The 72,089-nt window shown below is 36.7% G+C and overlaps 2 protein-coding genes and 1 pseudogene across 2 annotated transcripts; 2 read left to right on the top strand and 1 right to left on the bottom strand.

Moving 5' to 3' along the window:
* Nucleotides 1-23,909: 23,909 nt before the first annotated feature.
* On the bottom strand, nucleotides 23,910-27,684 carry LOC117342918 (neuronal acetylcholine receptor subunit beta-4-like). The gene is made up of 2 exons (XM_033905216.1): nucleotides 27,575-27,684; nucleotides 23,910-25,788 (listed from the first exon to the last, which is right to left on the bottom strand). Exon 2 carries the CDS (start codon nucleotides 25,749-25,751, stop codon nucleotides 24,447-24,449), a length of 1,305 nt encoding a protein of 434 aa, XP_033761107.1. The 5' UTR covers nucleotides 25,752-25,788; nucleotides 27,575-27,684; the 3' UTR covers nucleotides 23,910-24,446.
* Nucleotides 27,685-32,000: 4,316 nt separating this feature from the next.
* Nucleotides 32,001-36,031, top strand: LOC117342762 (acetylcholine receptor subunit beta-like 1). The gene is made up of 2 exons (XM_033905004.1): nucleotides 32,001-32,098; nucleotides 32,885-36,031. The coding sequence occupies exon 2, from the start codon at nucleotides 32,931-32,933 to the stop codon at nucleotides 34,155-34,157; it is 1,227 nt and encodes a 408-aa protein (XP_033760895.1). The 5' UTR covers nucleotides 32,001-32,098; nucleotides 32,885-32,930; the 3' UTR covers nucleotides 34,158-36,031.
* A 1,148-nt stretch (nucleotides 36,032-37,179) lies between these two features.
* LOC117342986 lies at nucleotides 37,180-71,250 on the top strand (annotated as a pseudogene).
* Nucleotides 71,251-72,089: the final 839 nt, after the last annotated feature.

The raw sequence follows: 72,089 nt of genomic DNA, 5'->3' as shown, positions 1-72,089 counted from the left end.
CTGTGTTTAACTGTGTCCCAAATTGTTATATTTAACCGAAAAATAGTCCAAACATGTGAAAGTTCTTCCAATATGCTATGTAGATTATCAAATTATTGATCCACTCACAACGAAATGACGGGGAAGACTACGTAAGCCCCTACGAACGGTCCGAAATAGCTGTTCTTGAAAGTTTAAAAGTTCGCAAAACTATCTTGCAGGATAGCAGATCATCGTGAAGATACGTAGTGATTCTAAATTGTCTGTATAAACAAGTAGTCTGTGTAGAAAACACTGGAAGTAATGTTAATCGTGTAAAACACAGTCGTCAAAAGAAACATGAACGTAATTCCACCAGCCTCCTCAACTGCTAGACAAAGACTGAAATTAGCGTCACCTAAACTCTTGACCATTGGTCACTATAGTCACGTGATTACTAACAACATACTTAATATTCATGCATAATGACATCATCTAATTACTGCTGAACAAACGTTACCGAAGGTTAACTCTCCTGCTTATTATATATAAAACCTATTTACATAGATATATGAAGTTGTACATTTGTAACATTAACATGAAACTTCCCTTCCAAAAAGCATTCTAAGCCCCGTAGGACCTTACAATATATAATAATCTGACGTTAGGGTTGGAGTTAAAGGAACTCAAGATTGTAGAGGACATGTGCTTGTATAAACTTAAATTAACACAAAATTTAAATCTATTGGTTTTTTACAACTCAAAACTTTGTTGTTAGAATCCAATAGGATTCCAACATAAACTTCTCCAGCTGTCCACTCCATCAACACAAGCTTAACATCACTTTCTTCACTTTCAGGTGCTACTGTTGCATTGTTCTTTCCCTGAAGTTTTGTTTCCATCATCTTTAGGTTTTCTTCTTTGTTTCCTTTTTTCTGAACTTTTTTGATTATGCTGTCTTCATTGTTAAGCAACTGCAGTCTGTCCTTTCTCCATAGAAATTTTTGATGAATACTGATATCAGCAAAAGAACCATCACCATCATAAAGCTGAATAGAAGAAAGATCTCCAATTTGGTGGTTTTTTGACAAAAGGCAAACTTCTGCAAATATAGAGTTTGTGCACGACACAAGAATCCCTTTTCCAACATTAACATCATCTCTGGATTTAATATAGACTTGGAATCCATTAGAAATTTCACTAGAAAATAATGGCCGCACAACTTTTTTGGCATTTGATTTCTTTCTATATTTTCCATCACTATCAACACCTTTTGGCGAATTCTGTGATTTGGAGATCTTTTTTCCTGATACAGGGGTTTACTATAATATCTTACAATTTATCTTTTCCAAATGATGCATAATATAAATATATATATATATATCTTAATTTTTGCTTATTTTAATGGTTGTATGTATAAATCATAAAAAAAAGAAATCAAAGGCCTACATAATGATGGACTTCTGCACAGAGTGAATTTTCTGTCACATCTTTAGCCGAATTGTTTGGAAATTTATTTTTCAAAAAGAAATATGCCAAAAAGCCTACTGTCAAATGAGGGATTCTTTTCCGTCTTAGAATTTGCAGCTTTCCCAGAGACACTATGAGAAATAATGTAGTCCTCTGGAAAAAGTAACAAAAGTAGAATCTGGACAGCAACATAAAGTGTGATGGAGTCTGCTAGTGTCTCGTAAGAATGTCCATTGTAAGGTCTGGTGTTGGTGGCTGTGATGCTGCTGCTGTTGTTGATGAGGATCTATTTTGATTTTTGGACGTCCATATTTATCTGTGTCCTTCGAGCTCGAGCCTTGTGATGAACCATTATGTTGTTGCTATGCAAACTTGCCAAAAGCAGTAATAAATTTCGGAAATTATCAGCGATTTGTTTAGTCTGATCTTCACTGTCGTTCATGTTGATATATATGCCCCTACGCTGGTGTTTTTCTGATCGTTCTGTGTCGTATTTCGGTATGAAGAGCGAGGCCACATTAACGTAACGACCCTCCAGAATTTTCTTTTTATTTGCGTCGGACACAATATCGAGATGGGGGATACTTTCAGAAGATATACCACAAGCTTTGTACCCTGTCAGGTTGTGAGCTTCCCTCTGTGTCACGTCTCATCGTGGCGTATGCTGTTGATAGGTTGTAACCGGATTCTGGTGTGTCCTGTCTTGCTTGTGTTCCTCGTTGGTCGTCTCGCGACCCGATCAATGTCATGACAGTTTGTTGCAGACCCATGACGGTCTATTGCATGCTCTGCATAGACGCCAGCATACTTTGAATTACCTCTGTATTTTGAGTGCTGGGTGCAACCATGTTGTTTTCACTTTGGGCAGTCGTTTCCGGTGGGCACGTATTACTACGCGATAGTGGCAGACTTGTTAGCGTGCTCCTAGTGTGTCGTGATGTAGTCCGCCATCTGTCCTTGCAGGGTCTGGCCCATGATTGTTCGTGGTTTCAGTCCCTTGCATAGGGTAAGCAATCAGACCATCCATGTTGTGCACGTCCACATTCTCGGGCTGGGAGTTTGTCTTACTCGTGTTGACCGAGTGGGATCGTCTCGCGCTGCGTCCCGAGTTCTCTATATACATGTTTTTTAAACCTGTTTTGGTGATGCCTGTATTAGGCGCAAAAATCCCGATTTTTTCCAGTTCTGCCCTTAATTGCGACACTGTCCAATTGACACTGTCCAATTCGCAGGGTTTGAGGAGTCCCATGGGTTGTTTCTGGTTGTAGATCTGGATCTATGGCTAGCCATGATAGGAGCTAAATCAACAGTTCAGAATCCCTCCTGGACTACCACACGCAAACTCAATTAAAGTGCAATAGTAGGGAAACGAAACACATCTCTTTGGAAATAAAATTTTGTCCTGTTAAGTCCAGGGTCCTGGAATATTGGAGAGTTCCGACAGACCTATTCACAATTCATGTTCAATATTCCATACATAAACAAAGGGTTGTTTAGAAAGTTTTTGTCGATGACTATGCAAGTCCTTGTGATTCACACAGTAGAGTAGTATCTTCGTTCACAGCATGACGTCCTTCTGCATTATGACACCGTTAAGATAGTAAATTGCTATCAAGACTTTTTTTTAGACAAATTTTGAGACGTCTATGCTCGTGAAGCTGTGAACACAATGGCTACATCTAAGTATTTCTGTAAATACTAGATCTAAAAGAAGTTAATCTTTAAAAATATCCTATAACTTTCTGATTTCATCTACTTCTATATAAGTATTTCAAACAGGTGAGGTATATCTATATTTGTTCATTTAAACCTGGCTTATTTTCATAAGCCTCAAAAAAATTGAATAGTAAATAAACCCAGATGTTGTGCAACAATCATATATACAGTAGTCCCCCGTTAAACCGCCACCTTTTGTCCAATGCCGATTTTGGCGGTATAACGGGGGTGGCGGTTAACAACGGGGTTTCAGTAGGACGGCAATACATTATAAGTATAATTATAACGTTGCTAGAGTCTAGTCAAGTAACAGTCTCGCAAACGTAACGTCATGTTAATAAATCTATTTACAAATTCATTTCAATTTGAAAAAAAAAGGTCCAAAGTGGGTTGCTTTTTTTGGATAATTTTGGTCTTCAAGTCATAATTTGCCAGTGAACGATCGGGAAGCATGCAGTAAAATAATCCGGTCTCGTCGACATTGGACACATCTTTCAAGTCATAACTTTCCATAGCGGCTATCGCCCTTTGTCTGCCATCTTTAATCAAATTGGTGTCAACACCTGCGCTCTCTCCGGAAATAACATGTGATGTGATTTCATGGCGATTTTTAAAACGATTTAGCCACCCGTTTGAATATTGGAAGTCAGTTATTCCAAGTTCATGGCCGAATCGACGGGCCTTTTCCTTAAGAATCTCTTGTTGAGAACATTTTGGATGAGTCCCGGCATATTCTCTGATATCTCGTTTCTGTCCCAAGCTGAGTAGGGTGCGTGTTTTCTTTGGTGTGTCCATTTCAATAATGAAAAGCAAACTGGACAAACAACCACAAAACACATTCAAATATTCATTTGAGTAGTATTTACTTTGTACTCAAGGAAACTTACCTGTGTACACCTGTATGTGTGGATTATACACGCATGACTGACGACTTGACGGACACGTGAGTGACAGTAAAAACGTAAACAATGGCGATAATTTCGGGGGATATGGCAGTTTGGTATTTGAAATTAGTTGGCGGATGGCGATATGCGGGGGATGGCGATATTAACGGGGTTTTATATAGCAGGGAAATCCGTTCCTAACAAAATTGTGGCGGTATGCAGGGTGGCATTTGAAACGGGGGGGGCGGTATACCGGGGGACTACTGTAGATTCCTTAGTGTTTTGAGAAAAAAAAGGAATGTCAGATTCTACTTACATGTTGCCTCAAAAATTATTTTCCAAAATGTTTTAAAGTGTTATAAATTAATAGATATCGGAGTATCTGATTTAAATATTATGAGGGTTTTTTCCCCTCAATTTTATTTGTTCCTTAAGAATTGTTGAATGGAAACAATTTGATAAAATAAACAAAAAAATTGCTGAAAGCCAAAAATATCAAAACAGACCGGGATGAGAATCCAGTTATTGATGACCGAAAATATATGGCAGGGCAGGTTTCCAAAATAATTTACTGACCCAGTTGAAATTTATTTACTTTTTTTTTTCATGAACTTCTGCACAGAGTGAATTTTTTCTGTCACATCTTTAGCCGAATTGTTTGGAAATTTATTTTTCAAAAAGAAATATGCCAAAAAAGCCTACTGTCAAATGAGGGATTCTTTTCCGTCTTAGAATTTGAAGCTTTCCCAGAGACACTTTGAGAGGACATATGTTGTCAAATGTTCTAAAATATTTTCTTCTTAACAAGGAGGCCTAGAGGCCTTATGTTGGGAATGTTACATGCTGGGATTAAAGTGTAAAGGGATGACCTTGACTTATGTTATAATGAGGAATCTTGACAAGAGTTGTTCTTCTTAATTTCTTTATTCATGTTCTTCTTATACAAGTTCTGACTTCGTCTCCTGATTTTCCGTGCTGATCTCCTCTCACTCAGACTTTCCTGTCACTCTTATCTAAACCACTTGTACTTCCTCGAAGACACCCTTCCAAATCTTACTCTCAGAAAGCGTTCATCCTTTTCATGTTAAACTCACATGGGACTCATTCCTATCTTACTAATGAACTATAATGTCACACATATCCTTACACACATCATAATCACCAGCTTTCTGTACTCTATTACCTTAAACTTCTAAAATAATAATAACCTTTACCATATTAAAGTTATCAAACTTTAAGTATCAAAAACATGTCATATGTATGTTATAAAAGCCACTTAAATGATTGCTATTCATTTATCTTCTATCATATTTTAAATCTGATTGTATCATATAAACTACACTAAAATATCCTAACTAAGGATACATCATACATCATTCTAAACTTATTATGACTAATTTAATGAAGCATTTAATATTGTATAAAAACACATCTGTTCTCTGTACATGTCTGGTCACTTTCCCTCTCACAGACACTGACCTCACACTGACCACTACACATTTCCTTATCTCTGACCTCGCATGCATCACTTGCTCTCTACTTCACTTGCTCTCTTTTGGCTAACTAATTAATGAAATGTTCAAATACTCTACTACACTTAGAGTCACAGGAGTCAAAAATAGTTTTATAAAAAAGTAAAGTATAAAGTAAGTAAATTCTTTTAAAAAAAAAAAAAAAATGGTTAGAGTGATGACATTTGATACCGATATGCTGAGATGAATGATTATCAGTCTCTAGACCACTGATATTCAAATGATTGACCTTATTATGATATGATATTACATCATAACTCGAGCGATCATCAAGGTCAAAGATGCTTCATGTTAAACCCATTTCTTACATTAATGCCAGGTGAGCGATATAGGCTCATTGGGCCTCTTGTTTCATGATGGACTTCTGCACAGAGTGAATTTTTTCTGTCACATCTTTAGCCGAATTGTTTGGAAATTTATTTTTCAAAAAGAAATATGCTAAAAAGCCTACTGTCAAATGAGGGATTCTTTTCCGTCTTAGAATTTGCAGCTTTCCCAGAGACACTATGAGAAATAATGTAGTCCTCTGGAAAAAGTAACAAAAGTAGAATCTGGACAGCAACATAAAGTGTGTCTGTGTGGCTTATCGAGTCTTGGAGATGGGGGGAAAAGTGTGTCCATTAAATGTTTCTGTGTCAGTATTTGGTGTGGCCTGTAGTGTTGTTGCTATGGCCTGTAGTGTTGTTGCTATGGCCTGTAGTGTTGTTGCTATGGCCTGTAGTGTTGTTGCTATGGCCTGTAGTGTTGTTGCTGTGGCCTGTAGTGTTGTTGGTGTGGCCTGTAGTGTTGTTGCTATGGCCTGTAGTGTTGTTGGTGTGGCCTGTAGTGTTGTTGCTATGGTCTGTAGTGTTGTTGCTATGGCCTGTAATGTTGTTGCTATGGCCTGTAATGTTGTTGGTGTGGCCTGTAATGTTGTTGCCGTGGCCTGTACTGTTGTTGGTGTGGCCTGTAGTGTTGTTGCTATGGCCTGTAGTGTTGTTGCTATGGCCTGTAATGTTGTTGCTATGGCCTGTAATGTTGTTGGTGTGGCCTGTAATGTTGTTGCTGTGGCCTGTACTGTTGTTGCTGTGGCCTGTAATGTTGTTGCTATGGCCTGTAATGTTGTTGCTATGGCCTGTAATGTTGTTGGTGTGGCCTGTAGTGTTGTTGCTATGGCCTGTAGTGTTGTTGCTATGGCCTGTAATGTTGTTGCTATGGCCTGTAGTGTTGTTGCTGTGGTCTGTACTGTTGTTGGTGTGGTCTGTAGTGTTGTTGCTATGGCCTGTAGTGTTGTTGCTGTGGTCTGTAGTGTTGTTGGTGTGGTCTGTAGTGTTGTTGCTATGGCCTGTAGTGTTGTTGGTGTGGCCTGTAGTGTTGTTGCTATGGCCTGTACTGTTGTTACTGTGGCCTCTAGTGTTGTTGCTGTGGCCTGTAGTGTTGTTGCTATGGCCTGTAGTGTTGTTGCTATGGTCTGTAGTGTTGTTGGTGTGGCCTGTACTGTTGTTGGTGTGGCCTGTAGTGTTGTTGGTGTGGCCTGTAGTGTTGTTGCTGTGGCCTCTAGTGTTGTTGCTGTGGCCTGTAGTGTTGTTGCTATGGCCTGTAGTGTTGGTGTGGCCTGTAATGTTGTTGGTGTGGCCTGTAATGTTGTTGGTGTGGCCTGTTGTGTTGTTGCTATGGCCTGTAGTGTTGTTGCTATGGCCTGTGGTGTTGTGGCTGTGGCCTGTGGTGTTGTTGCTGTGGCCTGTAGTGTTGTTGCTATGGCCTGTAGTGTTGTTGCTGTGGCCTGTAGTGTTGTTGCTGTGGCCTGTAGTGTTGTTGCTATGGCCTGTAGTGTTGTTGCTATGGCCTGTAGCATGTTGGTGTGGCCTGTAGTGTTGTTGCTATGGCCTGTAGTGTTGTTGCTATGGTCTGTAGTGTTGTTGCTATGGCCTGTACTGTTGTTGCTGTGGCCTGTACTGTTGTTGCTGTGGCCTGTAATGTTGTTGGTGTAGAGGAGCACACTGGTGTAGTTGTTTCAGAGTATGTGGAGGTAGTTGAGTGTGTCGGTGTATTTGTTGCGGTGAAAGTAAAACAACGTGTTGGGTGTTTTATGTATGGGTGTAGTTGAGCCTATATCAGGAAGCGGTCCTGCAGTTTTGGAAGCTGTCTGTTTTCTTATTTTTTTTCTTGGTCTCTAATCCTGTTCTTAAATTGTCTCATCTCCTTTTTCGTGTCCTCTTTAATCCCGCACTTTGTAGGCTTCAAGGGAACGCACTATTTAAATCTAGTCTCCCAGTGTAAGCAATCATTGCCTCATCAATTGATGTTTCACAATGTGGTGAATAAACAGTTTTGCACTTCTGCCTTGCATCTTCTAAAACTGACCTTATGTGAGCAAACTTACCAACCTGTTGCAATTACAGCACTTATTCCGTATCCAAGCAATATTGGACTCCTGACTGAGGACCTTCTGGTTAAGATGCCAGACCTCCTGTTCCAACCTCTGTATCCTGCTTGTGCAGCTACATTGGTTAGTTGTTCTTCAAACTGCATAAAACAAAGAGGGAAATCAGATAGATTTTCTCTACTACTTAAAAATTTAAATAAAGTAAATAATGTATACATTTAAGAATTATATTTAAGATAACATCATTATTAGTTGGAAAAGTCTCTGAATGCCCCTGCTCCAATGCAATTTAGTTTAATAGTACATGCCTTTTTTTTTTTTTTTTTTTTTTAATGCCTATTGTATTGTTGACCTCTTGTTCCTTATAAGAAAATAATCAAATACTTTGATTTACATCAAAGAATGTCGTTTACATTGTTCTTATAGAAGAACATGTTGCCAGTTTTAATAATTTTCTCACTTTCCATCTCCTCGTCTATCAATGTATCCAGGCCTCTCTTCAAATGGATCGAGGTTGATGTTTCACGTCTGTGATGTAAATGCTAAATCTTCACAATATTTTAATTAAAACAGAGTCAAGAATAATACAAATACCTCATCAGGGTAGATAATGATAAGTAATATTGGTATAACGTATTTTAACAGCAAGCACTGATAAGAAAACTACAGATACTTTATGCGAAACTAAGTAATATTGGTATAACGTATTTTAACAGCAAGCACTGATAAGAAAACTACAGATCCTTTATGTGAAACTGACATATAAAAACAAGAATTGCTTCATTTTCAAGTTGATGGAGCTCTGTTAATTCAAGTTCTGCTACTGTTGCTGCAGCTGACTTTCTAAGGGTTTACTCATTCTTTTCTTCTCAAATTGTTGCAAAAAACTCCTGATAAGATTGACAGTATGAACTTTTGAGTCGCAAAACTCTTACAAGTACATTTCATGAATGAATAAGCACATTGTGAACAGGAAAGATGTTTCTTTCCAACATACATCTTCTTTCTTAAAGAGTCGGAGAAGTTTTTTTGGCTGCTTTTGAATAGTCCTGTATTCCTTGACACAGGGATTTCAGTTAGTCCTGTAAAAAAAAGTTACCAAGTTAATAATTGGTATTGATCATTTTGTAGTGCATGAATATATGTAGACTTGAATTTCATTGTTTTATTTTCACGAAATACACACAATTGTAGTAAAAACAGTTATCATTATGTGTAATTGAGAATAAGCTTACTTGCCCATCATGAAGGTGGGCTTAAATTATTAAAATACAGTTGTTACTTTTCTTTAACTGTACAGGTATACTGGGGCCTCAGCAAACAGTGCATCGGGTTGGTCCCAACACCTTGGGAATGAATTTTGACTGTTAACTGATCAGGCATTAATAGAAGGATACAAATTCCTTCAACTAAGAAGCTGTAATGTTTAAGATATACCTTTGGAAGGTGGTTGATTAAACAGGTGATACTGTAATACAACAGCCAAGATGTAAACTCTGATGATTTCCATTTTGAGAACTGTGATAGCCGTCTTTGTTTCCTATTAATTAGGTATGGTACACGTAAACCTTTCAGCTGTTTATCAATCAATGGTACCTTGTGACCAGTAAGATAATCTTCTTTGAAACAAGTACCATCGGTATAAAGATGAATAAGGCGTTTAGTTATACCTTCCAGACAAGCATGCATATAACCGATGACAATGCTATCTACTGGAAAAAATGTCTTGGAGATATCCAATAGCAGACCTATCATTAAATCGTTTGTTTGTCAACACTGCTTCTTCAATATTCTTGTGAATGCTGTTCATGGTCCGTTTTTTAAGCTGAAATTTCAAGATAAGGAAATGCACAGGCATGACCTTTACCACTTTTTACAACCTTTCCAGGGTTTTCACAGTATAATTATGCAGCTGTATGCTTTTCAGTGCTCGTCAGATTCTTTGTAGAGATTGATATTTATATTCCTCTGTCCTATCAGTCTCGTGTCTGGGATTTAGTACAAAGGCTAAACTGACATATTTACCCTTTACGTTTCTTACAATTGGTGTCTGAAACCACAGTAGTATGAGGAATGATTGCCAAGGCTACACCCTCTGAAAGAGCAATAGGGCTCCGGTCTGAGTTATATTCATCGGATCCAGCCTCTTTGGGGGAGTTCATTATATATTCATTAACTACCTGTTGTTATCTGTCTCTGCTACTCATTGTACCGCAGCAACAAAGTTGTTTTTTTAGGGGGAGGGGGGATACTGATTCCAATCTGGTCACTATTAACAGGTTTTTCTTTTTGTTCTGCAATTTTTTCATATTTTTTTTTACTAACAAGTGACTGATGCAGAGTGGGAATGGGGGTAGATTAACCCAGTTGAAAAATCTCCATGGAGATTTATATCTCCGTGGAAATTCCGCGGAATATTGCGGAATCTCCGTGGAATCTCCACGGAAAACAAAATATTCAAAATTCTCCGCAGAATTTCCGCGGAGAATATATAAAACTCCGCGGAAAGTCAATGGAGATTATGGAGAATTTGGACTTAGAATTTTTTTCTTATGGAGATCATGCGGAGAATGTGGACTTTGAAAATTTAAGGCACGGAGATTCACGGAGATTGTGGACTTAGAATATTTTGAGCACAGAGATTGTGGACTTATTTTTAGTATGAAAATTAAACGAAAACATTTTCTTGATATAAATTAATTTGTATTTCAGAATTTCAATGTTTACTAAATACATTTTGCAATGAAACCTCAACGCATTCAGAAAAATTAATTTCAATTGATATAAATGTATATATATAGTAAACATAAATTGCAAAAAATGAAAATGTGATTTTAGTTCGTACCACATGAACTGCTGCAATTATGACAAGCGGCCAATGGGCCTGTATCCTTAACACATTTGACCCTGTAACAGTGAAAGTGGGTCAAGGTCATTTATTTGAACAACCTTGGCAGCCCTTCATTCCAACATGCTACTGACCTATGTGGCCTTGGAAGTAGACCAAGGTCATTCATTTGAACAAATGTGATAGCCTATTATCCCACTAAGCTATATAGCTACTCTGACATTGAAATGCATCAATTAATCTTTCATTGACACCCGATTTCTTTGAAATTGTTTTCCTCAAAAAATCTTTTAGTAGCCCTTCAGGAAGACATTCATTCTCCATCTCCAGTCTCTTTTGTGCTTGCAAAGCCCAGAATACCTGACTACACACATTCTTCTTTCCATGGATGTTCTTCAATATATCTCCATTGGCAGATTCAAATCCAAAGCAGGAATAAGCCCAGAGGGGACCCCATTTTCTGACACAATCTGGGAGATTAGACAAATTATGTACATTGAGTCCCACAAAGTTTTCCCCGTATAAATCAGAAGCATGTTTGTAGAAAGTGTTGAGGAGGGTCTCTGACAAAGCTATGTCTTCTTCCGTTACATTATTCTGAAGAAGGATATGAATTCCCTCAACCAGACAACTGTAATGCTTTAGATATACATCTGGGAGTTTGTTGACCAAGCAAGGAATACTGTAATACAACAGCCAAGATCTGAACTCGGATGACTTCCATTTTAAGTAGTGTGAAAGACGTCTTGGTTTCCTGTTGATGAGGTATGGTACGTGTAAAGACTTCAGATGTTTGTCAATCAAAGGTACTTTGTGGCCGATGAAATATTCCTCTTTGAAACTGGTTCCATCTGTGAAGAGACGAATAAGGCGTTTGGTTATGCCAGCAAGACAAGCATGCATGTAGTCGATTACTATGTTGTCTACAGGAGAAAACCCTGAAGACATCCAATAGCACACCTTCCATTAAACCCCTTCACAGTTTTGTCTGACAACACTGCTTCTTCAATATCTTTTGAGATACTTTCTGGGTTCCTTTTTTGGGCAGGACTTTCAAGATAGGGAAATGCACGGGCATGTCCTTTTCCACTTTTGACACCCTTCCCTGGATTTTCACAATATATACAGCTGTAGGCTCCATTGTGGTGTGTTGTATTTAGAACACATGCTCTAGCTGGTAAATCCATTGTCCCAACGACGACTTTAGCACAACACAGTATATCCTGGCCTTCAATGTTCAGATGTACACCTTGCAGTTCCAACAGGTTTATGTCACGTACAAACTGTCCCATGAAGATGTTCATCACAGGCTTAGATGAGCCTTGCCATATTCCCCATATGATGAGATTTTTCATAAGGAATCTTTCTCTTGGTGGAATTTCATTTATAGCCAGATAGATTGGCCATAGAGAAACATTTGTTAACTTGAATAAACTAACACCATCCGTGTTAAATGTTAGAGTGATGTTAGTATTGCTTTTGTCCAAAAATCCTCCTTCTACAGTCGATTCTTCTTGTATTCTAATCCTGATGTTATGTCAACAATGGGCGAGGACGTTGTTATCGGCCGCGTGAGTTCATCAAGGATCTTCTGCATAATACCTTTCCGTTCTAGTATTTCCTTGATTTGCTTCTTAATATCTCCCACAACAAAGTAGTTGGCGTTCGATCGTAAACATCCACATCCTGGCGTTATGCATCTTTTTGTTGTATTGCCATCATCCGGAAAAGTCCTGCCACAAACACTACAATATTCAAAGTTCTTCAGGTAATCCTTGTCAAATCCCAACTTCTTTTTTAAGTCATTCACATTTCCTTCACATAAACTTTTGTCTGGGATATGAAGTTTGATCAAGTCTAGAACATTGTTAAGTACAGTGCATTCCACTTAATCGGGTAACGCTTAATCGGGTATTTCGTTTAATTGGGTAAAATTTTAAAAACCAAAACCATTTTCTCTTAAATCATGTTAAAAAAATTCGTTTAATTGGGTTGGAAAAGTCGTATTTTTCGGTTATTCGAATAGAACAATCGGGACAAAAAATAGAAATGCTCCGATTTTCACGAAAGTCATCGCGTATTTCTTTAAGTTTTAGACATTTATCAACAAATAGTGTAATTTTGATGGTTCAAATGTCAAAAAACAGTTAAATATTACCTTAAACGGTAATGTTATGTCGGGGTTTTGTCATGTTCAGAACTGTGTTGTTGTTGATTCTGCCTCGTGTGGTTTTTCCCCAACAGGAAGTCGACTAAGAATTGTGGGTAAAATTAAATGTTATTTTTAGAGTCAGCAGCAGGCAAAACGTAATGGGGTTTTAAAAGCATAATTAAGCGACTAGACAATTAAACTTTTACGTCTGGGATGTAAAATCTTCGAAGCAAAAACCAAAACAATAGGTTTTCACCTGGGTCTGATATTGCTACAGATCGATTGATATCACCGCTTACTGTATGTGGCGAATCCAAAGTGAGGGGTTCGCCACGGGGAAATGTGACGACACCGATACACAGGTGAGTTAAAAATCAGTAGCGAGCAGTAAAATGACAGACGCCCGACGTTAGCTCATAATTCCTATTCAGGTTAGGATTAGAACTGGTTAATAAAAACATTACATTGGATTTCGTGTTGTTTTATCAGTGACTGCCAGTGTCAAGTTTGTATAAATTTATACCACAGGAAACGACCTAAATAAACTCGGTTTCTCCGATCTCTGTGCTTTGGTAATTGGAAATAATATGGAATATTTTAAACTTCAAAGCGAACATAAGAATGTCTCTATGATAAACATAAATGATTTTAGATGTAATTGTCGGCGAGTCCTTAGATCGTATGTCAAATTAGGAACACACGGATGAAACAGGGATGTATGACCCCCCGATTTGAGGTGCTACGATTGTACTGTGCCGCGAATAAGAAAATCATTAAGGTTTTGTTATTTTAATACACACATTTTTATACAATTAGTAATAGTAATCTGACAATTTGACATCAGTAAAAGCACAAACAAAAACACCGTTTATTAACAATAATAACGCAAATATTTTCATCCAAAATCGACCCAAGTCTGACTACCATTACGGACCAAATCCAAGATGGCGACGTGCATTTCGGCTTATCGGGTAAGTCGGTTAATCGGGTAAAAAGTCCCCGCAAATAGGCAACCCGATTAAGCGGAATGCACTGTACTAAGCTACTTAGATTCCCAGATGTAGCAAGCGCATTTACTGCTAGCAAATGTTCATAATGGGTTATATTTGATTTGAACACCTCACTTGAAGGGGGCAAAACAAACAATGGTGGGCTTTGGAAAGAATGTAACTCTGAATTGATATCGTCTTCATTGTCAGAATCGGAATCTATCGACCATCCTTCACTGGAATCGCCATTACTTTCATTCTCGCAAATATCCATGGTGTTTTCCAACATCAAGTCATTGATCTCTTCTGAGGAACTATCTAGGGAGACATTTCTATCTATATCTTGTGAACAACCAGCACAAGAGATTTGTGAATTACCAGCACAAGAGAGGGATTCACTCAGCTCAGCATCATCTATTTCAGTATGTTCTGCTAAGTTGAGTTGTTTTTTCCTAGAAAGACAAAACATTTTGTTATAAAGTGCTGAAATGTGGAACCAAAACATTAGTTTTCTTATTGCTGTTGCATACCAGGCAAAACAGTTCTCAAAATTCAAAATAAATCTAGTTATAAATACTATTAACAATGACCTTGCTTTTGACTTAGAAGGTTGAACCACAAGCTTATAGTTATACAAGAGATGATGTGAAAAGTCAACACACTGTAGAGCTATTATGTTGTCTACTGTAACTTTGTCAGATCACTATTTATCACATAACTGGCCTGTTCTGCCATGTAATACGACCATGTCATAAATATTGTATTACACATGTGTAATAACACTATTGTGACGTCATATATAAATGACGTCACACGATTGTCTCGGTAATAAGAAGCGCAACATCCGAGTTGAAATTAGCCTGTCTTATATAGGGGAAACATAGATGTTTTACGCTTGTTTTTTCATAAATATGAGTTATGTGATAAACAGAATCTTACACTTGTGTCAATGTAATATGGAATTTATTAAACTCATTAAATAATTTCATATGTCACTCGCCAAAAGGCTCGTGACATATCAAATTACATGTATTGAACTCGTTTACGGTTTAATAAATTCCATATTACATCGCCACTCATATCAGATCCTGTATATATATATATATATAAACTTGACGCTTATTGCTATGGTATACAAAACATTGACTTTCTATAAACCAGGTGTCGCAAAGCAATAATAATCAACCGAACAAAACTCAAAATACTGTGCGGAATATGCCAGAAATCAATTTTTTATTTATAGTAAGGGCTATTCCAGTAAAACATCTACGTCACCCCAGGACTCCAGGTTTTGTTTTAAAAGGGGGAACCACCCATAGAATTTAATAATTTGCATAAGAATAATAGACATATATATATATTAGGAATGGGGGTATTTGTCAGCCATCCTGGAGAGTTCCAGTTAAGTTTCAGCAATGTTTGTCTAGTTGTTGTGTCTGCTTTTTTGGATAGTGTCCTGACAGGCAACACGGGTTTAGCATCTATCTTTGTCTTAATTGGTCTGCATTTCAATCAGGTTGCTTCAAAGTTTTAGATTTAACAGAGGACTCCTCTTTGCTTGAGGTGTCATCCTCCTACCAGCTACTACTTCAGGCTTTTCTTCTGTTGCAACTGGTGTACTGGTAGCATTTTGTTACTCTGACCTGAATCAACATTAGCGAACACATGCATTTCATTAAGTTTGATAATTTCCTGAATTTTTGGTTCCATTGATTTAACACTTTTGTAGTTCCTTTTCTTGGGCTGTGATTCATAGCTCGTTCACCTCCTCGGACACTACAAAGGTAGCACAGCAACTCTTTGTTGCCTATTTTAGAAATTGCAGGCCATATCCAGAGAGAGAAGAAATATAAAAAGTATTCTCCAGTTTTTGCTTTCAAGTCCAGCAAATTTTTTTTTAGATGAAAGCAGATAATCCTATATCTAAGAATAATATTCTTGTAATGAAAGTTTAAAAAAAAAATGCTATGCAAAAATAGAGGGGTTTGACTGAATGTTGAGGGAGATCCAGTCATTATCTATGATAGAGTCAATTTCCTTTTCTGTGAGGAAAGAAGAGACTGGGGACTGACTGAGTAAATCACTCAACTCTTCATTGCCAAAAGCATATAGATCAGCATTCCCTAGTGGCCACAAATGAAAGTCCAGGATTAGCAACTGTGGTCTGGCTTCAAAGATATCCAACCTCTTTTAAATGTAGAGATGGTGTTGTCAATCAACATCATGAGATCGTCTGTATCCACATAGTGAAATTGTCTGCAATGTGGGGTTGACAGTTTCAGACCTTGAATTGTCTGCAATGCGGGGTTGACAGTTTCAGACCGTCAAATGTTCTGACTTGAACATCACTCCCCTCTTGAAAGGCCTTCATATTTTTGCCTATGTCTTCATTTTTGTTAGTGCACATGTCAGAATTTTGTTTTATCTCATCATTATACTGTAAGTTCACACTTTTTATTAATTCATTAATTTGTTGTTTGTGAGGTAAATCTTGAATCTTTCAAAATCAGTACCTTAACTTTACTTAAGCCATAACTCTTTAGCCATGTCAGTACTAAATTACACCTGACAATACCAGAATATAGAAGAATGAGGTACAATCAAGAAATTATATTGCCAGTGCTGCAGTAGTAACATATCTACGTAAACTTTCATCAACATGTCATTCATAAATTGAGTTGATGTAAAGTAAATGCATTTAAAAATCTGATTTCTGCTTTAAACGGTTTACATGGGTCACACAGAAATGAAGTGGTCTTAGATTTTGGTACTTGCCAGAAAAAGTCTTTGGGTTCAGCAACATGCCTTCAATTTCTGGAAATTAGGCATACATGCCTTAAAAAGTCTTTAAATTCATGTTTTTGGTGTTTGAATTTATTTTTTTTCTACAATTCTCACAAAAAGAAATTTTCCAAGTGTCTGTGTTATTGTCTATTTTAGCTAGTTTAATATGTACAATGGTAGTATTACAATATTGTTGATGTGATAGTATACTTTATATTGTTATGTAACTGTTGAAATTTCACCAAACTTTGATAGTGCCCATCGAAATTCCAGGAAAAATCTTGGAATTTGATGACTCAAAATCTTCTTGAACCCTGTATTGATAAACTGTTTGATAGAAAATGACAGAAGTTTCCTCAGGAAAAAAAATGATATTCTATTACAGTTAGCCAGTAGACTGTAACAGTACACTAACCAATTTTTTGTATTATAAGTGGATTTGATCATTGTATTATCATAGATGTGCCCATATCATGGAACTTTTTACAAATATATATATGTCACATTACAATGCTATATGTGTCAGGTGTGTTAAGAACTAAAAGCATATGCTACCTCAGACACTAAACCTGTTTTTTGTGATCAGAGTAATATAAAATTAAGTGTCCTTGCAATGGATATACAATTGTACATCGAAATAATAAAAACACAAACTATAATATCACATCACAAGCGCTTTCACTTACTTTCAGAAAGTAAGTGAAAGCGCTTGTGATGTGATATTATGGTTTGTGTTTTTATTGTTTTAAAATATGTATATTTTAATGCATTATACCTGTGATTTATGTTAGAGTTAAGGTTATATGCTACCTTACACACTATATGACTTAAATCAAATTAAGGATATATTTTACAAAATGTTATATGATAAACTGCATGTACTTGTGGTTTGTATGCAATCATTAAGAACATTGCTATGTTACAAATGTGCGATGTTACAATGTGTGTTCCCTTGATAGAGTTACTTTGTTTCAATGTATTATCTGAGGAGAGTCACTTTGTAACATTGTATTCTCTGAGGAGAGTCTCTTTGTTTCAATGTATCCTCTGAGGAGAGTCACTTTGTAACATTGTATTCTCTGAGGAGAGTCTCTTTGTTTCAATGTATCCTCTGAGGAGAGTCTCTTTGTTTCAATGTATTCTCTGAGGAGAGTCTCTTTGTTTCAATGTATCCTCTGAGGAGAGTCTCTTTGTTTCAATGTATTCTCTGAGGAGAGTAACTTTGTTTCAATGTGTTCTCTGTAGAGAGTAATTTTGTTTTAATGTATTCTCTGAAGAAAGTCACTTTGTTTTCAATGTATCTCTGAGGAGAGTCACTTTGTTTAAATGTATTATCTGAAGAGTCACTTTGTTTCAATGTATTCTCTGAAGAGAGTAACTTTGTTTCAATGTATTCTCCGAGGAGAGTCACTTTGTAACATTGTATTCTCTGAGGTGAGTCACTTTGTTTCAATGTATTATCTGAGGAGAGTCTCTTTGTTTCAATGTATTATCTGAGGAGATTCACTTTGTTTCAATGTATTCTCTGAGGAGAGTTGCTTTGTAACAATATATTCTCTGAGGAGAGTTGCTTTGTAACAATGTATTCTCTGAGGAGAGTAACTTTGTTTCAATGTGTTCTCTGAGGAGAGTAACTTTGTTTAAATGTATTCTCTGAGGAGAGTTACTTTGTTTCAATGTATTATCTGAAGAAAGTCTCTTTGTTTCAATGTATCTCTGAGGAGAGTCACTTTGTAACATTGTATTCTCTGAGGAGAGTCTCTTTGTTTCAATGTATTCTCTGAAGAGAGTAACTTTGTTTCAATTTATTCTCTGAAGAGAGTCACTTTGTAACAATGTATTCTCTGAGGAGAGTCACTTTGTAACAATGTGTTTTCTGTAGAGAGTAATTTTGTTTCAATGTATTCTCTGATGAGAGTCAAGTTGTTTCAATGTATTATCTGAAGAGAGTCACTGTGTTTCAATGTATTCTCTGAGGAGAGTCTCTTTGTAACAATGTGTTCTCTGTAGAGAGTCACTTTGTTTCAATGCAAGCTGATTTGAAGAGTTGCCTTTAGTTACCTGGTAAGCTAGAAGAGTTATTTAGTTTTAGTGTGAACTCAGAGTATTATTGTTATATTGTGTCAGGCTCTGAACAGTGTAACTTTGTTACATTGTGTCAGGCTCTGAACAGTGTCATTTTGTTACATTGTGTCAAGCTCTGAACAGTGTAACTTTGTTACATTGTGTCAAGCTCTGAACAGTGTAACTTTGTTACATTGTGTCATGCTCTGAACAGTAACTTTGTTACATTGTGTCAGGCTCTGAACAGTGTCATTTGTTACATTGTGTCAAGCTCTGAACAGTGTAACTTTGTTACATTGTGTCAAGCTCTGAACAGTGTAACTTTGTTACATTGTGTCAGGCTCTGAACAGTGTCATTTGTTACATTGTGTCAAGCTCTGAACAGTGTAACTTTGTTACATTGTGTCAAGCTCTGAACAGTGTCACTTTGTTACATTGTGTCATGCTGTGGGAGTGTCATTTTGTTACATTGTGAGTGTAACTTTATTTTTTTCTCAAGAGAATTACTTAGGTTTTCTATGAGATGTTTATTTTATTGATATTAATGATTGTTTGGTTTTCAAAATATTTTTATTAAATTTGTATCAACCAGAGTATATTTACATTTTATCTGGATGGTTATATGTAATTAATAGTAATTTTAAGATACATTTTGATGCAAAACTTTGCTGATGACTGACTTTGTACACCATTATAAATTTAATAACCTCACTACAGATTGATAAAATCACATGTTGTGAATATTGCAGTTTAAAAGTATGATATTTTTCTTTTGATCAAAAGCTTTATCATGAAATAATTATTGTTAAAGCTTGCTTGTTCACAAATATTTATTTTTTTAATGATTGGGAGAATGTTATTGTTTCTTGAAAAGAAAGATTTTATAGATATAAATCGAACGCTTTGTTGTTTGGCATGTAGTTATTTCAATGTTTCAATTGAATTATAGATTGTTTATAAAGGATCTTACAAAAGTGGCTGTGTAATATGGAATTTATTAAACAAATTCAATAATTTGAATTATCTAAAAAGTCTAATAAAATCCATAATACTAAGCAACAAGTGTAAGCTTCTTTCTGAGAATATTTAAGTCAAAACTTCCAAGTTCATATTTATAGAAAACAGAAAAAACAGTCTAATAAAATCCATAATACTAAGCAACAAGTGTAAGCTTCTTTCTGAGAATATTTAAGTCAAAACTTCCAAGTTCATATTTATAGAAAACAGAAAAATTTCACAATACATTTTTTTCTCAGCAGAGACAATCCTGTCGGGTCACATTTACTGTGATGTCATAATTATTCATGGCATTATAATAGTGGTGTTAGCATGTGTCTTACATTATTTATGACATTATAAATAGTGGTATTACACATGTGTCTTACAATATTTGTGACTTGGTCATATATGGCTTGATAAAAACATGTCGGTTATGTGATAAAATGTAATAAGTTATATTTATTTATTTATTTAAATAAAATTTGAAATGGTACTATACTTGTGTTTGTTGGATGTGTATGACTTCTTTAAAGAACTTTATACATTAAATTATAACAAAGAGCAGTAGAAAAGAGATCATCTTTAACTGACTATTGTAATGTAACACCGAATTGGCGTTGTTCGATTTGAAGGAGATTCGAAAAGGTGAAATCATGGATTAAACCAACACACACAGCTACATGTGGTAAATGATCTTACAGCATGGTGCAGTGTTTTTGGTCCAGGAGCATGCCAAAATAAAGGTATGTTCAAGTGAATTTATTTTGACTTACTTTGAAGGTTACATGACCAAATAGGTAAAAAGATCTTAAAATGGCATCAAGTAGATGCCAATTATGTTTGGCCATCACCATTTAGAGAGAGATCAAAAGCTGCAAGAATAATTAGGTTTTTTCTAATGAGTGATCATGTCCTGCTTTCATGGTGACCTTGGAAAAATGGCTTGAAATCTTGCTGCAAAAGGTTGATGAGCAGGAGAGCTAGATATGGGGTCATTATTAGTATGCTGGAATAAAGACCTGTCACACTTGTTTGACCTTGAAAGGTCACATGGGTTAAATTTGTTAAGCATGTTCCTGCTGAATAGCCTATATTCTAAGGCCAATGATTTACTAGAATGAAAGGATATAGAGGTTCATATCTACATAAATGACTTAAAGTTGCCACATCATCAATATGACTACATTACTCACAAAATGCAGAAAAGATGGTATGCTTAATTTTGAAATATATATCTAATGGACACCCAACTTATATATAACAAGGACGTAGTCATCAAGATCCCCCGCCCGTGCAAATATTGTAGTGTATTACATGTAATTAAAGTGGGCGACATGCAGAAAACATGAAACACATGACATCGTATTGAGATTAATTACACGTATTTGTGTTCGGTCATCCAGTTCCTGGAAACTTAAGTCGAGATAATTAATAACCAAGTCTACCAAGCAAGTCTCGTCAAATTCCTATCATTCCTTAAAAAGATATTGTGCGAAAAGCAATCAACCAATCAGCAGCAGCCTCGTTAGATATGTGCGGAATGTGACGATAATCTTAAATTGGGCGAAGGGTTTAGGTAATAAGTCTACCAAGCAAGTTTCATCAAAATCCAATGAGTCCGTCAAAAGATATCGCGTGGAAAGCAATCAGCCAATCAGATAACAGCAGGCTTATTAAATATGTTCGGAATATGACGATAATCGAACTTGAGCTAGGGGTTCAGGTAAAAAGTCTGCAAAGCAATTTTCATCAAAATCCGATGATTCCTCCAAAAGATATCGCGCGGAAAGCAATCATCCGATCGGCAGCCTCATTAAGTATGCGTGGAATATGACGATCATCGAACATGAGGGAGGGATTAAGGTAATAAGTCTACCAAGCAAGTTTCATCGAGATCTGACCATTCCTTCAAAAGATATCGTGGGGGAAAGCAATCGGATCACAACAGTCTCATTAAATATGCGCGAAATATGACGATAATTGAACAGGAGCGAGGGGTTTAGGTCATTAGTCTACCAAGCAAGTTTCATCGAGATCTGACCATTCCTTCAAAAGATATCGTGGGGGAAAGCAATCGGATCACAACAGTCTCATTAAATATGCGCGAAATATGACGATAATTGAACTTTAGCGAGGGGTTTAGGTCATTAGTCTACCAAGCAAGTTTCATCAAGATCTGTCCATTCCTTCAAAAGATATTGTGCGGAAAGCTTATTTGGCCAGACGGACGAACGAAACACATTTGTATATCCCCGCCGAACTTCGTTGGGCGGGGAATGATGAATGTGAATACCAGAAGTAAAGCACCAAAGACTTTTTTTGAAAGCCATTAATTATCTCTCCGCTTGAGAAGAGGAAATTAGATTCTTGAGGAAGGCACTAATCTGAATTATGTAAGTTTTGATATTGCATTGACATATTTGAAGGCTTGGTCTTGATTTTTAGGTGCTGTATAACAGCAACCGTAACGGTCATCGCCAAATTTCAATAGAACAAATTCATTCGGAACTCTCGGGGAATAAAAAATGTCGCTTGTTTCAATGATAAATCCCGATGAGTTCAGGATTGGATCGGAAATAATTTTTCCCAAGAAACAACACACTAGACAATCTTGTCTCCTTCCGCGAAGTATTTTTTGTGATTAACTAATATGATTCACGCTTTTATATGTTTGAAGACAGTTGTTGAATTTAAATAAATTATAGAAAAACAGCTTAAATCGTACACAATGACCTGTTTTATCGCCTAGTATTCCGAACTATTTTCTGTCAAATATTACGCTCGCTTCCTGGTTTGTGCGAGGGGAGGTAACTCTTATACACTCTATAGTGGATGCGACATTGGAAAGTCACTACGAGCTTTGGAGTTGAAAATATGGCCCTTGGTCATCGAATACTGTTTTTAGTCTCGGGATTTTCCGATTGAAAATCGATAAGTGATATATGCGATTGTTTTTACATTCGATACTTAAAATGAAAAAAGAATACTTCCGATTGGTTCGTCATTTCCGAGAAATAGGCCACACAAAAATGGCCGTGCTGGTTGAGTTGGTTGAAGTGATTATAAGGCGAAACCTAACGCTAGCTTCTTTCTGCAACAGAGATACAAAAATGTACAATATCAATAAAGAGGTTGCGTGTTTTAAATCAGTTGATAGTGAAAGGTTTGCACAAAGTACAGTACATAAACATGAACGTGTGATTCAACAAGTCACCAGAACAGATACGGTAGACCAATCCATCGGTCGGCAACAAATTTCCGAGACGAGTTTCTTTTAACGAAAGTTGTCAGATCTCTTATCAGGAAACATATCAGTTATTGCACGGAGGGGGAATAGGCAGTAAAATGGGGACAATTTAAAAACCCGGGGACCAAAATGAACTGGGAGAGTAATTCACAGAAATCTAATATATAGGGAATTGTGATGTGGTTTATCAGGAAATATGACGGACATTACGGATAAATCGATCTAAGAATTAAACTTAATCATTGTATGTTGGGTTCAAACACGTAATTCTTCACAACTTTAATGCAACCACGACCCTTTTAAAGTAAATACAATTCTTTAAAATGACACAAGATAATCATCAGTAAAACATTCGGGAATGCACTTAGAAACAATAAAAATGTTTTCTTTCTATATGCCATTTTATATTTATTTATGTAATATTTGCGTTTCTGCTGTATTTCAATACCTCATGCACAGCACTTATAAGTGACCTCGACAATTTAATTTTATTTACCGTATCTACACTTGTACTTAGAAGTTAAAGTTAACTTTGAACAGCTTAGGAATGTTCCTCCGATGGTCCTAATAACTCTACCTTATTAAGTGTATTACACATGTTCACAATGATTTGTTATTTTATTACCTCCATGTATTGGCCTGTGAACAGATAGGGTCATTTTGAGGCAGGGTCTTCATGTAGTAGTTAGTGACTACCTCACTGAACAATTTAGGTGAGGACCGTCGCATGCCATTCAGAGCAGTTATGGTAAGGTGTCTTGCCCAAGAACACAACCACAGCACTCGCCATTCCATTTACCGTGTAACACAAACTGTCACGGGTGAGGATTGAAATCAGGTACTGACTATAACAGTTTAAGTTAATAAAATGATTAAGTTTTGACAAATGACAATTCAATTATTTCAGTACAAGTGACTATTTTATTGGACACAATAACTCAGCATTACAAGTATACATTGACACTGATATGTACAACAGGACCCAGATCAAGAGGATACACAGCATTTCTAGTATATACATAGAACGTATCGGTTTAATTCTAACCAAGTTTACAGGATTTCAGCAAATCACAAATTTCACTCCAGGATAACAACCGACCCGTTGCTCACACTGTCTTTGGTTTTATTTGATAATGCCAGCAGTTTTTGAAAATCCCCAGTTTAACAATGAAATTCCATGTGACAGCTATTATTTACATAAGAGGTAATGCATGTTTTGTTGTAATGATATTAAGGATAGAACTTCACACTCTTTAACGGGATGAGTTGTTTTTTGGGGGGTTTTTTCCATAAAAAGTGGTTAAAAATCGTATTGAAATAAAAAAAAAAAAAAAAAAAGATATAATTATTCAGTATTCAAATGAATTTTTTTTTTTTTTAAACAAGATATACATATATGTAATTGATAAACATGACAGTATGTACTGTACTATAGTTATTATGCTTTGACATAAGCTCCAAAGTAGAAAATGATCGTGATTATACCGAAGGCAGTGGTAGTGATAAAGAGGAACATATCAAAAAACTCCTTCACATCGGACACCGTAATTTGGTCTCTTTCGTTATCATGGTCTAATGAAACATTATCGAAACTTTTCACCGAGACATCATCGGAAGTCTTTCCAAAATTTGTGTCATCCACTGATGCGTCACAATTTTCTTTTAATTTTTCTACCTGACTGGTTTTGTTACTTGAACAACTCTTACAGCTAAATCTTTTAAAAAACCTTTTCAAACTGACAATCCATGCTGGAAATCCATCGAGGGATTGCACTAAATCTAATTTGAGTGTGTATAAAGAAAGCAGTAGAAGTCCAGAGCAGGCGAAGAGTGACAGGGTGACAAAAAAGGATATGCCTGGCACTGGCTCCGACACTTGTGGGATACTATCTGAAATCAAGCTCAAGTAGAGTGTTAGTGCCAGTAACATTGAAATAGCATATGAAGTCCTCTCGCCGGAAGAGATGGGTATCAGGAAAGTGGCCGACGTAATAGTTATGAGTATGACGATCGGTAAGACTAAAGATACAATGAAATATGTTGATCTTCTTTGGAGTGTCAAGCTAATGTGAAGTGCTGATATTACTGGCTCATACACTGAGGTTTGTTTCACTAATGTCGAAACGATTTCCCATTCCCCATTTGGTCTGGCATACTGTAAGAAAAGTGTACTGCTCAGAAAGGTCAGATACAACTCCGAAGGAGAGAACCCCCAAGGGGAGATAATAAATGTACAAGTCTGAGTGTCAGTCGGAAAGTGTGTTATGTCAACCCGACATGAAGATTTCACTAATTTTCCAGGAAGCCACTGTACGTTTCCATTTGACTCCACAATGACAGGAAAGTTTGGACCAGTAAATGACTCAAGTTCATCAGCTGTTGTCAGCAAATATATCTTTGGACACCAGACATAGGATGGCAGCAGAGTGTGTGTAGTCAGTCCGCCGTAAGAGCTGGGAGTCCATGATAGTCTGTGATCAGTCCAATGCAGGGAGAGGACGAAGTTTATCTCAATAACCCCAGATACATCATCAAGTTCAAGTATATTAATGAGGAATACGCCTGCGCTTACGTTTAACGTATCTGTGTGGTTGGTGATTGGCCTGTGGTTGACCGAGTAATTTGTGAACAAATCGGTCTGTAGTTGAACAACGTCATCCAAGGTTGCACTTCTTACACCATACTGTGATACAATCGTGCCAATGATTATTAAAAATAGAAGATATTTCCAGTAGTGCTCCATTTCTATCTTCAATATCTTCGTGTCACCCTCAGTGTTCCTGAAAACACAAAAAAATAACACAATCTGTACCAATTGTGCTTTAAAACCTAAACATGACCACCAACACAGTACAATACAGCTGTTCAAACTCCATTTGTTCTATTCATATACCCTATACATACTAACAATGTGCAAACTACATATGTTTAAAATATACCCGTACAAACTACACCTGCTATAACTTTACCTGTAAAAACTACAAACGTATTATCTCCATCTGTTCAAATTATACCAATAAAAAAATCATGTACAAACTATACCTTTAAAAACTTCACCCGTACAAACTCTACATGATGTACTTATAAAACTACATCTGTACAAATTCATACGAAAACCAAAAACCATACCTCTTCAATGTTTAATAACTAGTGTTTTCTAATATTGGTCGTGTTATTCCCAAGTCTATTCACATTCATACTCTCCAACCTGGAGAAAATGTTTCATTTCATGTCTTGAAATCACACCTGTACAAGCTACAACTATTGAAATTATACTTCAACAAAACCTCTGTTACATCTTTAACTATATTTGTTCAAACCACACTTGCACCAACCACACCTCTACGAACTGTACTGTACAAATCACACCTCTACGAACTGTACCTGTTCAGCTACACCTGTGCAAACCACGACTCTACGAACCACACCTGTACAAACCACGACTCTACGAACTATACCTGTACAAACCACGACTCTACGAACTATACCTGTACAAACCACGACTCTACGAACTATACCTGTACAAACCACACCTGTACAAACCACGACTCTACGAACCACACATGTACTAACCACACATGTACAAACCACGACTCTACGAACTATACCTGTACAAACCACGACTCTACGAACTATACCTGTACAAACCACGACTCTACGAACTATACCTGTACTAACCACACCTGTACTAACCACACCTGTACAAACCACACATGTACTAACCACACCTGTACTAACCACACCTGTACTAACCACACATGTACAAACCACACCTGTACTAACCACAACTCTACGAACCACACCTGTACAAACCACACATGTACTAACCACACCTGTACAAACCACACATGTACTAACCACACCTGTACCAACCACGACTCTACGAACTATACCTGTACAAACCACACATGTGCTAACCACACCTGTACAAAACACACATGTGCTAACCACACCTGTACAAACCACACATGTACAAACCACGACTCAACGAACTATACCTGTACAAACCACACATGTGCTAACCACACCTGTACAAACCACACCTGTACTAACCACACCTGTCTAAACTATACATGTACAAACCACGTCTGTACAAACTATACATGTACAAACCACACCTCTACAAACCACACCTGTACAAAACACACCTCTACAATCCATACGGGTACAAACCAGGTATTGTAGTACTTTGTCATTATGAGCGATTGACAACGAACGAATCAAAGTAATTTGTTGCATGTAATTTTCCCTTTCGTACGCAGAATGCTGCTTTCTGATTTTTTTCCAGGCTTCGATTAAGTAAGCATTCAATTTGCAATTGGTTTTTCTTTCATACCAGCAACGAGTTAAACCTTTTTTCCCATAAAATGATGTAGAGTGTTTAAATACTAATGGCACAAAGCGCTGAAATACTTTAACTTTGAAAGTCGTACTTTAATATTTGGAATCTGGTACAGATATTATTTTAAGCAAGATATTTTCCCTACATTACAAGTGTGAAATACTGTCATGACAACTGTAATAAATGTGTATAACTGTTATATCTAAAAAGAAATCTGTTCTTACCGTTTCCATCCAAGATTTCGGAGCGGACAGCTTTATTAATGAGCAAGTATACCTATTTCTATTAATACACCCGCTAATCCACTTGCGATATGTTGACCCGCTAATGGAGTCTAGGATTAAGTGTTTTCATAACGTTAAGTCCTATATACTTGTGACTAGGTAAGTACCGACCCCCACGATTTAAGAACCAGAAACAATGAAACGAAAGGTCATAATAGAAGGTGAGAATTCAGAACGTAAGTCAGTTATTTTGTAGTAAACAACGAAAACTATATGAACAAATCCAATTTTATTCTGCTTTATTAGCTGTTTTGTGGTCGTGAACACAATAGAAATAACAATAACATGTATACACAATACTTGATTAAACTGGACGCAAAGTCCGTCTTCCTTAGCCCACAAATAAATCTAAAGTAGTTCCAATACGTCACCAACTCTATCACATTCAATCTTAACAGCTATACTACGTGACTTCGGTATTCCTTTGCTGCTATTTCTTTCCCTTTCAAGAAACGTCTTTAAATTTGTGTTGGCCTTTTCTATATTCTTAACACGCATATATTTTGAAATCCGGTTAGATAATTGATAACTGGTGTGAAAGTTATATAGAAACAATTGCACACCACAAAATCGATTTCATATCTGTCGTACATTATTTAATGTCTTTAAAACAGCATAAAAGGCATTAACGATAATCAATTACAGACATCAAGCCAATATATCAAATGGTTTATATGCAAACTTCCATCCGGGCCAAGACATAGAATAATAATATTAAGATAACTTGCTTCGTAATTCTTGTAATTAATCGTAAAACGGTATAAACTACAGTAACACTATATAATTCTGTCTGTATTTAAAGTTATAGTTTGGTAATCGCGAGCGTTCTGATTTGCCACCTCGGCTTAATTCATAAATCACATATATTATTTAACTCTTATCGTTCCAATTTGTCACTTTAATTGTTCCTCGTATTTTCGTGTTCACCTCAACTTTCACCTTACACGATAAAAGCACGCTAAGGTCACGGGTGCTACCATTCGTTACATAACCGAATCATTACGTTAGTTTTATTTCAGTGACCTTAAGCTTAGTACACATGTACTGATGTAGTTTACATACAAGTTTACCTGTCAAGGGTAGGTGCCAATCATCTAGCCTAATTTCAGGTTACCATGGTGTTTGGCAATATTATTTTGTGAAGATGATAGGAAATCTGCACTATTATACATTCAAACTGCTTCAGCAACCACCTGAATTAAGCGACTGCCTCTCGTATTTGACCGTATTTTCCTCCCACAGTTGTATACTATATGATCCTCCTGAATTAACCGAACACCTGTCGGACGCGACAATGACAATTATTTCTGTATCTCAAATATCAAAAAGCGAATTTTTGATATCACAATAATTAGTTAGAGTAGAAGATGGGAGCGAGAGGGAAGGATATGAAGGAATGCTCTGACTACATCAAACATGGGAAGTCCACTAATTGATTTTAAACATCGCTACTTTGATGACAAAATGTTCAGCGGTTTAAACATTTTTTTTTCTAAAATGGAGTTTAATTGGATCCGCTAGTACACTGCCTTAAGATGAAAACGTTTATCCGTCCAATCTATTTAGGAAAATTAAACACAGAGAAACTGCAACGTCTTAAGAGTTGGTCGAATAAGAAGGAGCTCTTGTCAGCACAGAGCTTACACGAACAACACTTTTATACAATGAAACTAGTTATTTATCTGTATGTAAAAGAAGATATGCTCATCAAAAACAACAGACAGTACCGACATAACGAAACCGTAAACTCACAATCGATGAAACGGGGCAATGTTGAACGAATTGATAGATTTGCAGAGAGACTTCTGCAGACGTACCAGGATGATAAGACCAGGGGTTTCAGAAGGGTAAGCGTCCTCTGTGTCATCCTTCACATCTGCCATACAAATCTAGGTCACGACGACACCTACCATATAAATCTAGGTCACGACGACACCCACCATACAAATCTAGGTCACGACGACACCCGTCTTACAAATCTGGGTCACGAAGACACCCGCCTTACAAATCTAGGTCACGGCGACACCTACCATATAAATCTAGGTCACGACGACACCCACCATACAAATCTAGGTCGCGACGACACCCGTCTTACAAATCTAGGTCACGACGACACCCGTCTTACAAATCTAGGTCACGAAGACACCCGCCTTACAAATCTAGGTCACGAAGACACCCACCATACAAATCTAGGTCGCGACGACACCCACCATACAAATATAGGTCGCGACGATACCCGCCTTACAAATCTAGGTCACGAAAACACCCGCCTTGCAAATCTAGGTCACGACGACACCCGCCTTACAAATCTAGGTCACGACGACACCCGCCTTACAAATCTAGGTCACGAAGACACCCGCCTTACAAATCTAGGTCACGACGACACCCGCCTTACAAATCTAGGTTATGTCGCATTCTCAAAATGAGAGCTAGAGTTGGGACAACTGAACCACTATTCACATCAGCAAGCATGGAACACGTATGACTTCAGATCGCCCAAGGATTTAGAATATTTCCAACTTAGATCAATATATCAACCATAAAACATTCCCGTGGTCTTCATCAACGTGTGTCTTCATCAACGTGTCTTCATCAACGTGTATCTTCATCAACGTGTATCTTCATCGTGTGTCTTCATCAACGTGTGTCTTCATCAACGTGTGTCTTCCGAAATCTTGTTACGTTTATCCCTTCATAGACGACTTGTTTCATCGTAATAATGGAGGGGAGCCCTTAGATATCAAATCTACTAGGACATGTAAACACATTAAGTACCAGAAGCGTATTATTACCTTCTTTTAAATTGTTCATGATAAAAACCCTCCCCAAGCTGATGGATCAGTTCATCCCTACATGAACTGTTACCCTCTTCCTCCTCTTCGTCTCATTGTATTGTTTGATGTTCCATTATGAACAATTCGGTTATACTCTTTCAATTACAACGCTTATGTCAGAGTGAAATAATTCACACTACCTATTTTCCTCAATGACATCCATGTGAGCATTGCCTCGTGTGGTTCTGATGAAGATCGTGATCACGTCTGTTGCCAATTCATCTCGCTACATGATATACGGCTGATGAATGACTCTGCCCTGAATGATACTATTCCATTAGATATCAATACTTTTATCCATGGATGTCCAGGACGTGATGCCATTATAAACATTTCTATCCTGGAGATGTACATTATCTTTATATTTAATATGTATACAAAAAAACATGATTCAGATTATTTCATTTTGTCTTGTGTAACATGGCGAAGGACAGAAGTTTTTATTTATACCGTGATGTAGGTATTTTGTTTATAACTTTGAGGAGAGTGTTTTCCTGGGATTTGTCTGTTTTCATGTCTAAATCTTACACTGAACCGAAGAAAGATAATATCATTTACTTGATTTATTATAGTCAAACAAGGTTTTTTTCACAGAGAAACATTCGCTTTAACACCAAACACGAGTAATAAATACGCCATCATATTGAAGAGTTTTAAGGTCATCGGAGATAGTCATTCTAAATTGTAAATTATATGGTTGCAACCCCCAGGGGACTGAGAAACGGGACCAAAATGCGTCAAATTGGCTGAAATTTAAACAAAAAAATCTTCTCAAGGCCCATATTAGGTAGAATATTTATAGGTGGAAGAGTCTTGAGGTGCTTTACACAAATTGTGAATTTTATGACCCTGGGGTCTCACGTTTGCCTCTATAGAGGGGATAAACTTAACTATAGTTTGCATAGGGAGGTCACACTTATGACTATCATTTGTTGAATTTCTATTGGAATTAAATTTAACTTGGTTATAATTAGCAGATTTTGAAGGCAGTTTGATGGTATATAAATGTTGACCCGTCTGACCTCCGGGGGCTGATGGGCGGGACCAAAAAAGAACAAATTGATAGAAATATTTCAAGACTCAGATGACATATAAGGCCCATGGGCCTCTTGTTAAATACAAACTCGTTCCTTTCAAATTAATTTTACCCATATAGCTAGGGAGAATCTCTAAATGAAGACATTTTGATATTCCGGAAAATATTATAATAATAAAAAAATAAATTAAAAAAAAAAGTGCATTTTAAGCGCTTCACGAACACTTTGATGACATTTTTTTTACATTTATTTCGTAATAATTTCCTGACCAATGACCCGTGTACACCGTCACGTATTGGACCAATGGGACAAGTATCGTTCTGTATTTCCAACCTTGTTATATCCCACGTGTTGACCTTGGATAGTAAAACAAATGCCGTAAGACATTGATAAAGTACTAAATCACAGTCCTCGGAACCAATGACGTGTGTTTTGACCCGTGATTTAATCCGCTTTCACGAGTGCCCTGCTGTTAAGGTCGATGTAAATGGTAAGATATACACCATACTATATGTGTAATCGTTTTCTGTAAGCAGCCGGGTAGTCGGGGACGTTTGATGGTACCCAGTGCATGGTGTGTGAGGGGAAATTAGGTAAGTGTATCCTCAACTACAAATGTAGTTCAGTCCCGGTGTAAAATGTATGATTATGTATTGTTCTTCAGATCCTAGAAAATAAATCGTTTACTTAAACGCACGTATATCCATCTCGGCAAACAACCGCGCCGTTCTCAATATGCACACGTGTTCAATCTGCACTAGGGTTTGTCTTGACAGAAGCTTGCTCTGCTTACATTATGTACTTGTTTTCAAAAACATGGACGTAAACCACACAGACATGTCGAAGACTGGTACTCGCTGTTTAAACATTGCAGTCAAACCCCGAACCGGCCAATATTTGGTTGAAGCTGTCCCGCGTTTAACCTGCATGTAAGATAATAGGTTGTGTATTTCCACAGAAACTTCCAGAAGTATCTAATATCGCGGAGGTGTACTGTAGAAAGCCGACAGGACATTGTTGGGGATCCCATTAAAATAGATCTTTGATAAATTTTCGACTTGAATGTATCTCGGCTGCCTTCTTAGGCAATATATAAAAGCATGGGAAATTGTCAATATATCAAAACGAACCAGTACTCGAGTCTTCGGTTTTGTCAGGACATATTATAAGTGTCTGGAGCGAAGCCGATTCAATACCAGTAGAATTCAGCTTTGCTCAGATTTGCCACTTAAAACATTTGATCATGTACATAAATCACCCATTTTTATTTCAGTTTAGGCAAGGGAAAATGTATACTAAGTGATACTCTGAGGAAACAACTCCTGCTACAAATCATTTCATTCAGCCATTTGACAATATGTGTATTTTTTCCATTACAGTTGCAATTTGTGAGGAAAGAATTATCATCTAATCTCTGGTCTCGCTATGAAGCCTGTTGCAGAACTTCTGGTCGTACTTGCATCACTAATGGTGATCTGTCCGCATCTGACTGTTGCCGCTACGTTGGATGATACCAGGAATTTAGAGACATTTCTGTTTGCAAACTATTCCAAAGTACCGAGACCTGTCTATAACCAGAGCGAGGTTTTACGTGTAGGGGTTGATGTTTACCTTTTGTCAATCATTCAGCTTGACGCAGTGGCCAGCTCCATTGAAATAAGTATTGCAGCAGCGCTAGCGTGGCATGACTCACAATTGACGTGGGATCCAAATGACTATGGCGGCCTGACAACCTACACTGTGGATCCCGCCAATATCTGGTACCCGGGGATTTTCATAATATCCACAGCTGACGAACTTGAAACAATATCGAAAACAGATTTCCATGCAGATATTAGTTCAACTGGAAATGTTTCTTGGGTCGTGGGTAAATTAATTTTATCATCCTGTGACGTGGATATGACCCAGTTTCCCATGGACACACAGGTATGTGATATAATATTAATGCCCTGGGGATATGGGGCGAATGAAGTGGCACTTTACGCATTAGTTAATACCATGAATATGGCTTTTGTTAGTCCCAATGGGGAGTGGAACATCGACAAGACACTGGTTACCGAAATAGATACATACAAACCAAACTCGTCTGCATTGACTGTCCAGTTGACTCTAAGCAGGAAATCAACATATTTTATCATGTCGTTGATTCTACCAATGAATCTACTCGGTTTCCTAACCCCATTTGTCTTCTTCATCCCAGCCTCCTCTGGAGATAGGATTTCCTATTCTGTCACCATGTTTTTATCACTGGCTGTATACATGACAATTGTTACAGACGACATTCCGAAAGTGTCCGAACCCATGGCCGGAATAACCTATTACACCTTGGTGACTCTGATAGTCAGCTCTGCAATAGTGCTTTTGGCGATTGTATCAGTACGATTCGAAGCCATCGATGACGTAGACAAGTTTCCAAAATATATTGTCCGAGCCGTCAAATGGCTAGCCACGAGATGCAGGAAAACCCGACGAAGGGCCAAGATAGAGGACGGCACTGATAAAAAAAAAGATGGCAACTATGACGAAAACGGGACAGAAATAAAGGTTACCAAGGAGACCATTATGAAATACACAGACATATTCCTTTTTATTGTCACGATGACTACGCCTATTATAATTAATATTATTTTTCTAGCAGTTTATGCTTCGTAATGTAGAAATTCCTGTCGATTGGTCTATAAAGTATTCACATGTTCTAACTGAAGCTGGAATAAGGGAAACACATTAAGAACAGTGAATAGTTTCAGAATATCACTGGTCGACAGTGAGTTGTGTTACCCCTCCTACGTACATTCATCATAATTATATTTCATTGAAACGTCTTAATGTTAATATATACAATCATCACGGTCCTTTTGGAGGTGAGACATTAATGTTGTGCAGTCAAGGAAGTAAAATAATTATTGTTATAATTACTGTTTGATTGGTGAAGATGCATTGTCTTGAATTGCACTGTCGTTGAGAGGTACGGTATATGTCGATTTTTAATTCTACTTGATAACTCCACTTATAATTAAAATTCTGAGCTGAGAGGTATGTATGATGTGCGTGAAAATGATCTCCTCGTACGTGAGAACACTATATTGTTCTTTAATTTTACTTATTGAGTATGTGTATGTGTTTTGAAACCTGGAAAAAATAGTTTTCTTTTTTTATATAAATTTATACATATACTTTTTTGCTAAGATTTTGACTTCACTATTTTGGCCATGTTTTCATAAATAATAATAAAGAGTTTACCATCTATTCTCGTACATAAAAATGTCTTTTTATTTTATAACTTTATATACAGGTATGAAAAAAAATAATTGGCCTCTGAAATTACAATTTATATTGTGGAGTACAGCCGAGATTGTTTCACTAAAAATGCTCCTTTACAGTTGCCAAATACAAACGGCAGTCACACTGACTTTATACCTTTATACGAATATGATATGCGAAGAATGACTAGAGTTACATATTCAAATAATGGAACTGTTTCCTTTTCTGATGTTAAGTTACCTCGGGTAACCTATTACTCATACACTTTCTTTTCATGCTTATCGAGAGCAATCGATGGTCACTGTCCGTCTTGTTCATTGTAGTGGTTGACGCTATAGGTGGCGTGTCTCATATAGTACACATTTGTGTAAAGTCAAAATAATGTATGTATCTGTAAACCCAATACACTAGTTGTATGTGTAAACTCAATTCATTATGTGTATATGTAAAGCCAATGTAGTAAGTATGTGTACAGCCAACATAGTATGTATGTATAAAGCCAATATAATACGTATTGTGTAACACCAATATAATACGTATTGTGTAACACCAATATAATACGTATTGTGTAACACCAATATAGTATGTATGTATAAAGCCAATATAATACGTATGTCTAACCCCAATATAATACGTATTGTGTAACACCAATATAATATGTATTGTGTAACACCAATATAATATGTATTGTGTAACACCAATATAATACGTATTGTGTAACACCAATATAATATGTATGTGTAACACCAAAATAATACGTATTGTGTAACACCAATATAATACGTATTGTGTAACACCAATATAATACGTATTGTGTAACACCAATATAATACGTATTGTGTAACACCAATATAATACGTATTGTGTAACACCAATATAATACGTATTGTGTAACACCAATATAGTATGTATGTATAAAGCCAATATAATACGTATGTCTAACCCCAATATAATACGTATTGTGTAACACCAATATAATATGTATTGTGTAACACCAATATAATATGTATTGTGTAACACCAATATAATACGTATTGTGTAACACCAATATAATATGTATGTGTAACACCAAAATAATACGTATTGTGTAACACCAATATAATACGTATTGTGTAACACCAATATAATACGTATTGTGTAACACCAATATAATACGTATTGTGTAACACCAATATAATACGTATTGTGTAACACCAATATAATACATATGTGTAACACCAATATAATATGTATGTGTAAAGCAAATATATAATGTTAAATTTCTATGTAGTGGTTTGGTTTTTTTATTGATTGTCAAAAGTGATTAAACGAAGGTTTACATGTCAGACATAGTGATCATTTAATAAAACAGATAACGAAGGTTTACATGTCAGACATAGTGATCATTTAATAAAACATACAACAAAGGTTTACATGTCAGACATAGTGATCATTTAATAAAACAGACAACAAAGGTTTACATGTCAGACATAACGATCATTTAATAAAACATACAACAAAGGTTTACATGTCAGACATAGTGATCATTTAATAAAACATACAACAAAGGTTTACATGTCAGACATAGTGATCATTTAATAAAACAGATAACAAAGGTTTACATGTCAGACATAGTGATCATTTAATAAAACAGATAACAAAGGTTTACATGTCAGACATAGTGATCATTTAATAAAACATACAACAAAGGTTTACATGTCAGACATAGTGATCATTTAATAAAACAGATAACAAAGGTTTACATGTCAGACATAGTGATCATTTAATAAAACAGATAACAAAGGTTTACATGTCAGACATAGTGATCATTTAATAAAACAGACAACAAAGGTTTACATGTCAGACATGGCGATCATTTAATAAAACAGATAACAATGCCTGACCATGTTATCCTTCGTTGTCATTATATAATTACTGCAGTGTTTTGTTGACATATATTATTTCGGCTAAAGCAACCTTCACGTCTATTCATTTTGTAACACTTCTGTCTTGTGATATGGCGATGTTCATCATGACGATAATCACATCTAGCACTTAACTGTCGCTAAAAAGATCATTTCCCATTTCATATGTGATATGACAATGTTCATCATGTTGATAATCACATGTAGCTCTTAGATGACGCTAAAAAGATCATTTCCCATTTCTTACGCTTATCCAAACCTTGTACAGAATAAAGAAAGTTTCTTGTATCGTACATTAAGGGACATTGTTAAATTTCAGTATTTCCGGTGACTATTGTGAACAAATGGACTCGTTCAAATGGAAATGAATAAATGTAATTTTATATCTGTATCATTCAATGTTTCTTTCATCATTAGTGTTCATTCGCCCGTACCCAGGGTATCGTCGCTGTTTACTGAGCATTACACGCATGCGTGCACTGAGGGTATGTGTAAACTTGTAGGGACGAACGTGGCAGTTTTAAGTGGATTCTGGACATCTATACACCAATACAGATTCCTCGTGTGGCTATACCACGGAATATTACCAATATATAAAGGGTTGAAAACACGTAAGTAAGGCGTCGTAATTTAATGAATTCAAACCAGTCCTAAATTCCAGCTTATAGATTTATGTACAGTAACACCTGCAACCAAACGTCGCCAAACAGAGACTGTTCTTTGATTTTTCAGACGATGGCGATGACGGCAACGTCGCCAAGATATATCACTTTAAAGTTATGGCGTATAGATACATTGGGCAAACACAAAAGTCGTATTGTAAACAAACTGGCCATGTAATCCAAGTAACAAGTCTTAAATATCAGTGTCATTTCATTGGTTACTCGTACTGCACTTAGTGGAAATATAAGATACTGACAATGATGATGTACAAGAAAACGTTATGTAGTCTATAGTCTATATATCTGACATTGTGTTTAGAATCAGGCAATATATCACATGTCTCTGATTTAATTAAACCCTGCGCTGTGCCGAATAACATTTTATGCCAGTTAGATTTGCTTGCTTTCTCTCTGGAGTTATTATTGTACGGAAGAGACACGGAGGGAAAACATAATTTTACGGTGCCGCTTCTGTATAAGAATTCTTTTCTTTTCTATTGATAAACTCAAGTTAAGGGACACGATGGGTCATGGATATGGGCATATCTGTTGCATAATCCGATAGCTTGCCCTTGATTTGTCGCTCTGCGGTCGAGTGCCGTGTGCATACGAATTACTTACTTTACGCGATACATGTTTCACTTTGGGAACTCGAAAATAATTAAAACACAGACCACATGTAAACACGAACTAAAAGACACCAAGTACTTTTAGTGTGAGTTCGGAGCACTTGTGTAAACTATATGGTTCCATATGAAATGAGTGTATACCAAACATGCAGGTGAATTGCATCTCTAAATCCAAGTAGTTGTTCCGGTTTATATGCTACGATAGGAAAGAGATAAGTCAGGGTAGTCTTCTTTGTCAATTAAGCTACCTCGTTGTCATCACGTGCCGCGTCCTCGTGCGTGTAATGTTATTCTTCTGCGTCATCACAATACATATATGTTTAGATGGGTGAATGATTTAAGCTTGATTTAATTGAGGGTTATATCAGTTTTAAATATTCACGAATCAGTTCAATGAAAAGGGACATCAGCTCTCATAGCACATAAAATAAGGAACTTTCCTGCTGTCGATAAACTTAGGTTTTCGTACAAATTTTAGTTTGTCGGTAAATAGAATGTATTCATACAGTACAGGTATACCAAAGGAGTCAGAGAAAACATATACACAGACAAGCTATCTCGGAGTAAACTTGACCTGAAATTGACCCGAATTCGAGATGAAATGGTCCTGAAATTGACATGAAATGTTTTCAGGTCAAATTCAGATCAATTTCAGGTCAAATTCAGGTCAAATTCAGGTCAAATTCAAATCAATTTCAGGTCAAATTCATATCAAATTCAGGTCGATTTCAGGTCAATTTCTTGACATACATAACCTATTTTGTCAGGTCAATTTGACCTGAAAACTTTCACACGAAATTTACTTGAGTTGACATTTAGATTATTATGCCTGTTGAAGCTTATCGATAGAACGCTTTTCTTGTCCGCTCTGAAACTGTATTCTACAATTGAAATAGATCCTTTCACAAGTCGACCGCCTAACCATTTAAATGCCGTCTTTAAATTCGAAAAAGTGAGCTGAAGCAGTTAGAACAATCGTCAGCCAACTGTCCAGAACAATCGTCCGTCAGCCAACTGTCCAGAGAACTGTTAGAACAATCGTCAGCCAACTGTCCAGAACATTCGTCAGCCAACTGTCCAGAGAACTGTTAGAACAATCGTCAGCCAACTGTCCAGAACAATCGTCAGCCAACTGTCCAGAGAACTGTCCAGAACAATCGTCAGCCAACTGTCCAGAGAACTGTTAGAACAATCGTCAGCCAACTGTCCAGAACAATCGTCAGCCAACTGTCCAGAGAACTGTCCAGAACAATCGCCAGCCAACTGTCCAGAGAACTGTTAGAACAATCGTCAGCCAACTGTCCAGAACAATCGTCAGCCAACTGTCCAGAGAACTGTTAGAACAATAGTCAGCCAACTGTCCAGAGAACTGTTAGAACAATCGTCAGCCAACTGTCCAGAGAACTGTTAGAACAATCGTCAGCCAACTGTCCAGAACAATCGTCAGCCAACTGTCCAGAGAACTGTTAGAACAATCGTCAGCCAACTGTCCAGAACAATCGTCAGCCAACTGTCCAGAGAACTGTTAGAACAATAGTCAGCCAACTGTCCAGAGAACTGTTAGAACAATCGTCAGCCAACTGTCCAGAGAACTGTCCAGAACAATCGTCAGCCAACTGTCCAGAGAACTGTTAGAACAATCGTCAGCCAACTGTCCAGAACAATCGTCAGCCAACTGTCCAGAGAACTGTTAGAACAATAGTCAGCCAACTGTCCAGAGAACTGTTAGAACAATCGTCAGCCAACTGTCCAGAGAACTGTTAGAACAATCGTCAGCCAACTGTCCAGAACAATCGTCAGCCAACTGTCCAGAGAACTGTTAGAACCATCGTCAGCCAACTGTCCAGAACAATCGTCAGCCAACTGTCCAGAGAACTGTTAGAACAATAGTCAGCCAACTGTCCAGAGAACTGTTAGAACAATAGTCAGCCAACTGTCCAGAGAACTGTTAGAACAATCGTCAGCCAACTGTCCAGAACAATCGTCAGCCAACTGTCCAGAGAACTGTTAGAACAATAGTCAGCCAACTGTCCAGAGAACTGTTAGAACAATCGTCAGCCAACTGTCCAGAGAACTGTCCAGAACAATCGTCAGCCAACTGACCAGAGAACTGTTAGAACAATCGTCAGCCAACTGTCCAGAGAACTGTTAGAACAATCGTCAGCCAACTGTCCAGAACAATCGTCAGCCAACTGTCCAGAGAACTGTTAGAACAATCGTCAGCCAACTGTCCAGAGAACTGTTAGAACAATCGTCAGCCAACTGTCCAGAGAACTGTTAGAACAATCGTCAGCCAACTGCCCAGAGAACTGTTAGAACAATCGTCAGCCAACTGTCCAGAGAACTGTTAGAACAATCGTCAGCCAACTGTCCAGAACAATCGTCAGCCAACTGTCCAGAGAACTACTTTTACATTAACCTTTTCCGATCGTGGCCATAGCGCCTAACGAACGACTCCATTGATCCACAAGACACACCGAGTACTTAGTGTGTTTCGGTGTGGTACAGAAATGACAAGGAGTTAAAACAGGTTTTGCGGATATAAGATTACATGTATTTAGAACATAGCAATTAACATCAAACCTGTACTGAGTAGTTGTATTTTACTTTCATGTAAACAATGTCTTATGTATGATATGCCAGTATTTGAGAAACATTTAATTAATTGATATTATGAAATTACAATATTAATAATTTATAACTTATTAAAGATACAATAATTAAACTACTTTAAAAGTCAAACATGTATGTACAGAAATAAATATTGAAATAAACATTTCATATGTTCAAAGTCATCATCTCAGCTCAGAAAATGAATGCATTGTCATCCCCACGTGAAGTAAAATTTGTAAACGCAATACTAAACCTAATGCTTACATTACTTTTCTAGCACATTAGGAGGATGTAATTCGACTCCGACGACATCAATGTATCGCTATAAATGTTTATAACAACCAGTTTATACCACACGCCTGACACGGTGAGCTTTGAATAAGACTACTTTTTATCACGTGATTCACGGCGTTTTGATTGGCTGACACGTCGAGGCCACTTCACGCAGTAGCTGAAATGAAAGTGGTTCACATTTTATTTTGACGATATTATTGAATATATATTTCTAACAGTTACTGATTTGAAGATCATAGATTTGTTAATTACCTGTTATAGTTGTAATTAATTATGAAAATGTCAGTTCTGCATATCAATTAGCGGCATTTCAACACAGGTTATATACTTACGCCCAGATTGGTAAACCCTGTTTACAAAACAGGTCAATTCATCCCAGGAATAGCTTTTTATTGTGCCAGAAACAAGTCACACAAAATCGTGCTTATCGAGTTATTTTTCAAAAGTTATTAAAACTTTCACTCAAAAAAGGCTCATGACTTTTGAGTGGAAGAATTGCCATATAGAATAGCCGCTTTATATATTCATGTCGACAGATAAAATACATCAAACCAACCACTCGTACCAAATTTTATAATGGGAGCTGACCCATAGGAGTTGCTGGTCGTTGTCCCGACATACTTAGGTGTCGATAAGACGTTAAACGATTTGAATCAATGCTAACGGCTCCAGAGGTAAACCAGGATCTCAGTCAAGTCTTATATAGGACGTGTATATAGAGGTTACACAGCCAGTGTGATATCTAAGGAGAGTGAACGAAATACCATATACAACAACCATGAATTTGTGTGACCTGTTGCAATAACAATAGAAAAGTAATTGTATGGACGAATTGACATGGTATGTTCCAGCTTGTGTTCTTTTCACAATATCAGACGAGGCGTATGGAAACGACCTAAAGTGAAATGCCGCTTATCAATATGCAAAACTGACAACTTCAGAAATGTATGCAGTCATTACAATGCATTGTTAACCATAACAAATTATGAGCAAGATTATCCTTTTTCAAAGCAATAATTTGATAGAAATCCTCAGGAAAATTAATTATCACAAAACAACTTCGAACTACTTTTGTGCGTCATCATTTGTGTGACCCCGTGAAGCGACGGTCAAGTGTAAGCCAATCAAATGCATTGAACCACGTGATTAATAAATAGTCCTGGTCAAAGGTCACCGTGTCAAGCAATGAAAACAGGTAAATGGTTTATTCCACGTGTCTACAGCCGTGTGTGTACTTCTGTCATTACTTATTTTGCTCCGAAGTTCTTGATTTTATTTTTGTGGTAGATGTACAAATGTACTAGTACATACTATACAAATAAGTCACTGGAAAGTATACTTCCTTGTAATTTATGATATTGTCTAAACTAGGGCATTTGTGATTTCCTTCTTCAAAACGTGACTTTATGTTCAAAAACCTCACCCTGGATTTATCAACCTTCCTTAACTAAGGATATCACTTTACTTAGGATATCATTTAACTTAGGACATCACTTAACTTAGGATATCCTTTAACTTAGGACATGACTTAACTTAGGACATCATTTAAAATTAAAATGTTCCCCGTGAAGTAACATTAGTTTAGGATACATGTACATACTGTAACGCTTTCCAGTGGAGAATATTAAGTCAAGGGACTGATTAACGTTACAGAGCAATAACACAAAACAGCCATACTGTCTCCGTAAACCACGAATTGTTAAATAGTATTACGTCTCTGAATGGCCCTGTCTCACGCGGGAACGACGGTATACAAAACTTACATAAATACGCGTATGAACTCAGTTATATGATAAGCTCATATCTAGTTTTCTGTAAATGTCTGACTTTCATAATTTGTAGGAAATATAACTCATCGTATGCTTACATAATTATAATGTTGTTTGTCTTTACTTTAAACATATTTTATTTACACATATTTGCAAATAGGATTTGGCACAAGTTATTATTGTTGTTTGTCATGCAAATGACAGCAATATTTTAAATATCAACTAAATCTATATGCTTAATATTTCAATTTCTACTCAATTTTGACTCAATGAAACTACCAAACTTAATCTGTTTCATTTGCTCATGAATTTGACCAGATTAACACCGATCAGTGCGTATGAATACATGGTTAAAATCCTTCCGCGGACGAATTTAACTTTTTCTACATTGCTGTTATAAGCATCGAATAATTATTAAAATTATCAAATTTATAATGTATTATTGTATTTTATGAAAGACCAGATATGCTAAATACTTTTATTTTGACGAAGTAATACTGTTTTTCAATCCTAAAATAGCGGACTATTTTACTCGACCGACTAGACATGCACAATCCGGAACTCCTCGAGCCTTTCCGCATTTAGACTTGCACAAGCTACAAGATATTAATATCTAGACCGACTTTTTTATTCGAGAAAAAAAACCAATTGAAATATAAGGATTGAATCTAGATTTGGTCGATTTCATGGGGTCATGAATTGAGTTGCTCTTGAGACAAATCATTAAATTTGTCTCAAGAGCAACTCAATTCATGACCCCATGAACTCGACCAAATCAAGATTCAATCCTTAAATGCACGTATTATTGTTATGGTTTTGATTAACATTCGTGTTTGTTGAATATTAGATATTTCTGACCGTATCACCATGCAAGATTCACACGAGGACGTGGAAATCGATTTATTGAATAATGAGGTGAAGAGACGTCCGAGCGCCGAGGTCCCGCCCCAGCGGGATGTGTGGTCCCGGAAAATCGAGTACCTGTTGTCGCTGGATCGGTTACACAGTCGGACTGGGCAGTGTGTGGAGGTTCCCCTACCTATGTATGAAAAATGGTGGAGGTTTGTAACCACCTACTTTTATGTTTACAGTATTTTACCTTTCATAAAAAGCATGAATTTTGTGAGAAATGGAATGTTGGATATTTAGACATTAAATACAGAATAGACTGTTATTATGTTACCAATCAATTAGCAAATCCGGAAGTTTGGCGATAGAAAGGGGTGATACATGTTATTGGTAAATGATCCAGTAAACAAAGTGCACCACTAAGCTGGCACGCAGTTGAAGAATGGATTCGGAATTTGGTTTGGGCTCCGCTTATTTATGTGACATTTGGCACTTCGTTTTGTGTATTCGTAAGCTATCTAAAAACCTCATCATTCCTGAACTGTTATAAAGATACTTGTTGAAACACGTCACGATTCCTTGAATATATAACTACCTGTGCGTTTTACATCGTCGACATCCAAGGGTTCTCTAAATTATACCTTCCTTCGGTGAACCATTGGTATGTACCGTGAACACATCGACAGCAGCACCTAACATGTCGGTTGGCGTAAGTCTGAGAATTGTCAACAAGTTAAGTCAGTATACGTTGATACAGGTTTTTCTGAAACCATATCACTGTGACCAAACTTTTTCATTTGACTTTTTTTTTTAAAGGAGTAATGCAAACTTGATGTCCCTGCGAAAAAAATTGCTTCACCCCACCTTTCTTCTATTTTCTGATGTCCTTCTTCATTCAAACTTATCCAACTGCTTTATATTCGTAATTATAAAAAGAGCTATATAACGTCGGAAAGTATTTGTAATCAAGCTGGTTAATGCAGTTGAGATTCCAACCTGTGGTGTTTATCTCTAGTTATACCTATTGTCTGGCCCATCCCATAACTATTCTTACAAATTGTTAATTGCTGTTGAAAATAAAAATAATGTTTTTATGTACTTATCTTAGCTATATCTATTGCTGTGTCCATCCACTGACGACTCTTATAAATCGTATACATTCCTATCACTAGTTACGTCCATCTCCTAACCTACATGTTGTATATATGTTGTTAAAATAGATGTTTCTATTGAACTTATAGGAGCGTTCCTCATCCCGTTTACGTTCTTCATGATAACCTGTGGATTCCCCCTATACTATCTCGAACTGTTACTGGGTCAGTTCTCCGGGAAAAGTCCAATGGTCGTCTGGAATATATGTCCTCTTCTCAAAGGTAAGTGTTGGTTTTCGGTAACACCTGTTCATGTATGTTAATGAGGTATATATTATATAGGATCAACCCCAGGACCTTAGAGTACTAGTCTGACGATCTAGTCAATGAAGCATTACAGTAGTCAGTAGGAAGCCATTAGTATTTTACTTATCGTAAATAGGTGCAACCACTCCAATATATTATAAAAGGTATACCATTGGTCGCCAATTTTAATGTGAAATGCGAATAAAATGTGTTCTTAAATGCTTTGAAGGAAATAGTATCACCATTTTAGTAATGCTAGCTTGACTTGGTTGTCACTTCAGCTCCTTTCAACACGAGGGCGTTCCATTATTTCACTCTCTTAATAAACATTAAATTTAAACACTTAAATAGATCATTCGGCCCAGACGCAACTAGAGTTATTTTGCCACTGTCCATCCTGGTCACTCAATTGACCAATGTCTCAAGTGACCAATGTAAAATATAAATATATCATTAGTTGAATATCTGGCCTATACTTTAGTATAATAAGAAAAAACGTGCTTCAATGGCATACCCCATTATACTATAGATGTTAATATACATGTGCATATACCGTAACGTTAATGAAATGTCCATTTGTGATTTTTGTGTATGGAGTTATTTCATTGTCATTCATACTCTAAAAAAAATCTCGACCCCGAAGGAATGTAGACATATAATTTACGTGATGGATATATTTTTGCTTACATCATGTTTTATTTCTCCCCATCTACCACCATGAAGTATTTTTCTCCCAAGTGAGTTTCATTTTGTTTGTATACTGTTTCGTTGCCTCAGTGTACAAAACATATATGTTGTATACGATACCACCTGTTTACAACCTCGTAAAAATAGTATAAATTGTCACAGGCAAATTACCAGATGAGCGTGACACTGCAGTAACCGAAACGTCATTCTATAATCACACACTTGTTGTGATATGTCTTTCTACTTCAATTAACATGAGTGTCATTTTCATTCGAAGAATTGTTTTCTGACATAAGATATAATTAAAATGACCAGGGGCATCAATATTTTTTATAACAAGAAGCTTGGTGGACCTGTATATCACACCTGGATATGGTGAAATTTTGAATATTGGAAAACATTCTACATTTCTACACAAGAAGGCCTTCGAAGAATTGGCTTTATTTCCCATTCCAGGCCAGTACCCACCGTATTTACAAAATTAGTTCTCCTTGTGCATCCTTTCCTTTTTGGTGCCGCCCCTCAGGACCCTAAGGGACCAAGCCCACTGTTAGTACAAAATAGGTTCTCCTTCACCTAAGGATGCTTCAGAACAAACAGGGATGAACTCCTTCATTTCTACAGAAGAAGAAGGTTTTTAAAGCAATTGCAATATCCTTCAGACATAGGACAGACCAACCGTTTATACACAATTGGTTCCCATTAAGTCAAATATTGGCCGAATCATTTCATTCATACGGTAGAAGAAGGATTTAACACAGTTTGGTGCATATTTCATCTGTTTATCAAAACCCATCAGGCCAGGCCTACCGTTTATACAAAATCTTCTTCGCCCAAGGAAGCTCCATACTACGACACGGCAAAAGCTTATCAGTCCTTCCGGCCAGATAAGCTAAATCTGTCGTGTGCTATAATGCGTGTGAAAATATTAAAATTGCATATATCAAAACATATATCAAAACAGGTATCAAAACATATATCAAAACAGATATTAAAACATATATCAAAACAGATATCAAAACATATATCAAAACAGATATTAAAACATATATCAAAACAGATATCAAAACAGATATCAAAACATATATCAAAACAAGTGTTGTCTTCACAGTGAAGCGACATTTAACTATAGTTAAGTATGTATGACAGGCAGAGACACATGTTTTATAGAAATGAAAAGTACTTGATCACTTGATATTTTTGTAGAATTTTAGATCCTTCAAATATCATACTTTCTTTAAGGCCAGATTAACATTTGTAAGACTTTCGTTTTCCGGCAATGGGAGTTGTGACTTTTTCGTGAATTTAGTTTTCAGTTAACTCACTAGTAAGTGAATGATTTCATTATTTTTCATATCGACCAAGGTTTCAAATCATCAATACAATGGTAGATAAAATGAAATACAAGATGTGACCGTGAACTAGTCTATAACAGAGGTAGACAACGTGACAAAACTAGGACAGTCATCGCATTCTTCATGTCTTGCTGGGCGTTTAAGCGAAATTTGATTCTGTCAAAGCGAATACACCTGTTGGTATACAAGGAAGTCTATCCTATGGTCCAATTATCAAGTGTAATTTCCACCACAGTAAATAACACCAATGAAAAGCGTGAACATAAATCACGTGTTATCTACTGTCCCTCACCATCGTTACAGATCAAAGTTACCTTGCCGATAACTATCGCTCGTTTTTCGTATCAGCAGGATAAAATTGATATTTTCTACTTTTCTTATTTAGTAAAATTTCTGTCAGTACCACACCCATGAAACGAAAAGTGTTTCAGATTTTAAATATTAAAAAGAAATTAAACCATACATTCGTTCAGACGGAACAAAATTCGGCTATGTTACATCACGTAACGCATGCGCGGAGGTGTTGTCTACGACGTCTAAGTAGTCTGAAGCGGAACGGAGCAGATAAAATCAGCAAGAAAAGGGGCAATATTTGAAGCAATAAAGCGAATGACTTTGGCACTTTGTAGATGGAATTATATTATCGTAGCTTAAATTGATTTGATTGGAAAGATAAAGCAATGTTTCCACATACGGACATGCACTTAGGGATATATCTACCATATAGACATGTAACCGGGGATATATTTACCATATAGACATGTAACTAGGGATATATCTACCATATAGACATGTAACTAGGGATATATCTACCATATAGAATGTAATCGGGGATATATCTACCATATAGACATGTAACTAGGGATATATCTACCATATAGACATGTAACTAGGGATATATCTACCATATAGACATGTAACTGGGATATATCTACCATATAGAATGTAATCGGGGATATATCTACCATATAGACATGTAACTAGGGATATGTCTACCATATAGACATGTAACGGGGATATATCTACCATATAGACATGTAACGGGGATATATCTACCATATAGACATGTAACTAGGGATAAATCTACCATATAGACATGTAACTAGGGATATATCTACCATATAGACATGTAACTAGGGATATATCTACCATATAGACATGTAACCTGGGATATATCTACCATATAGACATGTAACTAGGGATATATCTACCATATAGACATGTAACCGGGGATATATCTACCATATAGACATGTAACCGGGGATATATCTACCATATAGACATGTAACTAGGGATATATCTACCATATAGACATGTAACTAGGGATATATCTACCATATAGACATGTAACTAGGGATATATCTACCATATAGACATGTAACCGGGGATATATCTACCATATAGACATGTAACTAGGGATATATCTACCATATAGACATGTAACTAGGGATATATCTACCATATAGACATGTAACCGGGGATGTATCTACCATATAGACATGTAACTAGGGATATGTCTACCATATAGACATGTAACGGCTATATATCTACCATATAGACATGTAACGGGGATATATCTACCATATAGACATGTAACTAGGGATATATCTACCATATAGACATGTAATCAGGGATGTATCTACCATATAGACATGTAACGGGGATATATCTACCATATAGACATGTAACCGGGGATATATCTACCATATAGACATGTAATCGGGGATATATCTACCATATAGACATGTAACTAGGGATATATCTACCATATAGACATGTAACTAGGGATATTTCTACCATATAGACATGTAACCGGGGATATATCTACCATATAGACATGTAACTAGGGATATGTCTACCATATAGACATGTAACGGCTATATATCTACCATATAGACATGTAACGGGGATATATCTACCATATAGACATGTAACTAGGGATATATCTACCATATAGACATGTAATCAGGGATATATCTACCATATAGACATGTAACGGGGATATATCTACCATATAGACATGTAACCGGGGATATATCTACCATATAGACATGTAATCGGGGAGATATCTACCATATAGACATGTAACCGGGGATATATCTACCATATAGACATATAACTAGGGATATATCTACCATATAGACATGTAACGGGGGTATATCTACCATATAGACATGTGACTAGGGATATATCTACCATATAGACATGTAACTAGGGATATATCTACCATATAGACATGTTACTAGGGATATATCTACCATATAGACATGTAACCGGGGATATATCTACCATATATACATGTAACTAGGGATATATCTACCATATAGACATGTAACTAGGGATATATCTACCATATAGACATGTAACGGGAATATATCTACCATATAGACATGTAACGGGGATATATCTACCATATAGACATGTAACTAGGGATATATCTACCATATAGACATGTAACTAGGGATATATCTACCATATAGACATGTAACTAGTGATATACCTACCATATAGACATGTAACTAGGGATATATCTACCATATAGACATGTAACCGGGGATATATCTACCGTAGTAAAACTTTTGAAATTCTGTGTTAATAATTTCTCCGTCAGCAATCGATATCTGAAATCGTGAAAATTAAAACATACCCTTGATATGGAATCATCTGAGACATGTAAACACCTCTGGCAGGGGATGCAAAGATGCTGCTATCTAGAAATGGAAAATTAACGATTAGCAAATTGAAATCATCATATTTATCATTAAACGTAGTAGTAACCTCATCCGTGTTGGTTAAGTTGTAAGTAAAGATCATAGTATACCCGTTAGGAAATGATATTTTCAAGATGGTGGACCAGGAGAAGTTGGGCTTACACTTTAAGCTACAAAATCATTTATTTACAAGTACACTCTGACAGAGACAAGTACAAAATCTAACTCGGAAATACATCTTAGCGTATATTACAGTATTTGTTTACTGCTGTTTATTTCATAAGCAACAGTCAGTGATTCATTCTCAAACGTTGGATGAACTGTTGAACTCGGCATCGAGGCGTGATTTGCCGTGAACTTTCTCAAATTAAATTATTTAAACAGTGTTATGCCCATCTTCATTGTCAGAAAGTTCTCCATAAAAACTCACTTTAACGCAATGTGATGTTTGACGACAGAAAACATGACTTTGTTTACGATACGGACTAGACTTATTAGAAATTTTGACAGTAAATCTTATGGATTGTTTAAAAAAAATATGATGCAATTTGCTTTTTTAATGTGTACAAGTTAATGCATGCTGCTTCTTGGCACTTGACGCACTTTTTTTATTTTCGAAATCGCTGAAATTTTGTGAATTACTTAAGATAAGTTAATGGCGCGAAAAATGTGACGTCACAATACGACAATTGACGTTGCGTATTGATTTGAGAAAAAGAATCCCATTTAAAACCAGTAAAATTGTACATAAAACATGTTTTAAATTAGAAAATCATTTTAAAAAATTAATTATAAGCGTTGATGTCAATTATTATATAATAACTAAAAAAAATGTCATCAATGCTTAAATGAAATTGGAAACAGCCTGCATTTTATAACGTACTTAACGGGCCGTAAAATGTAAAGGATGACGGACAAACGGGTACGTTATGTACTCACTACACGACTACAATGTACCTACACACTAACACAACATCCCAGTATGAATATTGTATATACATGTATATCCTTGTAATATAGGAAGGATGAACGTGAAAGGTGACTGCTCGACCCTAATCCCCATTCGTCGGATTGTGCTCTCGTTACACCTCATGAATCCGCAATATGCCATAGACATGACTCTGCTGTTGGTGAATTAATTAGCCATGTCGGGGGAAAAAACCCCACAATCAAATAATTTGCATAATCTAAGTCTTTTGAAGTTCATTTTTGAATAAGAATATATTTCTTATGTTACGTCAATTTTAACCATTGGTTGTTTGGCAGATAACGCCGCTGTCACTTTAAAGATTGTTATTTTCTATTTTTTGCTTCTGTAATAGCAAAAGCCTGAGCATGTGAACATATATCGCTCGCCTGGTTTATCATAATCGTTTTACTTGTGCATGTATAATTTCTAATTTTTATTTCCGATGTTATCACACAAAACATCTAGCTTTGGCATCTTTAACGAATTATGGACACGTGAAGTATGATTAGGAATTCCATTGTAAGTCAGATCCAAGAGAATGTTTAACGCAATCCTTAACGATAACAAGCTTGTGTGACTATCATTGTAGCCTATTATAGCAACACTCGTGAAACTCAGCAAAACATTAAGTGTCATCAAGCTGTTAAAATCTCGCCGTTTTATGATGTCTATATTTCCCCCATACTCTCGACACTGTTATCATACTTTTTGAGGGAAAATATATGGAATGTTCTCATGTCATCTTGTCGTTTATACATAGCACATATTAATGACTACATTGAAAGACTTTTGTAACTACATTGTATGAAGCTGTTTTCAATGCAACAAAACACCGAAATTTCTTGTTAATAAAGACAGTCTTCATATACATGTATGTAGTATGTGGACACTTTCGGACAGGGGGAAAGGCCCTACAGTGACAAAAGGATACTGGACATACATGGGGTTTTACATTGGTATATTCTGTATGGTACGACTATTGTCATTAAATGGAAAAAAACTTTTAATCCGGAAACAAAAAAATCCACATATCTTAAATAGGCAATAGATTTCATTGCAATTCATATTCAAAATCGTCAATTGCAGGCCTAGGGGTACTTGATGGTGTTCGTGTCTATGGTCGTCCCGTGGTATATCGGCGTGGTTCTAGCCTGGGTGCTCTACTACCTCGGGTATTCATTTTCGACAAACTTACCCTGGTCTTCGTGTGACAACGACTGGAACACAGACAGATGTGTGGTGTTGAGGACGGCTGGCGGTGTATTACCCAACTCAACCAACTTAACAAATCTCTACGATACAAACCTCACGGTGATTCCAGCTAACATCTCCGTAGCTGGAGAAATAGGGAACTTTCAAACATCGGCGCTAGAATTCTGGAGGTTTGTTTTATGCGTGAATGTAATTGTGTAAAAAAGTATCTAAAACGCGTGTCCAAGTAATGCCAAATGTATTGAACTATATTGATAATCCCATATGGTTTATAAACTATATTTCCGGCATAGCGCATATAGCAGTCTCGAAAGGAACGGAATGTTCCTAAGATTTGTCGGTATTGGCGGAAAGGCCCGAGGTTATCCGATTGGGCCTACAGGCGAGTAGCTGCCATGTTTTTTTGTTTTGGAATTTTTTTATTTTCTTCCATACATGTGCATACATGTAGCTATACATAATATTGGTGTATATTTAATTGCAACAATTACACTTTTTCATACGCTTAATAAAAATTCGCTCATCAATACATGAAGTATACCTCAGATGCAGTTTCGTCACAATACATTAAATCGTGCAATCGTATAAAATGAATGTGTTCATCACGATTTCATATTATCTCATTGTGTAATGTGGCTGATAGAACATGCTCTTATATATATATATATATGTCAAGTAGTAATAACGACAGTACAGACAAGTAAATTGTCAAATTTTCGAGGCAATCTGCCCCTTTATCAAGACACAGGTAAATTACATACGATCACATATAGACATAATACATGGAACAGTTACACAAATATAGTAGGTATAAACAACAAAAAGTATCATAATGTTGTAAAAATGATCCCCCTCGGTCGATACTAAATTCGCCGAGGGCCTATTATGATTAATAAGGAAACATCTTTGGTGGTGAACAGATGCTAAAAGTAAATGAATGAATGAATGAATGAACAAATAAATAAATAAATAATATAACTTAAAGGTTTAACAGAAACCGCGATGCTTTTCTGTTAAACCTTTAAGTTATATTATTTATTTATTTATTTGTTCATTCATTCATTCATTCATTCATTCATTCATTTACTTTTAGCATCTGTACACCACCAAAGATGTTTCCTTATTAATCATAATAGGCCCTCGGCGAATTTAGTATCGACCGAGGGGGATCATTTTTACAACATTATGATACTTTTTGTTGTTTATACCTACTATATTTGTGTAACTGTTCCATGTATTATGTCTATATGTGATCGTATGTAATTTACCTGTGTCTTGATAAAGGGGCAGATTGCCTCGAAAATTTGACAATTTACTTGTCTGTACTGTCGTTATTACTACTTGACATATATCTATTTCTAGTAATACGCATCCAACATTTGTTTGTTAGGATCCAGTACCTATATTGGTTTATACCGTCGTTATTACTTACTAGACCCTATATATATATATATTTTTTTTTTTTTTTTTTGTGTTGTTATAGCTATTTGTGGTATACTTCAGGTAAGGATATGAGTAGCTGCCATGTTAGCAAACAGACTGTCGTATTTACACCAACAAATCAATTGTACATTTTTGTTATTTTTTGTGTGGTCCGGAAATGTGATTGAATGGTGGGTAGGTCAATTGAAAAAATATAGTAAGATTTGAAAGTATGACCTAGATTACCTGGTATGATTTATCATAAGTTATTTAGCTGTCAACATCGGAAACATGGCGGCCAAGTGGACGATAAAGTGGCATTATCTTCTAAGAACAAGTTCACAAAGAGAATAATAATCCGCATGTCGCAGAAAGAAAGGACAGGTGTCTTTCGGATTGGATTTCAGATGCTTTTCATTGATAACGTGAATTATTCAATTTAAAATGACGTCACGAACAATGACATGACCCCGATAGGTGGATACGTCCTATAAATGACGTCACGAACAAGGACGTGACCCCGACGATAGGTGGATATGTCCTCTAAATGACGTAACGAACAACGACATTACCACGATAGGTGGATACGTCCTCTAATGACTTCATGAACAATGACATGACCCCGATAGGTGGATACGTCCTATAAATGACGTCACGAACAAGGACATGACCCCGATAGGTGGATATGTCCTCTAAATGACGTCACGAACAATGACATGACCTCGATAGGTGGATACGTCCTATAAATGACGTCACGAACAAGAACATGACCCCGATAGGTGGATATGTCCTCTAAATGACGTCACGAACAACGACATTACCACGATAGGTGGATACGTCCTATAAATGACGTCACGAACCATAACATAACCCCGATAGGTCAACAATACTAATTGTAATATGGCTGGAGTGTTTCCTTAATTTTTTTATTGGCCAATTTCCTGTTTCCCTCACAAAGCTACCGAATACCAATATCATTTGGGTCGGTTATTCACACAGATATCAATCAGAAAGGATATTTAACCATCAAGATTTCGAACAGATCTGCAATCTTTGTCTCCAATCACGCAACGTGTTACTTTTAACAACAGCCAATCACCATGCTGGAAAATCACGCAACGTGTTACTTTTAACAACAGCCAATCACCATGCTGGAAACAAACGATTGTTTGACATCACTTTGCTTACAATAAGAAAGACGAGATACCCTAACAACGTTTCGCTACAATAAACGAAAAGGATTTACAAGATATTTTGAAGGAAAAAGACTTGCTGAACACCTGGAAAAATACCGCAACAAAACTTTTCGGCCATATTTAAGTGCCAAAGGTCAGTCTGCATGCCGACTTTGAAAACTTTAGTCAACATGATTTGGACAGGAGCATTGGGATGTTTTCATTCATTCGTTTTAGTTGGCCATATTACAAATCAGTTATTGCCTTTGGTTGGGCTGTACACGGGACTATACGGACCTGGTCAAGAGTTTGTTCGTCGAGGCCGCAGGATTTGATGAATACCCAAATGATATTGGTATTCGGTAACTTTGTGAGGGAAACAGGAAATTGACCAATGAAAATCAAGGAAACACCCCAGCCATATTACAATTAGTATTGTTGACCTATCGGGGTCATGTCATTATTCGTGACGTCATTTTAAGTTGAATCATTCACCTTATCAATAATAATTAATAATTAATAATTATCATTGTCTACTGTTAATTTCAGAAAAAAAATAAAGCTACCGAATACCAATATTATTTGGGTCGGTTATTTACACAGATATCTATCAGAAAGGATATTTAACCATCAAATGTTTTTTTTATCTAAGTTCTATGTCGTTGATCAAAATCAGTTTGTGTTAAAAAAATCCATAATCGCGTTGTCCTTTCTCTTTAAGCATACAACATACTGATCTTTACTCTTATGCTTAACAGGTACAAGGTCCTAAACATATCCAGCGGAATAGACAACTTGGGAAGCGTACAGTGGCACACAGTTCTCATGTTGCTTCTCGCCTACGCACTGTCATTTGCATGCATTGTAAAAGGCGTGAAATCTGTTGGCAAGGTAAGAAAGATTTAATGAACAGATACCATGGGAACATATCTGTTTACATCAGTCCGATATGAAGATGTTTATTTATACCAGGCTATAAAACGTCTACAGACATAAAAAATCGTGTTTTGTATAATATATAATCTTACTGGGTGGGATATCTGACAATAAAACTGCTAATATTGAACGGAACACATATCATGCAACACACAATGAGTTTGTTTGCTGGGTGTATATCCCCGGTAACAGCCAGTGTCATTTCGAGGCGCTGTCTCCTTTGAGAAGTTGATGCGCACTAGGTGTCTTGTTATACATGTACATTCGCAAATTCTTATTTTTTTGATACACCCATCAAGTGCGAGTAGCTTATTTTCGTTTTATGTTTTCGAGAATCATTTCTTGCTACCTTGAATTGATTCAAAACTATTATTAAATTTAAAAGTCTCATATCGCAATCAGGAAATGGTTCTCCTTATAAATGCATCACAATAAAAACCCAGACTTACTATAAATGATTAGTAAAACCCCAGACTTACTATAAATGATATCTTAAGGGGCATCTAAACAGCAAATCCAGTCAAAACATTGATATTTTACAGGCCTATAGATCTCCTTTAAGCCATATTTGTGTAATATTATTCTCAGCTGCCATTTGCATTTCAAGGTCAAAACAAAATAAGTGTTTATACGTACATACAGTAAAATCCGGTCAAACAAATGCTCCTACCCTGTGCTATAGACACTTGTGAACATAACAGCATGGCTATTTTTCAGGTTTGATAATTTGCGTGACTTAGAATTATTCCATGCCAAATCTTACCACAAAGTTACTCTACAGAAGAAACTGGTAGCATCTATAGCATATTATTTGTGATTGTAAGAAGCTACATGTCCAAACAAACATTTTGGTATATTACATGACATTTTTTGTGCAAATCTTAAGGTATTTATTCGTGTTTGAAATTCAACACTATTCTGCTATATAGATGACCCTTAATTAAGATCAAATCTTCTGTTCCAATGTATCAGTCCGAATGTTTATAAAGATTCTCCATTCCACTACTTGTCCATTTTGGCTTCCATACCTTTATACTTATAATTTATAGTTTACCACACTTTATAGTCAGATATGTCTTATTATACCTTTTCTGGACACTCACCCTTCGAACACTGCCATGACAGTTTGTACACTGCCATACCGGTTTGTACACTGCCATACCGGTTTGTACACTGCCGTACCGGTTTGTACACTGCCATACAGGTTTGTACACTGCCATACCGGTTTGTACACTGCCGTACCGGTTTGTACACTGTCATACAGGTTTGTACACGGCCATACCGGTTTGTACACTGCCATACAGGTTTATACACTGCCATATAGGTTTATACACTGCCATACCGGTTTGTACACTGTCATACCAGTTTGTACACTGCCACACTGGTTTGTACACTGCCGTACCGGTTTGTACACTGTCATACCCGTTAGTACACACACTGCCATGCCGGTTTGTACACTGCCATATCGGTTTGTACACTGTCATGCCGGTTTGTACACTGCCATACCGGTTTGTACACTGTCGTACCGGTTTGTACACTGTTATACCGGTTTGTACACTGTCATACCGGTTTGTACACTGTCATACCCGTTAGTACACACACTGTCATGCCGGTTTGTACACTGCCATACCGGTTTGTATACTACCATACCGGTTTGTACACTGTTATACCGGTTTGTACACTGTCATGCCGGTTTGTACGCTGCCATACCGGTTTGTTCACTGTCATACCGGTTTGTACACTGCCATACCGGTTTGTACACTGTCATACCGGTTTGTACAGTGCCATACCGGTTTGTACGCTGTCATACCGGTTTGTACACTGCCGTACCGGTTAATACACTGTCATACCGGTTTGTACACTGGCATACCGGTTTGTACATTGCCATACCCGTTAGTACACTGCCACACTGGCTTGTTCACTGCCATACCGGTTTGTACGCTGTCGTACCGGTTTGTACACTGTCATACCGGTTTGTACAGTGCCATACCGGTTTGTACGCTGTCATACCGGTTTGTACACTGCCGTACCGGTTAATACACTGTCATACCGGTTTGTACACTGGCATACCGGTTTGTACATTGCCATACCCGTTAGTACACTGCCACACTGGCTTGTTCACTGCCATACCGGTTTGTACACTGTCGTACCCGTTTGTACACTGTCATACCGGTTTGTACACTGTCATACCGGTTTGTACACTGTCATACAGGTTTGTACACTGTCATACCGGTTTGTACATTGCCATACCCGTTAGTACACTGCCACACTGGCTTGTTCATTGCCATTCCGGTTTGTACACTGTCATACCGGTTTGTTCATTGCAATACCGGTTTGTACACTGTCATACCCGTTAGTACACTGCCACACTGGCTTGTTCACTGCCATACCGGTTTGTACACTGTCATACCCGTTTGTACACTGCCATACCCGTTTGTACACTGTCGTACCGGTTATTACACTGCCATACTGGTTATTACACTGTCATACCGGTTTGGACACTGCCATACCGGTTATTACACTGTCATACCGGTTTGTACACTGCCATACCGGTTTGTACACTGCCATACCGGTTTGTACACTGCCATACCGGTTTGTACACTGTCATACCGGTTTGTACACTGCCATACCGGTTTGTACACTGTCATACCGGTTTGTACACTGCCATACCGGTTTGTACACTGTCATACCGGTTTGTACACTGCCATACCGGTTTGTACACTGTCATACCGGTTTGTACACTGCCATACCGGTTTGTACACTGTCATACCGGTTTGTTCATTGCCATACCGGTTTGTATACTGCCATACAGGTTTGTACACTGCCGTACCGGTTATTACACTGTCATACCGGTTTGTACACTACCATACCGGTTTGTACACTGTCATACCCGTTTGTACACTGTCGTACCGGTTATTACACTGCCATACCGGTTATTACACTGTCATACAGGTTTGTACACTGCCATACCGGTTATTACACTGTCATACCGGTTTGTACACTGCCATACCGGTTTGTACACTGCCATACCGGTTTGTACACTGTCATACCGGTTTGTACACTGTCATACCGGTTTGTACACTGTCATACCGGTTTGTACACTGTCATACCGGTTTGTACACTGCCATACCGGTTATTACACTGTCATACCGGTTTGTACACTGCCGTACCGGTTTGTACACTGCCGTACCGGTTTGTACACTGTCGTACCGGCTTGTACACTGCCATGCCGGTTTGTACACTGCCATACCGGTTTGTACACTGTCATACCGGTTTGTACACTGCCATACCGGTTTGTACATTGCCATACCCGTTTGTACACTGTCATACCGGTTTGTACACTGCCGTACCGGTTTGTACACTGTCATACCGGTTATTACACTGTCATACCGGTTTGTACACTGCCATACCGGTTTGTACACTGTCATACCGGTTTGTACACTGCCGTACCGGTTTGTACACTGTCATACCGGTTTGTACACTGCCATACCGGTTATTACACTGTCATACCGGTTTGTACACTGCCATACCGGTTTGTACACTGCCGTACCGGTTTGTACACTGTCGTACCGGCTTGTACACTGCCATGCCGGTTTGTACACTGCCATACCGGTTTGTACACTACCATACCGGTTTGTACACTGTCATACCGGTTTGTACATTGCCATACCCGTTTGTACACTGTCATACCGGTTTGTACACTGCCATACTGGTTTGTTCATTGCCATACCCGTTAGTACACTGTCATACAGGAGTGAGAATGTCCTGTTCTTTAAGACAATCCACGAGTCTCCTCCCATTGACCGTCTCATACTAGAGACCACGAACATTGGACGATAACTTCTCATGTGCATTCGCAGTGTTTAAATGAACGTCCTTGACCTTTTAAGGTTAGCTCTACTGATCTTGGCTTAAATTGACAGACTATTATCAATGAGATTGATAATAAATTTAATAATAAAATAATTTGATCCTATATTTTAAATCGACTAATAGAAGAAACTAGCCACAGCAATTTAACACCGCATCATGTGCTAAAAACAAAGAAATAATAGTTTAGATTGAAATACAATATAATACATATAGATAAAGAGAAATTTAATAAATCAGATGGCAATTTTTATAAAGTTGTAACCTCGTCAAGTTTCTGATTTTACAATTCTTCCTAATCAATTGTCAATCTTAGAATTAGTTTCCTCTTCCCGTCAACAATTTAGACTCTTTAACATCACTGAAGAGCCGCGAGAGGATTAAAGAGATGTATGTTGCAGTTTAATTCAACTTTGCAATTTTGTATATCACTCTCAATCTGTATTGATTGTATATCACTCTCAATCTGTATTGATTGTATATCACTCTCAATCTGTACTGATTGTATATCACTCTCAATCTGTATTGATTGTATATCACTCTCAATCTGTATTGATTGTATATCACTCTCAATCTGTATTGATTGTATATCACTCTCAATCTGTATTGATTGTATATCTCTCTCAATCTGTATTGATTGTATATCACTCTCAATCTGTATTGAAAGATGCCAGCTATGTTTCCTTGACCAACCCTTCATAATATGGTACTTTCTTATACGTCAATGAAATGGTACATTTTTATTTAACAGGTAGTTTACGTCACGGCCACGCTTCCCTACGTCCTGTTGACCGTCATCCTTGTTCGCAGTTTGACACTAGATGGCGCGGTAGATGGTATTATTTATTACATAAAACCAGACTTCAGCAGACTGATGCATTTTCAGGTAAACAAAGTTGACATTCTATGGTAAACAGAACTACCTGAATTAGTACTACGCGTGTTCATTGTCTTATGGGTTGACGGTGGTCTATACAATGATCATTTTTGGGTTGTTACGTATTATGGGTAGACTGTGGTTTTAAAATGTTCGTTTTTGGGCCGTTAAGTATTGTAGGTAGACTATGGTTTTAAAATGTTTGTTTTTTTTTTTTGGTTGTTAAATATTAAGTAGACTGTGGTTTTCAAAATGTTCATTCTTGGGTCGTTAAGTATTGTGGAATGACTAGTTAATAAAACGATCATTCTTTGGCTGTTGAGTGTTGTGAGTTACCTGTAGTTTATAAAATGATCATTTTTGGACTGTTACGTATTGCGGGTAGACTGTGGTTTAACAATCTGAATTTTTGGGTTGTCAGATACATGTCATGTATTGTGTATCTTTGTACAATCCTTTAATATCGTAATAATTTTGGATTTGGTAGATGTTGTTTTTCAAACGAAATCATGTTTTGAATTTCAGGTATACCTTTGTATATCAACATGTCCTTTGGGTGGTTTTGTAGGTATGTTCATGGTTTTTTCAGGTTTTTTTCAGCTATATTCAATTATTTTATGAATTTTATATATTGTATATAGGTATGATTTCAGTCTATAGATACACTTTTGTATAACACATGTTCGTTTTGATGTCTGTGATTCGATATTTATACATATGTTTTTTGTAGGTATTTTGATGTTTCTTACAGGTTTTTCAGCTATATTATAATCTTTTATTAGTTGTTTATATGGTATATATACATGATTTCTGTCTATTGATACACTATTGTATGATAATCTTCTTAATATCTGTGATTCAATATCTAAGTGTTTATTGTTTTGAAAATATTTCGTATCTTATAAACATCTTTAAGCTTTGGATGTATAACTTGGTATTTACCTGTTCCTACAGGTATGGTTCGAAGCCGCCCTACAGGTGTTTTATTCCTTGGGGCCTGCCTGGGGCGGGGTCATTACCATGGCCAGCTTTAACAAATTCCAGAACAAATGTTTGGGGTAAGTTAAAAAAATGTTTTACCGATAGGTACAAATGCTGTTCCTGAATAAATCTTACCAATTATTACTTCATACTTCGACTGTATACCATAGTAAGGTCTATAATCAACATCATAGTTAGATCATTATAATTGTACCACTAGTTTATATTACTGGGAAGTAGGTTTTAAAGTTGTCGGGAGGTTTCTGATGTTGTATCAGACCTTTAGAGATTTGATATAGGCCGACTGACATCAGAACTCTTGCCATAGTGAGAAGTTTGAAAAAAGTCCCGTGGTTTGTTTTCAACTAATATGTATTCAATATGAATAGCGGTACCTATGTTTATGTGACTCTCTATATATTTATGTGACGGGTGACAAAATTCTGTGTATTTATGTGTCTAGTGGCTTAATGATTCTTGTGACGCTATTCTGTATGTGTTCATGTTTGTAGTGACGTCATGCTGTACATTGTATGTGTTCATGTTTGTAGTGACGTCATGCTGTAGGTGTTCATGTTTGTAGTGACGCTATACTGTATGTGTTCATGTTTGTAGTGACGTTATGCTGTAGGTGTTCATGTTTGTAGTGACGTTATACTGTAGGTGTTCATGTCTGTAGTGACGCTATGCTGTAGGTGTTCATGTTTGTAGTGACGCTCTACGGTAGGTGTTCATGTTTGTAGTGACGCTATACTGTAGGTGTTCGTGTTTGTAGTGACGTTATGCTGTTCATGTTTGTAGTGACGTTATACTGTCGGTGTTCATGTTTGTAGTGACGTTATACTGTAGGTGTTCATGTTTGTAGTGACGTTATACTGTAGGTGTTTATGTTTGTAGTGACGTTATACTGTAGGTGTTCATGTTTGTAGTGACGTTATACTGTAGGTGTTCATGTTTGTAGTGACGCTATACTGTAGGTGTTCGTGTTTGTAGTGACGTTATACTGTACATGTTTATGTTTGTAGTGACGTTATACTGTAGGTGTTTATGTTTGTAGTGACGTTATACTGTACATGTTTATGTTTGTAGTGACGTTATACTGTAGGTGTTTATGTTTGTAGTGACGTTATGCTGTAGGTGTTTATGTTTGTAGTGACGTTATACTGTAGGTGTTTATGTTTGTAGTGACGTTATACTGTACATGTTTATGTTTGTAGTGACGTTATACTGTAGGTGTTTAAGTTTGTAGTGACGTTATGCTGTAGGTGTTCATGTTTGTAGTGACGTTATACTGTACATGTTTATGTTTGTAGTGACGCCATGCCGTGTTTATGTTTCTAGAGACGCTGTACTCTGTGTATTTATGGACATGTTTACGGCGTTTTACTGTGGATTTGTCGTCTTCTCAATCGTTGGATTCCTCGCTCATGAGTCGGGGATGAGAGTGGATGAGGTGGTGGAAGCAGGTATGTTTCGTCAGGGAAAACACTGGTTACAGAATTACAAAATGTTTAACACTGTATAGTTTATGTTTACGGCTGAAGTGAAATGATTATTTTATGATTGTTGTTTACCAAGGTCCGGGTTTGATATTCCTAACCTACCCAGAAGCCCTTGTACGACTTCCGTTTCCGCAACTTTGGTGTGTACTCTTCTTCGTCATGCTCGTGTTTGTCGGCATAGACAGTCAGGTAAGGCGCATCACATCCCTTAATTCATTTGTATATCTTTGATTTCATCTACACATCACTGATTCCATCTATACATCTCCAATTTCATCGTAATGATATAAAAAAGACGATATCCCACACGATATTGTCACAGGATATCTCATCGCATGGTATCCTCACTAGATATTCCAAAACATGATATCCCAACACACTATATCCAAACACAAGATATCCCAACACATGATATCCCAACATATGATATCCTCACACAATATTTCCCAACACACTATATCCAAACACAAGATATCCCAAAACACGATATCCCCACACGATATCTCAACAAGATATCCGCATACGATAATCCCAACAAGATATCCGCATACGATATCCCAACAAGATATCCGCATACGATATCCTTACATAATATCCACCTACGATATCCCCACACGATATTCTCACAGATGTCCTAACACGATAATCCAATACACGATATCACTACATGATCTTTTTACACTGTATCCAATGTAGCCTTTTTCTCTATGATAAGGAAAAATGTAAGTTGATCAAAGGGAATGGTGTTAATATACAGTGTATGTTGGTTATTGATTGTAATGTTAATATACAGTGTATATCGAGTGTGGTGTTAATATACAGTGTATGTTGGTTATTGATTGTAATGTTAATTAATACTGTTGGTTATATTGAGTGTGGTATTCATTAAGTGTTTGGTTTTTGAGAGTGGTGTTGATTGGCAGTGTTTGATTTTTGAGAATGGTGTTTATTAACAGTTTGGGTTATTGGAGACCGTCGTCAGTGGACTTGTTGATATGTACCCTAAGACACTGGGAAGACACAAGCTACCCCTTATCGGCGTGTTGTTCCTACTCTACGTACTCACCAGTCTGATTTTTGCGTCACAGGTAAATAAAAAAATCCGTTCTGACACTTTTAGAGGAGAGATGTGTTATATATATAAAGGTACCTGTTTAGAATTGCCCATCACATAAAAATCGATCATACCTTACAAAATGTGAAAGCGTATTTTTATACCCCCGCAACGAAGTTAGGGGGTGGGGGGTATACTGGAATCAGATTGTCTGTCCGTCCGTCCGTCCGTCTGTCTGTAGACACATTTTGTCCGGACAACTCCTCCTAAACTGATGGGCCGATTCCAATGAAACTTCACACACATATTAATGATTATGTGCAGATGTGCATGCCACTTTCTTTTTCTCAAAATTATGGTTGCTATGGCAACTGGTCACTATACACAGGTTTTCCGATAAGAACCATAACTTTAAGATTGTCCGGACAACTCCTCCTAAACCGAAGGGCCGATTTCAATGAAACTTCACACAAATATAGAGGACCATGTGTAGATGTGCATGCCACTTTCTTTTTCTCAAAATTATGGTTGCTATGGCAACTGGTCGCTATATTACTGGGTTATCTTAGTAAACCTCTAATTAAGAGTTCCAATTCACCATTGACTCGTGCAGATTGCGGGGGTATTAGTCAGCCATCCTGGCGACAGTTCTAGTTCTTGACAGTTTTCATAGAGGAAGGCAATGCTGAACGTTTCACAGACACGATTTATTTATCAACAAGACTAACTCAGGGTAAACGCCACATGATTAACGTCGTGGGTCACACTAACGAACTTATGAACTCATTCCTGAATACAAATATATTTTGTTTTAAACTACATGTATATATAAGGACAGGGAAGAATATTTAAATGTCAGACCAGAACCGCTCTGGGGTATCCCGATAAAGCGTTCATCTGACCAGGAGCATAGTGTTACTTTCAGACTACCCCGATAAAGCGTTCATCTGACCAGGAACGTAAAGTTATTTCCGTTTATTTGTAGGCTATAACTAAATATTGATGAACTCGTGATTTCATTGTTACCGTTAATAATATTTTGAGAATGGGAGAACAGTTTTAAAGTGTACTTGACATATCCGGTTCATTCATTTCAAAACAGTTTAAAATCTACCGGTTTTATTTTACCCAAATAATTGTTTTTTATGTGTCGGATGGTTTTTTTTTACATGATATTTTAATGCTGAATTATACACATGTTAATTGCCGTGAAAGTTATCATTAATTAACCATTGTTTATTTCCAGGCTGGGGTATACATTTTCCAGGTGATCGATTGGTACATCGCCTCCTACTGTATCTTCGTCGGCACACTTCTGGAGTGTGTCATTATTGGGTTTCTTTACGGTACGTGTTTATATGCCTATGATCATATTGTTACGTATAGCATAATTTCATGGTATGCCAACCTATTAATTTTAAGTGGCACAGTGAGAGAGGCGTCTATTTCAGTGAAAGGATAGCATGCTAACGTTTGATGTTCTTGTTCAATGCTGGAGTATCATATGTAGACGCCAATAAGTATATTTCGAATTATGGCTGTACCGATATATTGGGACAGTCCCTACATACATGTATAGCAAGTTCCCTGGCTCTAGTACAGTACAAACATTATGGTGAACAGATTGATATATATCATTACAAAGATTATTTATGATGTATACCAGCACCACGTACTATAGTCTGACAGTGTAAATCAGTGTACATTTAGCACCATGTACTGTAGTCTGACAGTGCAAAGCAGTGTACATTTAGCACCATGTACTATAGTCTGACAGTGTAAAGCAGTGTACATTTAGCACCATGTACTATAGTCTGACAGTGTCAAGCAGGGTACATTTAGTACCATGTACCATAGTCTGACAGTGTAAAGTAGTGTACATTTAGTACCATGTACTATAGTCTGACAGTGTAAAGCAGTGTACATTTAACACCATGTACTATAGTATGACAGTGTAAAGCAGTGTACATTTAGCACCACGTACTATAGTCTGACAGTGTAAAGTAGTGTACATTTAGCACCATGTACTTTAGTCTGACAGTATCAAGCAGTGTATATTTAGTACCATGTACTATAGTCTGACAGTGTAAATCAGTGTACATTTAGCACCACGTACTATAGTCTGACAGTGTAAATCAGTGTACATTTAGTACCATGTACTATAGTCTGACATTGTAAAGCAGTGTACATTTAGCATCATGTACTATAGTCTGACAGTGTTAAGTAGTGTACATTTAGCACCATTTACTATAGTATGACAGTGTAAATCAGTACATTTAGCACCATGTACTATAGTCTGACAGTGTAAATCAGTACATTTAGCACCATGTACTATAGTCTGACAGTGTAAAGCAGTGTACATTTAGTACCATGTACTGTAGTCTGACAGTGTAAAGCAGTGTACATTTAGTAACATGTACTATAGTATGACAGTGTAAATCAGTGTACATTTAGCACCATGTACTATAGTATGACAGTGTAAAGCAGTGTACATTTAGTACAATGTACTTTAGTCTGACAGTGTAAATCAGTGTACATTTAGCACCATGTACTATAGTCTGACAGTGTAAATCAGTGTACATTTAGCACCATGTACTATAGTCTGACAGTGTAAAGCAGTGTATATTTAGCACCATGTACTGTAGTCTGACAGTGTAAAGTAGTGTACATTTAGAACCACGTACTATAGTATGACAGGGTGAAGCAGTGTACATTTAGCACCATGTACTATAGTCTGACAGTGTAAAGTAGTGTACATTTAGTACCATGTACTACAGTATGACAGTGTAAAGCAGTGTACATTTAGCACCATGTACTATAGTCTGACAGTGTTAAGTAGTGTACATTTAGTACCATGTACTATAGTCTGACAGTGTAAAGTAGTGTACATTTAGCACCACGTACTATAGTCTGACAGTGTAAAGCAGTGTACATTTAGCACCATGTACTATAGTCTGACAGTGTAAAGCAGTGTACATTTAGCACCATGTACTATAGTCTGACAGTGTAAAGCAGTGTACATTTAGCACCATGTACTATAGTCTGACAGTGTAAAGCAGGGTACATTTAGCACCATGTACTATAGTATGACAGGGTGAAGCAGTGTACATTTAGTACCATGTACTATAGTATGACAGTGTAAAGTAGTGTACATTTAGTACCACGTACTATAGTGTGACAGTGTAAAGTAGTGTACATTTAGTACCATGTACTATAGTCTGACAGTGTAAAGCAGGGTACATTTAGCACCATGTACTATAGTATGACAGTGTAAAGCAGTGTACATTTAGCACCATGTACTATAGTCTGACAGTGTAAAGCAGTGTACATTTAGCACCATGTACTATAGTCTGACAGTGTAAAGCAGTGTACATTTAGTACCATGTACTGTAGTATGACAGGGTGAAGCAGTGTACATTTAGTACCATGTACTATAGTATGACAGTGTAAAGTAGTGTACATTTAGTACCACGTACTATAGTGTGACAGTGTAAAGTAGTGTACATTTAGTACCATGTACTATAGTCTGACAGTGTAAAGCAGGGTACATTTAGCACCATGTACTATAGTATGACAGGGTGAAGCAGTGTACATTTAGCACCATGTACTATAGTCTGACAGTGTAAAGTAGTGTACATTTAGTACCATGTACTACAGTATGACAGTGTAAAGCAGTGTACATTTAGCACCATGTACTATAGTCTGACAGTGTAAAGCAGTGTACATTTAGCACCGTGTACTATAGTCTGACAGTGTAAAGCAGTGTACATTTAGTACCACGTACTACAGTCTGACAGTGTAAAGCAGTGTACATTTAGCACCACGTACTATAGTCTGACGGTGTAAATCAGTGTACATTTAGCACCATGTACTATAGTATGACAGTGTAAATCAGTGTACATTTAGCACCATGTACTATAGTCTGACAGTGTAAAGCAGTGTACATTTAGTACCATGTACTATAGTCTGACAGTGTAAAGCAGTGTACATTTAGTACCATGTACCATAGTCTGACAGTGTAAAGTAGTGTACATTTAGCACCATGTACTATAGTCTGACAGTGTAAAGTAGTGTACATTGAGCTCCATGTACTTTAGTCTGACAGTGTAAAGCAGTGTACATTTAGCACCATGTACTATAGCCTGACAGTGTAAAGCAGGGTACATTTAGCACCACGTACTATAGTCTGACAGTGTAAAGCAGTGTACATTTAGTACCATGTACTATAGTCTGACAGTGTAAAGTAGTGGACATTTAGCACCATGTACTATAATCTGACAGTGTAAAGTAGTGTACATTTAGCACCATGTACTATAGTCTGACAGTGTAAAGTAGTGTACATTTAGTACCATGTACTGTAGTATGACAGTGTAAAGCAGTATACATTTAGTACCATGTACTATAGTCTGACAGTGTAGAACAGTGTACATTTAGCACCACGTACTATAGTCTGACAGTGTAAAGCAGTGTACATTTAGCACCATGTACTATAGTCTGACAGTGTAAAGCAGGGTACATTTAGCACCATGTACTATAGTCTGACAGTGTAAAGCAGTGTACATTTAGTACCATGTACTATAGTCTGACAGTGTAAATCAGTGTACATTTAGCACCATGTACTATAGTCTGACAGTGTAAAGTAGTGTACATTTAACACCATGTACTATAGTCTGACAGTGTAAAGCAGTGTACATTTAGCACCATGTACTGTAGTCTGACAGTGTAAAGCAGTGTACATTTAGTACCATGTACTATAGTCTGACAGTGTAAAGCAGTGTACATTTAGCACATGTACTATAGTCTGACAGTGTAAAGCAGGGTACATTTAGTACCATTTACTATAGTCTGACAGTGTAAAGCAGTGTACATTTAGTACCATGTACTATAGTCTGACAGTGTAAATCAGTGTACATTTAGTACCATGTACTGGAGTCTGACAGTGTAAAGCAGTGTACATTGAGCTCCATGTACTATAATCTGACAGTGTCAAGCAGTGTACATTTAGCACCATGTACTATAGTATGACAGTGTAAAGCAGTGTACATTGAGCTCCATGTACTCTAGTTTGACGATGTGTCAGGGTTATAGCTTAATACTGGAGCAATTCGCACGACAATAAAAGTGTACATTTTCATAAGGCAGCATTTGTATGGTTTGTTTTGACTTTCGTAGTTATCTTATAGCTTTATCTGAAATCTTTAGAGCACATTTATTGGTAAAGAGAGTTCTTTATAGCAATGTTATTTAATTTTGGAATAATTTTATTGTTTAAGAGACATTTTAATGTTTGTTAAATTGCAATATGGTTTTGAGATGACATCTTCCTTTCTTAATTAATTAAATTTTTAAGTAAATTAAAAATTAAATGCCATTACTATTAAAATATTAGTATGAATTTCAAGCAGACCTATATCAACTTAAATCATATATTAGATAAAGTATTTTATATCTAACACAGGGGAAGTTGCCATGTTGACAGTTATGATAGAATTGAAACGTGTCACGCGCACATATTACTTATGTCCTATGATATACAGCATTTGCTCTGCTTTATTTTACCTTGAAAAGCTTTAAGTTTTGTTAGGGGGAAGAAATTGGTGCAACTTTACTATTTTTTGGAGTTGTCCTCCCTTGATACTTATTGATAATGTTTTGTAATTGTCACAGCGACAGTAACCGGGTGTGGTCGAAGTTCAATTACACATAATCTAAACACAGTATATGACACGCACGTGCTATTTTTATTTTGAAGGTGCTGAGAGATTTAGTCGAGACGTAGAACTAATGACGGGACGACCAGTACACCTACTGATCCGATGGTCATGGCTGCTCGTCGTACCGTTTGCAATGTGTGTACGTATCAAAGGAACAGCTGAGCCGACTTACAAATTTTAAATTGAACACCACTAGGAACGATAATGTTATCACTCCTAATTAAAACAACAACACAAAATAAACAAGCAAAGATTACCGACATAATAACGAAACCATAATTCATTAGAGTTTATTAGTGTCAAGGCAAAAATATAACCTTAAAAACCTTAATTTAAACTGAAAACCGCTTAAATTAGTACAGAATATATAACAAATATATAGATTTACGCCGAGACCTAAAAAAGTCAATGATAAAAATACCAGGTGTTCCGGAGAAGTAAGCGTCTTCTTCCTCATTGACGACACCCGACATATCATTCTATGTCACATTGGAGATGGTTTTACAGTTTTATGTTTCAAAGATAACGAGTTATTTTTGTCCCCATTGCAATATTGCAATTGCGTGCTTGAAAACATACTTTTTTGACGATGACAAGCCATTGTAAGATTTTGTTTAGATATACTCATTCAATCGGCTTATTTTACAGTACATTGTATGTACTTTTGGTTTAACATTGACATAATCGTAACACTGTTTATCCAATATGGCGGTGTGGACATTTTATAATCATGAATCTAAGCCTCATTAATTGTGTTTCTCTATTTGAGCAGATTTCTCTTATTCTTGTTATAACCAACATGACCAGTCCATCTTCCAAGGAATACACATACCCAGACTACATTGGAATTGTGGGTAATATGATTGGCATCCTGCCAATTCTGCCTATACCAGTATTCATGTTTTCTCAGATTCTGACTACGCCCGGAACCCTCACACAGGTAAATAACTGGCCTTACACAGGTAAATAACTGGCCTTACACAGGTAAATAACTGGTAGTACCGTTATCGTTATAGTCAGCATGTCGTAAAACTCATTGTCATATTTGTTATATTGGTTACTAGTATGTAATCACAGAACGTAGCTATTGTATTACAAAACATTGTTAAGGTATGCCCCCAACCCATCGGCTGTGAAGCTATCGCTGAAACGAAGGGAGGTAACTCTGATAGATCAGAAATGAAACGAAGGAAATAACTCTGATAGGTCAGACTAGGTTTCTAGTTATCTAGAGGATGTGGCTGTTTTATAGGTCGTTTTTCTATTTTTACTGACCACTGGCAACCAAAATCACCTGGAAAATTTAAGGTGGTGATAAAATGATAGTTTGTCTTTTAATTCATCACAATATGGTTTATACCTACTGTACCATATGGTATAACAAGTCCAATGGGTTAGCACAAGTTATGAGTTTCACACAAATATTACCTCAAGTATAATGTTAATAAAATATATAAACTATATTCCATTATTTGATAGCCTTAGTGTTATTGTGTATTTTAACCGCGTGAGTTTAGATGACGATTTTCTGTATTGTAGCTACAGTTCATTGTCTTTTACCATTGTGCTGTTCGAGTACATTTACGATCATTATTATTACTCAGTTTTACTTCTTATGTGACGAAAAAAATGGGGGAAAAACAAAAACACACACATACAAATATGTTTACTGGCTGATTTTTTTTTTGTTCCAGAGAATCAAGACCCTAGTGCGACCGTCCGCCGACTGGGGTCCGAACGATACGACAGAACGGGAGAGATACAAAGTGTATAGATATAGCGGCAATGTGTGGCAAAATATGGTGGTGAATCTATTAGGACAACGTCAACACAAATAAACACACGGCCTACATCACGTACAGTTCGTACTTCCATTCATGTCGGCTTTAATTCTGATTTAATTTCGTGTGCATTTTGTTATTTGAAAAGGAAGAAAGTATTCATGTTTTTCACATTGCAGTACATCGCGTAACATAATACTCCATCTTGTTTTTATGTTACCATAACAATATGTCACTATAACAATACATCACCATAACAATACATCACTATAACAATACATCACTATAGCAATACATCACCATAACAATACATCACTATAGCAATACATCACCATACCAATACATCACTATAACCATGCATTACTATAACAATACATCACAACAATACATCACGATAACAATAGATCACGATAACAATAGATCACGATAACAATACATCACTATAACAATATGTCACTATAACAATACATCACGATAACAATACATCACTATAACAATACATCACTATAACAATATGTCACTATAACAATACATCACCATAACAATACATCTCTATAACATTACATCACCATAACAATACATCACTATAACAATACATCACCATAACAATACGTCACTATAACAATACATAACTATAACAATAGATCACGATAACAATACATCACCATAACAATATGTCACCATAACAATATGTCACCATAACAATATGTCACCATAACAATACATCACCATAACAAAAGATAACTATAACAATAGATCACTATAACAATACATCACCATAACAATACATCACTATAACAATACATCACTATAACAATACATCACCATAACAATACATCACTATAACAATACATCACTATAACAATACATCACCATAACAATAAATCACTATAACAATAGATCACTATAACAATAGATCACTATAACAATAGATCATTATAACAATACATCACCATAAC

The sequence above is a fragment of the Pecten maximus genome, chromosome 14, assembly GCF_902652985.1.
Source record: "Pecten maximus chromosome 14, xPecMax1.1, whole genome shotgun sequence".
In the NCBI taxonomy this organism is placed as follows: Eukaryota; Metazoa; Mollusca; class Bivalvia; order Pectinida; family Pectinidae; genus Pecten; species Pecten maximus.
This window is presented reverse-complemented; position numbering and strand designations above follow the sequence as displayed.

Coding starts and splice junctions, on each gene's coding strand:
- LOC117342918 (XM_033905216.1), bottom strand. CDS start 25,751: ATGGAGCACTACTGGAAATATCTTCTATTTTTAATAATCATTGGCACG.
- LOC117342762 (XM_033905004.1), top strand. CDS start 32,931: ATGAAGCCTGTTGCAGAACTTCTGGTCGTACTTGCATCACTAATGGTG.